Source organism: Triticum urartu, chromosome 3A, assembly GCF_056163025.1.
Source record: "Triticum urartu cultivar PI428250 chromosome 3A, HENAU_Tu73, whole genome shotgun sequence".
NCBI classification, from domain to species: Eukaryota; Viridiplantae; Streptophyta; class Magnoliopsida; order Poales; family Poaceae; genus Triticum; species Triticum urartu.
Window position 1 is genome coordinate 725,161,431 of NC_141875.1, and position 72,089 is coordinate 725,233,519.

The 72,089-nt window shown below is 44.6% G+C and overlaps 1 long non-coding RNA gene and 3 pseudogenes across 1 annotated transcript; 3 read left to right on the plus strand and 1 right to left on the minus strand.

The window, feature by feature from the left end:
- Positions 1 to 5,595: 5,595 nt before the first annotated feature.
- Positions 5,596 to 6,958, plus strand: LOC147982235 (uncharacterized; annotated as a pseudogene).
- Positions 6,959 to 28,266: 21,308 nt separating this feature from the next.
- Positions 28,267 to 29,629, plus strand: LOC147982236 (uncharacterized; annotated as a pseudogene).
- Positions 29,630 to 36,713: 7,084 nt separating this feature from the next.
- Positions 36,714 to 37,740, minus strand: LOC147982237 (uncharacterized; annotated as a pseudogene).
- Positions 37,741 to 40,840: 3,100 nt separating this feature from the next.
- Positions 40,841 to 41,625, plus strand: LOC125546222 (uncharacterized). The gene is made up of 3 exons (XR_007300491.2): positions 40,841 to 41,175; positions 41,297 to 41,424; positions 41,510 to 41,625. It is a non-coding gene; the product is annotated as an uncharacterized LOC125546222 (long non-coding RNA).
- The last annotated feature ends 30,464 nt before the right edge of the window (positions 41,626 to 72,089 follow it).

A 72,089-nucleotide genomic window follows, 5' to 3' on the forward strand; every position in this document is an offset into this window, starting at 1 on the left:
CTGCCACCGACCTTACACAAAGTCTAAACTTACTTGTACTTGACCTCCTAGTACTGCTATGACAGAAAAAATATAAGCATGTATATATATGCCTACGTGTACCAATAAGACCCGGACGAACACCACGCCATAGAAGTAGAAATAACACTTTGCAAATCCCACAAATCAAGATTATGCTAACAACACTTTGGACATTCATACCCGTGATTGTGGACGTACAAATTTCAGGCCTTCTTACTTCTGGCTGTGCACTTATGACATTGAACCCACAGTACCCTCTTCATTTTATCTGCTTGCGTTCGCTGATGTGTCCACAACAGATCCCTGGTCCTTGCCAACACGCGATCGAAACCAATTCAACCTGCCCAAAAATTGTTACGGGATAGGCCTAGTGGATTGGTTTTTCACCTTCGAGGTCAGCACCTGAATGTCAGCCTGGCTGAGCCGAGGTCTACCTCCAGCCTCTCGTGGCATTGTAGCTAAGAAAATGACATAGGATCAGGAGTTCAACAGTATGTAGGAGAGCCTTTCTCCATCTTTTTTCTACACTTGGTTAAGGAAGCACGCGCAGCCTCGGCCTCGGCCTCGTCATCTTCTTCTTGTGTCTTGAAAGCAGATGCGGCTCCACCGTTTGCTTGTTCTCCTTGATGACCTTGGAGCGACTCCTGCTCCCCTTCTAACCATGCAGCTGAAAATGTAATAGGATCAGTTGAGAACGGAAATGAACCATACGATTGAGAGGTACTTGTTAATCTCCTTGATAAAAGAATTAGGCTTACTACCTTGTTTGAGAGCAGCATCCTCGGCCTCGGTAGCAGCCAACTTCGAAACAGCCAGATCCTCATCGAGATCGGTGATGTTGGGCAGCGACTGGCTTCTATTCCTCTTACTTGGACGGGCGATGGCACTGTCCAGGATGCAAGGTTTTGGTTACCGAATGGGGCATTTTTACCGAGGGGGCGGTAAACGTGGTGACCACGGTTACCATGAAATTTTGAGCAAATTTTGAATGAATTTCAAACAAAATTTATAATTTAATTGTGATTTCAAATTCTTTCAAAATAGATATAGATAGCACTTGAGCTTATATTTATCATAAAAGAGCTACTAGCTAAGTGGAACGTTGTCTACACGAGTGCTGTGAGGTGCTCCCATACTTCACTATACATTGAGCGTTTGAATTCAGTAAATTCAAAAAATTCGAATTTTTTGCTCGAAATGACCATTTACCGAGGCGTACTAAAATATGTGGTAACCATGGTAAATCTTGATATTTCGAGTGGTAAGCAAAACCCAGCCAGGACGTTGATTGGCTCCTGGTCGAGATTGGAGGAGGAGACGTTGCGCTTGCACCTCCTCTCCTGCGCCACCACCATGCCGTCTCTCTCCTCCTGGTCATCTTCCGCTGGCAGGTTGAGGTCGGGGAAGATCTTGTGTCATCAACGAGATCCTGGACGGAGAGATGCTCCAGCGAGCTCGCCTGCGCCACCACCATGCCCTCTCTCCTCCGGGTCATCTTCGGCTGGCAGGTTGAGGTCGGGGAAGATCTTGTCGTCAATGGAGTGACGCTCGTACCTGCCCGAGCCAGAGGGGCCCCATCCCCGGGCGAACGCGCGGGAGAAGCTGAGAAGTCTGGCGCTGGTGAACTCGCTGAAGGCGGACGATGCATCCACGGCGGCTTGGCGGAGGGTGGCGACGAACCCCTTGGTAGACAGGTTGACAACAGCTGGAGCAAGGGGAGGTTCAGGGTGGCTGTTGGCGATAACGGCTGCTTCTCGGTCGGGCGCGGGCGCATGCGTGGTCGCTGAAGAGTTGCTCAACGAGCTCCTCTGCCTCCTTGGCGGCCATGGCTTTGGGCTCCATCGCACAGCCTGGGGAAGCGGCCTAGAATGAACTGAATGGAAGGAAATGTAGGAATGGTTGTGATGCAACTAGAATGGACTGACATATATAGTGGCGAGGAACTGAATTGGAACGAATTAAATGCAGATAGAAATAGAAAGAATTAATTTTTCTGTGTACGTTTTCATCTCCGCGCGCGTATGGATAGGGATCCAACGTCAGCATCGTGAATCCGTCAGACCGTTTAGCAATTTCAATCAGGAAAATTGGCCCAGCTTAGATACCTGCTGACGTTGGCCCATCAGTTGACAGTAAGCGTATTTGAATGAAACAATATTTTTGCACAGATCCAAAACACTATGAATTTATCCCTGCTTACTGCCATACCCTATTGCTGCTAATTTGTGGATTATACATTTTCTCTTGTTCAGTCATTCTTAAACAGCATCATTGTGTTGTGCATAATCCTTTACAAAAACAAGATGATTAGGCCTTGACACTTATAGACTATACTTACATGGCGTGCTAGCTCGTCCGTATATCACAGCGTTTGAAACAACGAAACACTGCAATACATTGCAAGCATGTACAATTATACTCTAATACTCTTGAATCGTAGTAACAAACTCATTAGTTCACAAAGAACATATATAATATTTCCATCAAACATATGTACTACCTCCATGAGCGTCTATACCTTGCCTACTACTACGACTTGTAAATCGTGCTCACCTATAGTCGCATCTCACATGGCTCAGATATTGCCTACCTTCATGAACATCTATACCTTGCCTATTACTTGTTTTTTCAATTTTTTTTGTTTTTCTCTATTTCTCTTTCATTTTAAAGGAAATTACAAAGATGCATTTCGGAGATAGGTTAGTATCTATGTTTTTAAATGTTCAAATATTTTCAAAAGGGATGCACACTTTTTTAAGTATGTTCATCTACTTCAAAATGGTGCTCGGGTGTTTAAGAAAAAATCATGTAACTAGAAAATAATTTGTGCATTTCAAAAGAAGGTCCATGTAAATAAAAAAGGACAATCTTCAAAACAATTCACATGTAAAAATAATTCCGTAATTTTTGCAAAATGTTAATGTACACAATTTTACTGGTGTATTTCCGAAAATATATCCATGCAATTTATAAAATTCATGCATTTTGAAGAAATGTTCATAATTGTAAATATGTTCATGTAATTAGAATCTGTTGACGCAATTTCAAAATAAAAATGTTCATGCATTCATAAAAATGTCGTTATTATTAATGTGTTTGTTCGATGCAATTTTGTACCAAATAAATTTGAAGAGAAACAAACATATGCATTATTGAAAAATAAGAGGGAAGAGCCAAGTATGTTTACCCATACATGACGCACAAGTCCATGGTGCATAAGTAGTTGTTCGTGTACAATACCACTAGCTAGTGCAGATTAAAACAACTTTGCAGATTTTGCAATTGTGGTCTTACCTACTAGTACATGCACGATTCAGTTATCACATGCATGTAATCATCTATCACATGCGCGTAAGCTTATGATCACCAATGGATTCATACGTATGTAATGTCATCAGGCCCCTTGTTACAGGCTTGGCAACTCTGATTGATTTTCAAGTGCTTATTAGCAAGGATAGATCGACAGGGAATAGCACTCTAGAGCGCGCGCCACATAAATATTTTTATCTTTACTGGGCAGACTAAGTTCCATACCGAGTCCCATGTATAAGATTTGTCTGAAGCTCCAGTTGTTGATTCCAACTTGTGCCCAAGTTGAAATTCCCATTCTGTATGGTATGCTGCTGGGAGGACGATCGCGTAGTGGCTGCTGCTTATGCGGAGCCCTTGGCATCAGACGAGTGTTTTTCTCATTATATGCCGAGATTTGTGTAGAAACCAGTTGTTTTTGGATGGTATTTACTTGTATGAAGGTAAGCCGGGCCACAACCGGTTGTCGTTTGGTATCTCCAGAGCACTCGGCTCACGATGTACTACGCTGAGTGAACAAGAATTTACACTCGACTTGCATCCAAACACTAGGCAACATGTATTTCTCCCATAGTAGCTACCACCAGTATCACACTAAGTGCCTAGCCCAGCCTCTCTCGAAACAAAAAGGCAAGGCCAAGGCCCATGTGCTGAGTGAACGATACTCTTGCGCATGTGATGACCACTTCTCCGCCAGATATATCATTTCGGAGGGATTTGGTTGGACCCCGTCTTGTGTCATGACAACATTTTCTATCCCGTTTGGATTTGATTAACTTAACACATGGGCGGGATGTCTTTCGCTAGAAACTTACTACATCTAGGTCCTTCACTGTTGACTCCATGTATCATGCACTATCGCAAACATAGATTCCAGTGGCCAATAATAAACAAATCTGGAAATCGAAGATGCCACTAAAAGTTAAGATTTCCATGTGGTATCTTCGGAGAAGAGTTGTGCTAACTAAAGACAACCTCGCTCGACGCAACTGGAAAGGAAGCAAGAAATGTAGTTTTTGTACTCATGACGAGACAATCAAACATCTCTTATTTCAATGCAAGTTTGCGCGTTCTACATGGTCCGTTATCCAAATAGCGTCAAATTTGTATCCACCAACAAGTGTCACCAATATATATGGTCACTGCCTTGATGGAATACGAAATACTTTTAGTACGCTAATACGGGTGGGAGCGTCTGCTTTACTATGGTCGCTTTGGCTATGTAGAAATGACTGTGTTTTTAATGGCAAAACTTCTTCTCCTATGCAGGTTATTTACCGTTGTACGCACTGGCTTCGTATGTGGTCTACTCTGCACCGAACGGAGTATCAATCGCTGTTCAAAACGGTGTGTATGCGGTTGGAGCGGGTGGCCAGGGAGGTTTTTACCCAACATGGGTGGCAGCATAATCTTCGAATCGGTCCACCTTCTCCGTCGACATAGGCATAGTTTCGGCCCCATATGGCTTTACTGTTGCCACATTGTCGTTTTTATATTTTTTTTGTCAGACTGTTTGTTTGATGGTTGTGTGCATCTTTGCTATGCAGAGGCCGGGTGTCGCTCTTTATGTTTTGGGCGGAGGGATGCTTGAAACGTATTGCTGTGTTTTGTTGCTCCAAACGGTGCACTGGCCGGGGCCCGCCCAGGGGGAGAAGTTGGTCTCATTTGTTCCGAAAGGATCCGGTTGTATCCCGGCCTCATCCCTGGGTGGAAAGTCTGACCCGGGCCAAGTGCCTTGGGCATTTGGGCGCTCGAAGCCATGCACTTTCCTCGGCGCGATCTCCATGAGTTCCCCGGGAGAGCATATACGCCTAGCGACATGGGGAGAGAATCCCCTGTCTCATTCGCTCATGGCTGTCTATGACCCTCCACCCACGAGGTCGCTGCCGGCTGCCGCCTGTCTCACCCATCGCCTCATGCATATATATGTTGCTTGCCTTCCTATCCTATCCTCCTCGATCTCTGGTTGCGTCTCGTACTCACGTCCCCCCATCCGCCTTTGTACTAACCGGTGTATTCCACTAGTTATATACTACTCCCTCCATTGTCAAATATAAGTCTTTTTAAAGATTCCAACAAGTGACTACATACGGAGCAAAATGAGTGAATATAAACTCTAAGATATGTCTACATACATCCATATGTTGTAGTTCATTTGAAATGTCTAAAAATAATTATATTTAGGAACGGAGGGAGTACTAGTTATACTTGGTTAGACATGCGGCCATAGCTGAAGTTCGGCTCCTCTCCACTCCAACAAGAACAATGGCTGATGATCGCGCCTCAAGGGATGTGAATTCCCACCCTGTCTCTGTTTTCCCTGGAAATACTCAACCTCGCATCCAAACAAGGCCGCCCCGCTCCCACCCCTCTCACAAACTCACAAGGACGAGGAGAAGAAAATCGTAGTACACCTAAAATTTTACATCTTTCCAATTCACCATTGCTTTTACTTCTTTCCAGTTTTGGTCGGATCCAATCCAAATCCATTCCCGCGCTCGCACTCACCGCGCTGGCAATGGATGGGAGCCCTAGGCGCCGCCGAGGGTCCTCCTCCCACCAACCCCAGGCCGCCCCTCCACCCTAGAATCAGCGCTATATATTGCCGATGCTTTCAGCCCTAGAATCACATCCATCCACCACTCCCCCCGCGCCGTCATTCTCAAAGGAGAAAAACATAAGCCATGGCGGAGGAGAGCGAGCTCTTGCGGTGGTAGCCACTGCCACGGAGACGGAATCGCAGCAGGTCCTCAGCTTTAGCATGTCCACGGCGCTGCTGAGCTGCCATACCTGCCGCCTCCCCCTCAAATCCCCCATCTTCAAGGTATGAATCGCCATGGATCGAAAGTTTCTTTCATCAATTAATCGTCTTTGCATATCATATCTGGATCCTGCTATCTCAACTGAATCTTGACGCCAGTGTGATGCCGACCATCTGCTGTGCTTGTCCTGCCGCGAACTCCATGGAGAACCCTGCGGCCTCACAGTTGTCCACTTAGCCTTTCTTGACGCCTTCGTGTCCTCCGTCATGGTGCGGTGTGATTTCGAGAAGTACGGCTGCGACGCCGGCGGCATCGTGTACCACGAGTCAGCCGAACACAGGCGCGCGTCCCGCACGGGCCTTGCGGATGCCCAGCCAGGGCTTCGGACGGCGGGGGTTGCGGCTTAATCGGCTCCAAGCATCCCCTACCATCACTGGTTCCGATGGCCACTCGCGCCCCACCATCTGCATCCCCTACGGCCAGCCTCGGATGCTTTCTGTAGAGCGTTAGAGAGGATGGTGGCGACCCGGCGCCGCAGTTCGTGTGTGAGCTCTCTGTAGAGCGTTTTCTGCCCGCGGCACCATTCATATCGTCAAGATGAAGTCGCCCCTAATGAGCAGCAGCTCCCTATCTGGCGGCACCCCTGCGCCCGGCGACGGCAAGTACGAGTGGTTGCGGGTGCTCAAAAAGAGTATTTGTCGGGTGATACTCTTCCCCTCTGCATCTACATCGAGGCCGCCTCCACCCCTCCACCTCTTCTGGCCATGGCTGCGGCTCCTCCTTGTCCGGCCGCGGACACGAGCAAGCCAGCAACAACATATCAGAGCAATGGCAGGAAACGGAAAGCTTCAAGCAACCTGCAGTGAGGAGGAATAAACTAGCTCGTATGCAATGGCAATTCCAATTACTATACCTACTAGTATTTTGCTATTTCATAAAGAATTAAATCTTCCGTTATTTACAATTGATGATTTTATATATTGTAATTTCTCTACAGTGTTGTTGCCATGTTGAATCAAGCATACTCCTGCCTTTATTTTTTCTTTTTTTGCGAGAACTCCTGCCTTTATTTTGTGGTCAACGATCTTGCATATATAACAGTGCTAGCTAGTTGATCTCGCCTTGTTGCCGAAGAATAAATCTGCCGTGAGGCAGACTGGGGTCTGGTGAGGCAGATTTTCTCCTCCGTGTGGATGGCAAGGAGATTTTGGCAATCCCCTTAAAGGATGACTTTGATGACATCTCGGCCTGGCACACAGATCCCAACAAGACTCCCTTTACAGCCAAATCAGCATAAAATGTGTATAGTACACTCCATGGATGAACCTAGGGGAGTTTCGTCTAATATGTACTGTATGAAAGATCATTGTGCCACACAGCAGGGCAGACAAATAGCAGCACCTACTCCACGCTGCAATGTGCTAGGGGATGATGAAGGGAAAGTAATTAGGGGATAATGCTGGATGGATAGGGCTTTGTATTAGGGGATAACACAAGTGAGTCACTAGTGTCTTGGTGAGCCAGCAGGACAAATCACCTAACGCACGGGAGAAACTCCAAACTGAACCTATACTGCAGGCATTAATAATGCTCAAGAAGCAGCACAGGATTGGGGTGCTCAATATGATAGTCCTAGAAAGGGATGCGTAAACCCTTGTGATGAATATGACATGGCACTCAAGAGAGTTCTTTTTAGTTATGTTGAATTTTTTTCGGATTTCTTGGTGTGTATTGCTCAAGAGAGTATACAGGTTTCCTCATAGCCAAAGAAATAAATTTAGTTATGGAGATATTTATAATATAATATAATATATATGAATAAGAAGCATACTATAATCTTTTATTGGACGTTTCAGCTCCACCATTCAAGCAACTAGCACGGCTGCCTGTGCGAGCGTAATCAGTTTCAAGTTTCAACTAGTTCCTTAAGATATCATGCATTATAAAATGGGTCTTATAGGTATATACGTAAACTAATATTACTGTCCAGCTGCGCCCCTGACCTGGGCAAGTTTAAGTGTGGTTCCGCTACCGAACGAGTATTTGTCCGGTGGCACTGTCCCCCACTGCATGTACATCTAGAAGCTTGCACCTCCCCCTCTTACACCTGCCACCACCACCCCTTAATGCCATTGTTGCCCCTCTTCCTTGTCCGGCCACCAAGAAGCCGGCAACCAAAATATTATAGCAACATGAAATGGAAATGTACAAATACGAACAAAAGGGATTTTATACACGGTGGACACAAAGGGGATTTTGCCGATACACGGTGGACACAAAATGTGGGGGTGTGGCAGTCAGCGGCCGAGTGAGGAATCTTGTCTTGGGTATTCTAGTTAATTTTGTTTGACAAAACAACATAATAGAACAACAAATGTGTAGTAAGATATCAACATCAATGACTGAATGCCCAGATATTGATAATAGTAGCAAAATATTATTGTGGAAATTACAAAGCGGCAAAGAAAATTACAATATAACTTTACCATCTCCTTTTTGGAAGAGATTGATGAGATCCTCATTTTTCACTTGCTTGAAGAATTCTCTCTCAAAAAATGTAACTAAGCAATTGTTCAAATATTCATCACCCATTTTGTTCCTTAGCCGCATTTACACATATTTTATTAAGGAATATAGATGGATGGCTTGTATCAGTAGCAATTAACAAAAAAGCTTGAGATTTATTTTAAAAACAGAGGAGAAATCACATTGGTTGTTTGGTCTCTTGCAGATGCCTGGATGGATGTATGGCTTCTAGCGCCTAGCCAGCGAGGGGTGAGCCGGACAACTAGGATCGACCTACTGGTTGCAAAACGGCAGATTAATCAAAACAGAACATGAACAGGTACAGAAATGTCCCTCAGTTTCAGTTTCATGTAGGCTGATCCCGTTGGCATAAACAACATTATTTTCTTCCAAGTAGATGTATATTCCTTGAAATAGGATTATTTCAATTAGTAAAAACCAGTTGAACTATTTTTCTAAAAACACCAGAACTAACTACCATATGACTATATGAGGTGAACAGGATTCAGATTTTAGAAAGGGAAATTACCTTGGTGGCAGGTACTCTAGCTTGGTTTCTTGACTCTTGTAGATGCCTGGATGGATGGATGGCTTCTAGCGCCTAGCCAGCGTCCGGCGAGGCTGCGAGGGGCGAGCCGAACGAACTGGAGCAACGGGCGGAAGGTGGACTGCCGCGGTGGAGACAGTACTGTGCCCGACGGAGTCAGGGAGGCGAGAGGCCGGACGCAAAGCCGCGGGGGGAGAGGGGGCCACTCCTGTTCGTCTCCCTCCCCGCGTGGAGCTCATCCTGAACTCGATGAAGACGAGATGAGATGCCAACAAGCGGATCCACCACTCCAATCTAGGGTGGTTGCAGTTTGTTGCCGCTCGTGGGCGGAGGAGTTCGGCGGCGGCGATTCCTCCGTGGAGAGACAAAGGATCGAGAGCGAGGGATTTGGGGAAGGGGAGTGGGAGTGGGATGTGCGACGTGCGTACGTGGGTTGTTTTATTTTTTTTCTTTCGTGAGGGAACGGGAAGGGGTGGAGGAGGTCCGATTTTTTCCGTGAAGGGGGATCGAACGATTTGGCAAAATGTAAGCGGTTTAAGAGCAGTTTTGAAAAGCATTTTTTCTTCATACAAAAAATGTGAATCGTATTTTCGATCACATTTTTAAACCGTTTATCGGAATGAAGCAAATAATATGGCGTTGGAAAGCTGCTGAAAAACCACTCCTTCCACATGTTGAAAGTTTTCTCTAATTCCCTACGGTTAAAGAGTAATTCGGAAAATCGTAGAATTTCGCAAATGGAACTCCCGAGTTTGTATTTTCGATTCCATTTCTAAATGGCTAATCCAATTGAGGCAAATAATATGGCGTTGGCAAGCTTATGAAAATGCGCTACTTTTTCATGTTAAAAGCTTTTTCTAATTTTGAACGGTTTAAAAGTAATTTAGAAAACGGTACAAGTTCCACCGAGTTCGTATTTTTGAGCTAATTTTTTAACCGTACGTCCAAATGCAACAAATGATATGGCGTTGGAAAGCATGAAGAAATGCGAAATTGTTTTGTATATATTGTTTCTCCTAATTCATTACGGTTTTATGTCAGTTTTGAAAATGGCTAAAAACGTATTTTTGCCAAAATTTCTACAAACTTTATCGGAATGGGGCAAATAATATACCTCTGAAAAGCTACGGAAAATTTGAAACTTTTTCATGTTGATGATTTTCTGTGATTCCTTGCTGTTTTCAAGTAATTTTGAAAATGACGAGATCGTTTGTTTTGCCTTTATCGCGAAACAGATTCTTCGAAAATGCACCGCTTGAAGAACCTGAACTTCTCGGCATGTCTACTTGAACTTCACTCTGTTTTTCACGTGCTTTTTTTGCCCGTACCTCTTCATCCACTACTCGTAGCTCTCCATCCACTCACTGGAATTGAGCAAGTGATATACCGGTGGAAAGCAGCTGTAAGCACACAACTTTCCCGTGTTGATTGTTTTTTCATACTCGCGATGATATTAAAAGTTTTTCATCTGAAATTCATTCAGTGTAGTAGTTGAACTTCGTGTTGTTTTCACATTGAACTTCTGTGACATACTTTCTTTTTGTAATTATCTCATTCATTCGTCAGTGTTACACAAATGATATTCCTTTTGTACAAATCTCTCTCACAAATATTTTTTTAACTTTCTCCGACCGAGGACTTGAACTTACACAAATGATATTCCTGCCATTTTGATGTAAATTAGAAAATGACGAGATCATGATTTATGTCTTCATCACGAATGGAAATGCACTACCTGAAGTAGTTGAACTTCTCGGGCATGTCTGTTTGAACATCACTCCGTTTTTGTCGAGCTGTTTTTTGCACTGCTTGAAGTAGTTGAACTTCTAGGGCATGTCTATTTGAACTTCACTTTGTTTCACTTTATTATATTTTTATTATATGACATCATGTAGTACGTGAACTTCCCGTTGTTATCACTTTTGAACTTCTCTTTGGTTTGAGAGAATTATTTTAAAACACAAAAAAACAACATACTTTTTATGTATTTTGGACATCTAAATACACGGTGAACCTCTCTCACAGAATTTTTTTAAACTTTTCCTCGCTGAGCACTTGAACTTCTAGCAGCCATTTTTTTCGTTTATGAGTTGTTTTTAAAAGTGAAAAAAATGGTGTTCTGTTTTTTATTTTTTCAATAGGTAAATCCTAGGTTTTAAAAACTCCGAACTTCTCTGTTATTTCAATTTGAACTTTACCTTTTTATATTTTGAGTAAAGAATTGTATTCGAGTTTTATACGGAAAAAATCTTACTTTTCTAACAAACATTATACAACTTCTTCGTTATTTCGAACTTAACTTCTTGGTTTGTTCGTTAGCAATGGGACAAATTTGAGTTTTTGTGATAAATATTGAACTGCTCCATTTTTTGAAATTGAACATCTTGGTTTATTATTTATTATCGAGGAAAATATGATTTTTTTTCATATACATTGAACTATTGTATTTTTTAAAATTGAACTTCTTGGTGTTATTCATTTGTAATGGAAAAAAATCCTAATTTTGTAATAAACATCATACAACTTCTTGTTTATTTTCGAACTGAACTTCTTGGTATGAGAAAAATTTGCATTTTTTATGGACATCAAACTTCACCATTTTTAGTATTGGGGAAAATCTAAGTATTTATAAACATCAAAGAACTTCATTTTTTCAATTAGGACTTCTTGGTTTTATTCATTAGTAACAAGAAAAGTCCTAGTTTTATCATAAATATCGAACTCCTCAATTATTTAAATTTGAACTTCTAGGTATTTTTTAACAAAGGGAAAGTCTAACTTTGTAAACTTTTTGAACTGCTTGTTTATTAATTTCACCTTCTTGGTTTTTTTAGAAACATTGAACTTCTCAGTTATTTAAATTTGAACCTCTAAGTTTTTTGTAGAAACAAGGAAAATCCATTTTCTCTAAAAAAAATTGAGTTGCTCTTTTTTTAATTTGGCCTTCTTTGGGTATTCTTTTGTAACGAGGAAAATTCTAATTTAATATTAAATATCGAACCTCTTCGTATATTAAATTTAAACTCCTAGTTTTTTTGTTTGAGCTTCTAGGAGTCTTGCTAGAATTGGAGAAATATGTTTTATATTAAAAAATGGAACCGCTATATTATTTCAATTTGACCTTCTTGGTTTTATTTTTTAAAACTAAAAAGAAATCATTTTGTATACATTGAACCATTTTGTTCTTTTATCTTTAAGTTCTTGGCTCTTTTAGTTTGAGCTTATTGTGTTTTCAAAATGAAGAAAATCTATTTAAACTTTTTTAGGTGTTCCTTTATTTTAATTTCAATTTTTTTTATTCTTTACTGACGAGAAAAAAAATCTCACTTTTTAAAAACTTCGAACTTCTCTGCTTTTTTAAGTTGAACTTCTTGGTTTTTCAAAGTTACTAATTAGCATTTAACTTCTCTGCGTTTTTTTCCGTGTTAACTTTTCACATTTTTTATGAAACTTGGTACATTTAAAACAAAGCTGATTAAATTTTTCGGAGGTAACCCATGAAAAAGAATTTGGTAGTAACAAAAACCAAAATAAAAATGTGATGGAAGGATTGACATTTTAATCCATGAAAAAGATTCTAGGAATACAAAATCCATGAGAAGATGGACGTACACTTTGGTACTTTCCGCTCGCAACGGTGAAAATCCCAGTTTTATAACAAACATTGAACTGCTCTGTTAATTTAATTTGAACTTTATGGTTTTTTTAGAAATGAGGAAAATCTGCTTTTTTATAAACTTTTGAACTGCTCTGTAATGTTAATTCGAATTTGTTGGTTATTTTTTTAGAAATAGGAAATACTAGGGTTTTATACTCACTGGACTGTTCGTTTATTTCAAATTGAACTTCATGATTTTATATTTTTAGAAACATGGAAAATCCAAAAAATGTATTCTGGGTTTTTAGCCATGAGAAAAATCTCATTATTTTATTACCAACAAACTCCTTACCTTTTTAAATTTCAACTTCCTTGTTTATTATTTTAAATGGAAAAATCCTTCTTTTATAAACACGAATTGTTGTCTATTATTTTGAATTTCTTCCAACTTAATGGATTTTTTTAGCGTGAACTTTCAAAATATGGGGGGCCTGTTTTTTCAACAAACATATTGATGTTTTCTTAGTGTTGCTGTTCCTTCTAATTTTACCAATTCCAAACTTTTGTGCAGTTTTTCTTTCAGACACAAATAATTGTAGTTAAAAATTTTGAACCTCGGGTTTTATGTCTACCTTCTCCTGTAAATGAGGTTACGAAACCTTTTTCGCGAATTAGCTTCTGACATTGGAAAGGAAAAAAGTCCTATGAAGCTTCAACCATGTCGAGAACATACATATGTGAGAAACAACTCCACCCAGTTTTGCACCGTATTTCAATCACATAACAAACATAAGACTGCGTACATTTGAGTGCTGCTACACAACCGAAGGGTTCTGGACGATCTTCAGACGATGTAGCGCATCGATGATCTTCAGGCGATGTAGCGCATCGATGATCTTCAGACGATGTAGCGCATCAAGCCATCGATGCTAGAGCAAAGGTAAACAGTACCGTTCAATTCTTCAATCGTCCAGAGTTCGTCCAGCAACTGTCGTGTGTATAATTTCGCGTACATTTTACAACCAGAGCAAGTAACATTACAAGAGCCAAGGAGATGCAAGTAGGAAACAAGCAAAGCAGATGTAGTTATAACAAATAATATGCCATCAAGAAACAACACAACATCGACCAAGTGGTCACGTATAGCACAAGATCACCAGCTAAAAATAAAAAACTTTCAAGCTTTAGAATAGAAACAAAGCACCGGTCATTGCATCAGCAAGAACCATCAATTCAAAGCCACACACTTTATTTATACAGGCAACATCATGCACCATTATCAACAAGCATCAGTTAATCACCGTAAAAAGAGCAGGCCTCAAGAAATATTGTTGCGGCTAAACAACAAGAAAATTTGGCGCCGGTCCATTTTTAGGGTGGAGGACGGGAGCATGTATCACAGACGAACACATCAGCACACACACATTTAACTGAAGCTGTTCTGAACAAAGAAAAACATCAAACTCAAGTGGTTTGCGAGGCCAAACTAAGTCATGGCTATTTCGAGATTTTGGGGCAAGATCAAGAGAAACCGGCAAGCTGTCCTCGCGGAAGGAAGCTGTCATGCAGTTTCAAGTCCAGTTGTGCCGCACGATGCAGGACGTGGGGAAGATAAGGATCTAGCAAGCGGTTCAGCGGCGTCCGGCATGGTCGCCCCGGAGGACGGCGGCGGAAACAACGACTCCATCGGCTGTGAGCAGGAGGGAATCCCCCGCACGCCGCTTCCCGTCCGTATTCGAGGGTCGCGGTCAGCTGGATCTTGCCGCCCCTCGACTGGATCGATGTTCAGGTGGTGGGGGCGGGCGTGATGCGCGCGGTGGCTAGCACACGAGGGACGGCGAGTTACACGGTGCGCTGGGAGGCTGGGAGGAGCTGTGCCAGGAGGCGACGCGGCGGCGCGTTCGACGGCGGGGAGGCGATGCGCCATGGCGTGGGGACGACGGCCTACAGGGAGGCGGTGCGTCGTGGGGTGGGGCGGAGGCGCGTCGAGCAGCAGGGAGGCGACGCATCGGGCGGTAGGGAGGCGACGCAGCGGGCGGCAGGGAGGCGACGCATCGGGCGGCGGGGAGGCGAGGAGCCGTGGTGTGGGCGGTGGCGCGTCGTGAGGCAGGGAGGCAGCGGTGGCTCGTGGGGTAGTGGTGGGCAGTATGGATAAGGTAGGGCGCACTGGTTACCTAGGTTTCGAATCTCGGGAAACAACCGATCGCCTATATATAGGGCCGACCGTGATCCAAATTGTTATTCTAATCTCAGAATTAGAATTGTTATTCAAATCTCGGGAAACAATCGATCGCCTATATATATGAGTCGTTGCTCTCAAATGAAATAAACAGATGTATGTCGTGAGCTGGTCATGATCAGCTTTTCCGTCTCCCTCTAAATTTGGTGTTGTCTTCTAATTTGTCATGATGCTAGCCAAAAGTCTCCACCATGTCTTTGTTTTTTTCCCTTCAGAATCAGGTTCTTCCTTTGAACATAGATACGAGTGTATCCAGTGGCGGAGGACGAAAAAAAAATTGAGGTGAGGTGGACCCATCATAAAATGTCTTGTGTCCACATGTATATCACACAAACATTCATCTAGAAAATGTATATCACACACACACACGCACGCACACACACACACACTGTCGGTGTACTACAGTAGGGGTACCCTAGTATCCCGAACTTGTGCACGGGCAGTCGGAGCAACCCGCGGCAAGGCTTACCGGGTGATCGCCAAGGTCCTCCGTAGTTCCTTTGGAGCCATTCAAGAACAAAGTGTCCAAGCCAAGAAGACAAGATCCCGGCAAGAGGAGCTTGCCGGGAAGGCTAACAAAAGCATCCCAAGACCCCGGCAAGAGGAGCTTGCCGGGAAGGCCACCCAAGGCATTGCAAGGAACTTGCCGCGGCGCACCACGCGCTCCGGCAAGGCCCGGTGAGTGACAAGCTCCCGGACACGACAAGACAACGACAACGGCAAGGCGCTTGCCGCGGCAAGCCACCTCCCTGGGCCGTGCTCCAGCACATCCACCAACGTGTCGCTCTGGGGCCATTCCAGGCGTACGTGGCGTGAGGCTATGCAGCCAGCGGCGTGCGGTGGCAAGCGGCGCTGACAAGATCGCCATCGTGGCGAACGGTGGCGTTCCTGGAGGTCCCTTTTCGCACTGTTTAGGCGACACAGACGGGCATTTAAGGCCCTTATCCCCTGCCGTCAGGGTTAGGTATGATACACTGTAGCAGGTAGCTGTGCCTACCACATCACCTTTCCATTTTTGCCCTTTACCTCCGTTGCCACCTGTCGGTAACCCCTTGAGCATATAAAAGGAGGCCCGTGTGCAACGGAAGGGGGGTTAGCTAGTTCGAACTCTCACGCTCGATCTTGTTAGCTGCGGGTGTGTACTGTAGCACTCCGCGCTCCCAAGCAAGAAATCAATACAAACCACAAAGCAGCAGTAGGGTTTACGCATCCGTGCGGCCCGAACCTGGGTAAATCGCTTGCGTGCATCGCCTCGATCCGCTCTTTGCACGATCTCCGCCCCCGCTGAACCGAAAGGGACCCGGTCCGCCGGTCCCATAGGTGCCCGTGGATCAGTACCCCGGCATCTTTGGCGCGCCAGGTAGGGGGCGTCGAAGTTGTGTGAACCAGATCCGGCGTTCTCGCGAGCTAGATCTTCATCGTCTTCATCAACATGCCGCCGAAGAAGAAGGTTTCGGAGGCGGCTGCTCCGTCCGCGCCTTACCCACCACCGCCGGGACAAACGGCTGATGGGGCGGGCGCCGGCGGAAGAACGGGCGTGGACGAGGGAGCTCACGGTGCTGCCAGGTCCAAGGGCGAGGCTGCGCCGCCCATCGGCGGCGTAGCCGGCTCCCACAACGACCGGGCGCACTCCAAGACCCCGGCATCTTCGGCGTCCGTACATGCACCGCGCCTGTCTCAGGAGGCGCGGGACCGGCAGCGTCATGGTACTCACAGTACCATGCGTTTGCTAGACCAAGATCGGGCTGGTGGATCTCGGAGCGCTCAGGACCACCATGCACGCCAACATGCTGGCACGAGCGACGCACGGTCGCCTGGATAGGATATTGCTCCTTCTAACGTGATTAGAAGTCCGAGCATATCCCGCTCCTCGCACCGTTGGCCACCACCACCCGCCACTGCAGCAGAAGCTTTGGCGCGAGCCCAGCTGCTCCTAGACTACCCTCCAACGGCGGACAAGACCGACGATTGGAGGGCAACCATCCAGAGTCTCATCGGCTTCGCCAATGGCGACACTCCACGGCAACCGAGCACGTCGCAGCCGCGGCAAGCCAGCCAGGCACGAGCCGGAGACGACAAGACTGGTGGGGGTGCAACTACTGTGCACTCTCCGCCCCGAAGGCCGAGATCGCCGACTCGCCGGATCCACCTCGACAGCGACTCCACCGCGTCGTCAGATCCGCGAGCTCGTCGCGATCAGCGCCAAGTTCTTCAAGAACGACAACAAGAAGACGCTCGTACTCGCATCGAGCGCCGAAGGGAAGCGCGACGTCAATCAGACCAGCGCGCTGGGCCCTCTGTTGACATGCATGCGCCAGGGGAACCAGGCGACTTGCCGTACGCGGTAGGTTGCCCTGCGTTTACTCGTGAGCTGCGGCAAGTCCAGTGGCCCAGCACAAAGAATTTCAAACCAGATGTACCAGAGAAGTACGATGGCAAGACGCATCCGTCGGAGTTCCTCAGCATCTACACCATCGCGGTGCAGGCTGCCGGGGGGCGGGACGACAAGATCCTTGCCAACTACTTCCCGCTGGTGCTCAAACCCAACGTCAGGTCCTGGCTCATGCACTTGCCGGACAACTCCATATCTTCCTGGGCTGATCTATGCCATCAGTTTGTCGGTGCCTTTACAGGCGGCCACAAACCTCCTGGCCAAGAGAGTGACCTTCATCTGCTCGCCTAGAAGGAAGGAGAGCCCCTGCGCAAGTACATTCAGAGGTTCAGCCTGTACAGTATAACATCCCAGACGTCCACCCCGCCGCGGTCATCAGCGCGTTCCATCAGAATGTGCGTAACCGCAGGATGCGGGAGGAGATGGCGATGCGCAGGATCAGAGACGTCAGTGAGCTGTATGCCCTGGCCGACAAGTGTGCACATGCTGAGGAAGGGAGGAAACTCCCCGGAGAGAAGACCAGAGCAGAAGGATCTGACAGTGAGGATGCTGCCCCGGCCAAGAAAAACCGGCGGCGGAACAGGAAGAAGAAAGGCAAAGAGGTGTTAGTCGTTGAGCAGTTCGGCAACGAAGGTGGCGCCAAGAAGGGCAAAGTTGGTAGCTCCGGCAAGGAGGTTGCCGCGTGCACCAACTACCAGGCTGTGGCAGTCGCCGACAAGCAGGCCGGCTCCGACAAGCAATACAGCAAGATTCACCGCACCAAGGGCCATGACCTCCAGAGCTGCAAGAAGGTCGAGCAGCTTGTCCAGCAGCAAAAGGCTGAGTACGAGCGACGTGACAAGGAGAGGGCCCAAGGAGATGCTGGAGAATCCAGTAAGAAGCGCACCGACCGGGGAGGACGCCGCGGTAAGGCCAAGCAGCAGCAAGGAGACAGACCTCCCCGCGGCCGCGACAACGATGAAGACGACAACGACGACGAAGACATGGATGATGTTGAGACCAGTGAGCAGGAGTTCTAGAAAGCCACAGAGGTCTTGTGCGTTGACGGTGGTGCTTCTCTGCATACTTCGCACCGCCAGCTCAAGCAGTGGGTGCGGGAAGTCAATGCAGCGGAACCACCTGTCGAATCGCGCAAACTTCTGAAATGGTCCAGCACGCCTATCATCTTTGACATTGAGGACCACCCTGATCACACAACTGCGGTCGGGTGCTTGCCGATGTTGGTTTCACCAACTATCCGCAACCTCAAGGTCACCAAGATGTTAGTTGACGGCGGGGACGTCTTGAACCTGATCTCCTCCGCTGTACTCCAGAAACTCCAAATCCCTGACAGCGAGCTCGAAGAGACCGGCACATTCCAAGGAATCAACCCGGGAAGGAGCAAGCCAAAGGGGAAAGTCACGCTGCCCGTAACATTTGGCAGCGAGCTGAACTTCAGGACTGAGAGGGTCACATTTGACGTTGCCGATATTCCATTGCCTTATAATGGGATACTTGGCCGTCCAGCACTCGCCAAGTTCATGGCAGCCTCTCACTACGCATATAACATGCTGAAGATGCCAGGCCCGATAAGCGTCATCTCTGTCCCTGGCGACAAGAAAGATGCTCTTATCTGTGCCGACAAGATCTACCGGGAAGCAGCAGCCGCAGCAGAGCGCGAGTCACTTGCCGCTGAAGCTCCCGGGGGGAAGAAGACCAAGTCCGGCAAGAGTTCTGGTGCCCGCTCCGGCAAGCGCACCTCTTCGGAGTGCTGCGCTGCCGTCGAGAACGTACCATCGAGCTCCACCGGCAAGTGCAAGAAGACAATGGCAGCTCCACCAGAGACGAAAAAGGTGTCCGCCAAGGAGGACGGCACTGGTGGTACCTTCACCATCAGTGCCACTCTCGACCCTAAATAGGAAAGCGCGCTCGTTGCTTTCCTGCGGGCGAATGTCGACGTGTTTGCGTGGCAACCGTCTGACATCCTCGGTGTTCCCAGGAAAGTAATTGAGCACCACCTTGCCGTTTGTCCTCATGCGCGGCCCGTCAAGCAGAAAGTTAGGAAACAAGCAGTGGAGCGCCAAGAGTTTATTGTAGAAGAGATCAAGAAATTGGAAGCAGCAGGCCTTGTTAGAGGAGTGCTCCATCCTACGTGGTTGGCCAATCCTGTAGTCGTGCGCAAGGCAAACGGGAAATGGAGACTTTGTATCGATTTTACCGATGTTAACAAAGCTTGTCCCAAAGACCCATTTCCTTTGCCGCGCATTGACCAGATTGTTGACTCCATAGCCGGATGTGATTTGCTTTCATTTCTTGATGCATATTCAGGATATCATCAGATCTTCATGGCAGAAGAGGATGAGGAGAAGACCGCATTTATTAATCCATGTGGCACGTACTGTTTCGTACGAATGCCTTTCGGATTAAAAAATGCTGGTTCAACATTTGCAAGAGTGGTCCATGTCACCCTTGAGCCGCAAATACACAGAAATGTGGAAGCCTACATGGATGATATAGTGGTCAAGAGCAAGGACAGGGCAACTCTGATTCAAGATTTAGACGAAACCTTTGCAAATCTGCGCAAGATCAGCCTCAAGCTCAACCCAGAGAAGTGTGCGTTTGGAGTTCTTTCCGGCAAGCTTCTCGGGTTCTTCGTGTCTCAGCGGGGAATTGAAGCCAATCCCGACAAGATCAAGGCCATTGAGCAGATTAAAGCACCCAAGCGCGTCAAGGATGTACAAAGACTTGCCGGTTGTGTGGCTGCTCTCAGCAGGTTTATCTCTCGGTCTGCTGAGCGCGCCCTGCCGATTTTCAAATTATTGAAAAAGGCAGGCCCAATGAGATGGACTCCGGAAGCGGAGGCTGCGCTGCAAGACTTGAGGAGATACCTGTCCTCTCCTCCAATACTTGTCGCACCTAAGCCACAAGAGAAGTTGCTGCTGTACATAGCGGCAACCAATCAAGTGGTTAGTGCTGCGTTAGTAGCAGAGAGGGAGGCAAATGACGAGCCTGCAACCACGGCAAGCACATCCAGCGACAAGCAGGGGGCTTCCCCGACAAGCTCTGGTCCCGACAAAGATGGATCTGCGCAGATACGAGAGGAGATACGGAAGAAAATGGTGCAGCGCCCAGTTTACTTTGTCAGTTCCCTTCTGCAGGGGGCTAGGTCAAGGTACTCTGGTGTGCAGAAATTGCTTTTCGGCCTCCTCATGGCCTCGAGAAAGCTGCGCCATTACTTCCAAGCACACGAAATCATAGTTGTCACTCGCTTTCCGCTGAAGAGGATATTACAGAATCCAGAAGCGACAGGCAGGATTATTGAGTGGGCACTTGAACTGTCAAGCTTTGGCCTCAAGTTTGAGAGCACTTCAACTATCCAAAGCAGAGCATTCACAGAATTCATAGCAGAATGGACGCCAACACCAGATGAAGAAATTCCAGAAACAAGCATCCCCGACAAGGAAGCAAGGAAAGAGTGGCTAATGTACTTTGATGGTGCCTTTTCACTGCAAGGCGCCGGTGCTGGCGTGCTGCTTGTCGCACCCACCGGAGAGCACCTCAAGTACGTAGTCCATATGCACTTTCCCAAGGAGCAAGCAACAAAAAATACTGCAGAGTATGAAGGATTGCTTGCCGGTCTCAGGATCGCGGCAGACCTTGGGATCAAGAAGCTCATTGTCAGGGGTGACTCACAGCTTGTCGTCCGCCAAGTAAACAAGAATTATCAGAGTCCGTTGATGGAAGCTTACGTTGACGAAGTGAGAAAGCTAGAAGAGCACTTTGACGGCCTACAAATGGAACACGTTCCAAGAGCTTAGAACGCCATTGCTGATGGCCTGTGAAAGCGCGCCGCACTTAAGCTACCTGTGGAACCAGGGATCTTTGTGCTCAAGCTGACTCAACCATCCGTAACACCACCAACTGGACAGAGCAAGAAGAGGAAGTTGATTTCTGGTGACTATTTGCCGGCAGAGCTTCCCGAAGCCGCCGCCAAGAAGGTCCCTAAGATCAACGCCGAAGGCGTTGAGGAGAAGTCTGCTCCGGCAAGCCCTAGGGTTTGCTCCGTTGAAGCAGAAGCTCCCGATAAGTTTTGCTCTGGCAAGCTTGTCGGGGAACGTCAAGCTCCGGCAGAGGCGCAGCTCCTCGCCGTAGAAGCGGATGTTCCCGCAGCAGCTGAGAACAACACCAAGAGCGCTGAGGAGTAAGATGCTCCAGCAAGCCCTAGGGTTTGTTCCGTTGAAGCAGAGGCTCCCGACAAGTTTTGCTCCGGCAAGCTTGTCGGGGAACGTCAAGCTCCGGCAGAGCCGCAGGTTCTTGCCGTAGAAGCGGATGTTCCCGCAGCGGCAGATTTGCCTTTAGTCCTTGTTGTCGAGCCACGAGCTCCAACATGGGCGCAGCAGATTGTCCGTTTCCTTCAGACAGGAGAACTTCCCGAAGAGCAAGAAGAAGCGCAAAGAGTAGCCCGGCAGTCAAGTATGTACCAGTTTGTTGACAAGACACTGTACAGAAGAAGACTGAACGGTGTGAAATTGAAGTGTATTCACCAGGAAGATGGACAAAAGCTATTGGCAGAGATACATGGAGGCATATGTGGTCACCACATTGGTGCAAGAGCACTTGTCGGCAAAGCATTCCGGCAAGGTTTCTTCTGGCCAACAGCCCTCCAGGATGCAACTGCACAAGTAACCAAGTGTGAAGCGTGCCAGTTCCATTCCAAGCAGATACACCAACCAGCTCAAGCTCTCCAGACGATCCCTTTATCCTGGCCATTTTCGGTCTGGGGGCTCGACATCCTCGGCCCCTTTCCCCGAGCTGTCGGGGGATTTGAGTACTTGTACGTTGCAATCGACAAGTTCACAAAGTGGCCGGAAGTGAAACCAGTGAGGAAGGTGACCGCACAGTCAGCCGTCAAGTTCATCAGGTCGATTGTTTGCCGCTTCGGGATATAAGCATATGAGGAAGGTGAACTCACGCTGTCACTTGCTATGAATATATAGGCAGAGCTGCCACCGACCTTACACAAAGTCTAAACTTACTTGTACTTGACCTCCTAGTACTGCTATGACAGAAAAAATATAAGCATGTATATATATGCCTACGTGTACCAATAAGACCCGGACGAACACCACGCCATAGAAGTAGAAATAACACTTTGCAAATCCCACAAATCAAGATTATGCTAACAACACTTTGGACATTCATACCCGTGATTGTGGACGTACAAATTTCAGGCCTTCTTACTTCTGGCTGTGCACTTATGACATTGAACCCACAGTACCCTCTTCATTTTATCTGCTTGCGTTCGCTGATGTGTCCACAACAGATCCCTGGTCCTTGCCAACACGCGATCGAAACCAATTCAACCTGCCCAAAAATTGTTACGGGATAGGCCTAGTGGATTGGTTTTTCACCTTCGAGGTCAGCACCTGAATGTCAGCCTGGCTGAGCCGAGGTCTACCTCCAGCCTCTCGTGGCATTGTAGCTAAGAAAATGACATAGGATCAGGAGTTCAACAGTATGTAGGAGAGCCTTTCTCCATCTTTTTTCTACACTTGGTTAAGGAAGCACGCGCAGCCTCGGCCTCGGCCTCGTCATCTTCTTCTTGTGTCTTGAAAGCAGATGCGGCTCCACCGTTTGCTTGTTCTCCTTGATGACCTTGGAGCGACTCCTGCTCCCCTTCTAACCATGCAGCTGAAAATGTAATAGGATCAGTTGAGAACGGAAATGAACCATACGATTGAGAGGTACTTGTTAATCTCCTTGATAAAAGAATTAGGCTTACTACCTTGTTTGAGAGCAGCATCCTCGGCCTCGGTAGCAGCCAACTTCGAAACAGCCAGATCCTCATCGAGATCGGTGATGTTGGGCAGCGACTGGCTTCTATTCCTCTTACTTGGACGGGCGATGGCACTGTCCAGGATGCAAGGTTTTGGTTACCGAATGGGGCATTTTTACCGAGGGGGCGGTAAACGTGGTGACCACGGTTACCATGAAATTTTGAGCAAATTTTGAATGAATTTCAAACAAAATTTATAATTTAATTGTGATTTCAAATTCTTTCAAAATAGATATAGATAGCACTTGAGCTTATATTTATCATAAAAGAGCTACTAGCTAAGTGGAACGTTGTCTACACGAGTGCTGTGAGGTGCTCCCATACTTCACTATACATTGAGCGTTTGAATTCAGTAAATTCAAAAAATTCGAATTTTTTGCTCGAAATGACCATTTACCGAGGCGTACTAAAATATGTGGTAACCATGGTAAATCTTGATATTTCGAGTGGTAAGCAAAACCCAGCCAGGACGTTGATTGGCTCCTGGTCGAGATTGGAGGAGGAGACGTTGCGCTTGCACCTCCTCTCCTGCGCCACCACCATGCCGTCTCTCTCCTCCTGGTCATCTTCCGCTGGCAGGTTGAGGTCGGGGAAGATCTTGTGTCATCAACGAGATCCTGGACGGAGAGATGCTCCAGCGAGCTCGCCTGCGCCACCACCATGCCCTCTCTCCTCCGGGTCATCTTCGGCTGGCAGGTTGAGGTCGGGGAAGATCTTGTCGTCAATGGAGTGACGCTCGTACCTGCCCGAGCCAGAGGGGCCCCATCCCCGGGCGAACGCGCGGGAGAAGCTGAGAAGTCTGGCGCTGGTGAACTCGCTGAAGGCGGACGATGCATCCACGGCGGCTTGGCGGAGGGTGGCGAGGAACCCCTTGGTAGACAGGTTGACAACAGCTGGAGCAAGGGGAGGTTCAGGGTGGCTGTTGGCGATAACGGCTGCTTCTCGGTCGGGCGCGGGCGCATGCGTGGTCGCTGAAGAGTTGCTCAACGAGCTCCTCTGCCTCCTTGGCGGCCATGGCTTTGGGCTCCATCGCACAGCCTGGGGAAGCGGCCTAGAATGAACTGAATGGAAGGAAATGTAGGAATGGTTGTGATGCAACTAGAATGGACTGACATATATAGTGGCGAGGAACTGAATTGGAACGAATTAAATGCAGATAGAAATAGAAAGAATTAATTTTTCTGTGTACGTTTTCATCTCCGCGCGCGTATGGATAGGGATCCAACGTCAGCATCGTGAATCCGTCAGACCGTTTAGCAATTTCAATCAGGAAAATTGGCCCAGCTTAGATACCTGCTGACGTTGGCCCATCAGTTGACAGTAAGCGTATTTGAATGAAACAATATTTTTGCACAGATCCAAAACACTATGAATTTATCCCTGCTTACTGCCATACCCTATTGCTGCTAATTTGTGGATTATACATTTTCTCTTGTTCAGTCATTCTTAAACAGCATCATTGTGTTGTGCATAATCCTTTACAAAAACAAGATGATTAGGCCTTGACACTTATAGACTATACTTACATGGCGTGCTAGCTCGTCCGTATATCACAGCGTTTGAAACAACGAAACACTGCAATACATTGCAAGCATGTACAATTGTACTCTAATACTCTTGAATCGTAGTAACAAACTCATTAGTTCACAAAGAACATATATAATATTTCCATCAAACATATGTACTACCTCCATGAGCGTCTATACCTTGCCTACTACTACGACTTGTAAATCGTGCTCACCTATAGTCGCATCTCACATGGCTCAGATATTGCCTACCTTCATGAACATCTATACCTTGCCTATTACTTGTTTTTTCAATTTTTTTTGTTTTTCTCTATTTCTCTTTCATTTTAAAGGAAATTACAAAGATGCATTTCGGAGATAGGTTAGTATCTATGTTTTTAAATGTTCAAATATTTTCAAAAGGGATGCACACTTTTTTAAGTATGTTCATCTACTTCAAAATGGTGCTCGGGTGTTTAAGAAAAAATCATGTAACTAGAAAATAATTTGTGCATTTCAAAAGAAGGTCCATGTAAATAAAAAAGGACAATCTTGAAAACAATTCACATGTAAAAATAATTCCGTAATTTTTGCAAAATGTTAATGTACACAATTTTACTGGTGTATTTCCGAAAATATATCCATGCAATTTATAAAATTCATGCATTTTGAAGAAATGTTCATAATTGTAAATATGTTCATGTAATTAGAATCTGTTGACGCAATTTCAAAATAAAAATGTTCATGCATTCATAAAAATGTCGTTATTATTAATGTGTTTGTTCGATGCAATTTTGTACCAAATAAATTTGAAGAGAAACAAACATATGCATTATTGAAAAATAAGAGGGAAGAGCCAAGTATGTTTACCCATACATGACGCACAAGTCCATGGTGCATAAGTAGTTGTTCGTGTACAATACCACTAGCTAGTGCAGATTAAAACAACTTTGCAGATTTTGCAATTGTGGTCTTACCTACTAGTACATGCACGATTCAGTTATCACATGCATGTAATCATCTATCACATGCGCGTAAGCTTATGATCACCAATGGATTCATACGTATGTAATGTCATCAGGCCCCTTGTTACAGGCTTGGCAACTCTGATTGATTTTCAAGTGCTTATTAGCAAGGATAGATCGACAGGGAATAGCACTCTAGAGCGCGCGCCACATAAATATTTTTATCTTTACTGGGCAGACTAAGTTCCATACCGAGTCCCATGTATAAGATTTGTCTGAAGCTCCAGTTGTTGATTCCAACTTGTGCCCAAGTTGAAATTCCCATTCTGTATGGTATGCTGCTGGGAGGACGATCGCGTAGTGGCTGCTGCTTATGCGGAGCCCTTGGCATCAGACGAGTGTTTTTCTCATTATATGCCGAGATTTGTGTAGAAACCAGTTGTTTTTGGATGGTATTTACTTGTATGAAGGTAAGCCGGGCCACAACCGGTTGTCGTTTGGTATCTCCAGATCACTCGGCTCACGATGTACTACGCTGAGTGAACAAGAATTTACACTCGACTTGCATCCAAACACTAGGCAACATGTATTTCTCCCATAGTAGCTACCACCAGTATCACACTAAGTGCCTAGCCCAGCCTCTCTCGAAACAAAAAGGCAAGGCCAAGGCCCATGTGCTGAGTGAACGATACTCTTGCGCATGTGATGACCACTTCTCCGCCAGATATATCATTTCGGAGGGATTTGGTTGGACCCCGTCTTGTGTCATGACAACATTTTCTATCCCGTTTGGATTTGATTAACTTAACACATGGGCGGGATCTCTTTCGCTAGAAACTTACTACATCTAGGTCCTTCACTGTTGACTCCATGTATCATGCACTATCGCAAACATAGATTCCAGTGGCCAATAATAAACAAATCTGGAAATCGAAGATGCCACTAAAAGTTAAGATTTCCATGTGGTATCTTCGGAGAAGAGTTGTGCTAACTAAAGACAACCTCGCTCGACGCAACTGGAAAGGAAGCAAGAAATGTAGTTTTTGTACTCATGACGAGACAATCAAACATCTCTTATTTCAATGCAAGTTTGCGCGTTCTACATGGTCCGTTATCCAAATAGCGTCAAATTTGTATCCACCAACAAGTGTCACCAATATATATGGTCACTGCCTTGATGGAATACGAAATACTTTTAGTACGCTAATACGGGTGGGAGCGTCTGCTTTACTATGGTCGCTTTGGCTATGTAGAAATGACTGTGTTTTTAATGGCAAAACTTCTTCTCCTATGCAGGTTATTTACCGTTGTACGCACTGGCTTCGTATGTGGTCTACTCTGCACCGAACGGAGTATCAATCGCTGTTCAAAACGGTGTGTATGCGGTTGGAGCGGGTGGCCAGGGAGGTTTTTACCCAACATGGGTGGCAGCATAATCTTCGAATCGGTCCACCTTCTCCGTCGACATAGGCATAGTTTCGGCCCCATATGGCTTTACTGTTGCCACATTGTCGTTTTTATATTTTTTTTGTCAGACTGTTTGTTTGATGGTTGTGTGCATCTTTGCTATGCAGAGGCCGGGTGTCGCTCTTTATGTTTTGTATCCGCTCGATGCTACATTTTGAGTTAATAAAAGCGCCCTTTATCGAAAAAATGTGCTATGCGACTGTAGCGCAGGTGAGCGCGGCTTACAACCCACAATAGTCGAGTGATAAAAGCTTCCGAAGGTAGCACATTTGATGAGATAGTGCACTTTTCTTCGAAGATGGCGCGGTACAATTGTATTTCCTCTGTCTTAAATTACTTATTTTAGATTTTCCTAGATATGGATGTATTTAAAACTAACATGTGTCTACATACATTTGTATCTAGAATAATCTAAGACAATTAATTCTGGGCGGAGGGATGCTTGAAACGTATTGCTGTGTTTTGTTGCTCCAAACGGTGCACTGGCCGGGGCCCGCCCAGGGGGAGAAGTTGGTCTCATTTGTTCCGAAAGGATCCGGTTGTATCCCGGCCTCATCCCTGGGTGGAAAGTCTGACCCGGGCCAAGTGCCTTGGGCATTTGGGCGCTCGAAGCCATGCACTTTCCTCGGCGCGATCTCCATGAGTTCCCCGGGAGAGCATATACGCCTAGCGACATGGGGAGAGAATCCCCTGTCTCATTCGCTCATGGCTGTCTATGACCCTCCACCCACGAGGTCGCTGCCGGCTGCCGCCTGTCTCACCCATCGCCTCATGCATATATATGTTGCTTGCCTTCCTATCCTATCCTCCTCGATCTCTGGTTGCGTCTCGTACTCACGTCCCCCCATCCGCCTTTGTACTAACCGGTGTATTCCACTAGTTATATACTACTCCCTCCATTGTCAAATATAAGTCTTTTTAAAGATTCCAACAAGTGACTACATACGGAGCAAAATGAGTGAATATAAACTCTAAGATATGTCTACATACATCCATATGTTGTAGTTCATTTGAAATGTCTAAAAATAATTATATTTAGGAACGGAGGGAGTACTAGTTATACTTGGTTAGACATGCGGCCATAGCTGAAGTTCGGCTCCTCTCCACTCCAACAAGAACAATGGCTGATGATCGCGCCTCAAGGGATGTGAATTCCCACCCTGTCTCTGTTTTCCCTGGAAATACTCAACCTCGCATCCAAACAAGGCCGCCCCGCTCCCACCCCTCTCACAAACTCACAAGGACGAGGAGAAGAAAATCGTAGTACACCTAAAATTTTACATCTTTCCAATTCACCATTGCTTTTACTTCTTTCCAGTTTTGGTCGGATCCAATCCAAATCCATTCCCGCGCTCGCACTCACCGCGCTGGCAATGGATGGGAGCCCTAGGCGCCGCCGAGGGTCCTCCTCCCACCAACCCCAGGCCGCCCCTCCACCCTAGAATCAGCGCTATATATTGCCGATGCTTTCAGCCCTAGAATCACATCCATCCACCACTCCCCCCGCGCCGTCATTCTCAAAGGAGAAAAACATAAGCCATGGCGGAGGAGAGCGAGCTCTTGCGGTGGTAGCCACTGCCACGGAGACGGAATCGCAGCAGGTCCTCAGCTTTAGCATGTCCACGGCGCTGCTGAGCTGCCATACCTGCCGCCTCCCCCTCAAATCCCCCATCTTCAAGGTATGAATCGCCATGGATCGAAAGTTTCTTTCATCAATTAATCGTCTTTGCATATCATATCTGGATCCTGCTATCTCAACTGAATCTTGACGCCAGTGTGATGCCGACCATCTGCTGTGCTTGTCCTGCCGCGAACTCCATGGAGAACCCTGCGGCCTCACAGTTGTCCACTTAGCCTTTCTTGACGCCTTCGTGTCCTCCGTCATGGTGCGGTGTGATTTCGAGAAGTACGGCTGCGACGCCGGCGGCATCGTGTACCACGAGTCAGCCGAACACAGGCGCGCGTCCCGCACGGGCCTTGCGGATGCCCAGCCAGGGCTTCGGACGGCGGGGGTTGCGGCTTAATCGGCTCCAAGCATCCCCTACCATCACTGGTTCCGATGGCCACTCGCGCCCCACCATCTGCATCCCCTACGGCCAGCCTCGGATGCTTTCTGTAGAGCGTTAGAGAGGATGGTGGCGACCCGGCGCCGCAGTTCGTGTGTGAGCTCTCTGTAGAGCGTTTTCTGCCCGCGGCACCATTCATATCGTCAAGATGAAGTCGCCCCTAATGAGCAGCAGCTCCCTATCTGGCGGCACCCCTGCGCCCGGCGACGGCAAGTACGAGTGGTTGCGGGTGCTCAAAAAGAGTATTTGTCGGGTGATACTCTTCCCCTCTGCATCTACATCGAGGCCGCCTCCACCCCTCCACCTCTTCTGGCCATGGCTGCGGCTCCTCCTTGTCCGGCCGCGGACACGAGCAAGCCAGCAACAACATATCAGAGCAATGGCAGGAAACGGAAAGCTTCAAGCAACCTGCAGTGAGGAGGAATAAACTAGCTCGTATGCAATGGCAATTCCAATTACTATACCTACTAGTATTTTGCTATTTCATAAAGAATTAAATCTTCCGTTATTTACAATTGATGATTTTATATATTGTAATTTCTCTACAGTGTTGTTGCCATGTTGAATCAAGCATACTCCTGCCTTTATTTTTTCTTTTTTTGCGAGAACTCCTGCCTTTATTTTGTGGTCAACGATCTTGCATATATAACAGTGCTAGCTAGTTGATCTCGCCTTGTTGCCGAAGAATAAATCTGCCGTGAGGCAGACTGGGGTCTGGTGAGGCAGATTTTCTCCTCCGTGTGGATGGCAAGGAGATTTTGGCAATCCCCTTAAAGGATGACTTTGATGACATCTCGGCCTGGCACACAGATCCCAACAAGACTCCCTTTACAGCCAAATCAGCATAAAATGTGTATAGTACACTCCATGGATGAACCTAGGGGAGTTTCGTCTAATATGTACTGTATGAAAGATCATTGTGCCACACAGCAGGGCAGACAAATAGCAGCACCTACTCCACGCTGCAATGTGCTAGGGGATGATGAAGGGAAAGTAATTAGGGGATAATGCTGGATGGATAGGGCTTTGTATTAGGGGATAACACAAGTGAGTCACTAGTGTCTTGGTGAGCCAGCAGGACAAATCACCTAACGCACGGGAGAAACTCCAAACTGAACCTATACTGCAGGCATTAATAATGCTCAAGAAGCAGCACAGGATTGGGGTGCTCAATATGATAGTCCTAGAAAGGGATGCGTAAACCCTTGTGATGAATATGACATGGCACTCAAGAGAGTTCTTTTTAGTTATGTTGAATTTTTTTCGGATTTCTTGGTGTGTATTGCTCAAGAGAGTATACAGGTTTCCTCATAGCCAAAGAAATAAATTTAGTTATGGAGATATTTATAATATAATATAATATATATGAATAAGAAGCATACTATAATCTTTTATTGGACGTTTCAGCTCCACCATTCAAGCAACTAGCACGGCTGCCTGTGCGAGCGTAATCAGTTTCAAGTTTCAACTAGTTCCTTAAGATATCATGCATTATAAAATGGGTCTTATAGGTATATACGTAAACTAATATTACTGTCCAGCTGCGCCCCTGACCTGGGCAAGTTTAAGTGTGGTTCCGCTACCGAACGAGTATTTGTCCGGTGGCACTGTCCCCCACTGCATGTACATCTAGAAGCTTGCACCTCCCCCTCTTACACCTGCCACCACCACCCCTTAATGCCATTGTTGCCCCTCTTCCTTGTCCGGCCACCAAGAAGCCGGCAACCAAAATATTATAGCAACATGAAATGGAAATGTACAAATACGAACAAAAGGGATTTTATACACGGTGGACACAAAGGGGATTTTGCCGATACAGTTAAAGGCTGATATGTTGATAGCAAACTTATCCCAAGGGTCTCTTTACAGTCAAATCAGTATGTAAGGTGTACAATTGATGGATGATCCTGGACCGAATTCGCCTGGTACGTATGACGGAGCATTGTGTGCTACTCAGTGTTTGAAAGTACTAGGATAAGCAGACACTCTTGGAGGATAGGGTGGGAGCACCAAGAATCATGCTATGCATTGGATGCACTCCAAAGTCTAAACTTAATCGATTACATGCAGACATTCTCTAGAAGCAGCTCAGCATTGGTGGCTAACACTCAGATAGTCCTGGAAAGTGTGATGCACAAGCACTTGCGCCTGCTGTTCAAGGAAATGAACATGGCATGCCACCTAACAGAGCTCTCTCCGAAGATTTAAAATCCTTAGTTGTGTTGACATTTTTTTTAAGTTTTGTTTTCCTATCGCCTGACGCCTATATAAAGTCGTGGACACCTTAGTTTTAATCTGAAGTAGTATCATTTTCTGGACACTCTATGTTCTTTTTTCATGCATATCATGCCTATTATTCTGTGGTTATGAATACATATAATAGTTGAATGCCTTACTACAAAATAATAAATTTCATTTTGGAGATATTTTTTAGAAAATACTATGAATGAAAAGTAAAATGCACTATTGTATCAGATATATCAGCCAAACCTTTTCAGTATAACCACAGTTCGCGTGCAACCTCTCTGTAGAGTGTTCTAGATGCGGCACAACGCATATGGTCATGATGAACTCGCCCCTGAGGAGCAGCAGCTCCCTGTCTGGCGACGCCCATTCACCCGATGACAGCGATTATGAGTGGTTGCATGTGCCGAAAGAGTATTTGTCGGGTAACACTGTGCCCCTCTGCCTCTACATCGAGAAGCTTTCTCCGGTGGCCTGCGCCCCTCCACTTCTTCTCGCCATTGCTGTGCCTGCTCCTTGTCCGGCCAGGGACACCAACAATCCATCAACAACATGTCAGAAAATTAGGAAACGGAAATAATCAAGCAATCTACAGTGAGGAGTAATCAACTAGCTAGTATGGGATGGCAATTCCAATTACTATACCTAGTATTTTGTTTGTGCTATTTCATACAGAATTAACTCTTTTGTAATTTACAATGGATGATTTTATATTAATGTATTGTCTCTACAGTGTTGTTGACTAGTTGCATCAAGCCTACTCCTGCATTTTATTTCATGGTCAACGATCATGCTTATATAGTTGTTGAGCTCACCGTGTTGCGGAAGAATAAATCTGCAGTGAGGCAGATTGGGGACTGGTAAGGCAAGGGGATTTTGGCAATCCCGATAAAGGATGGATGGTGGTTATGACTTGACAGCCTGGCACGCAGATCCCACCGCTCCCTTTACAATCAAATCAGCATGAGAAAGTGTTGTACAATCCATCGATGAACCTAGGCTAGTTTGTCTGATATGTATGAGGGAGCGTTGTGTGCCACACAGCAGGGCAGACAAATAGCACCACCTACTCGGCGTTGCAATTTGCTAGGGGATGATAAAGGGCAAGTAATTAGCTATTCATGAATGGCAGTTTCACAGCTGATAGTAATGCTGGATCGATAGGTTTTTGTGTTAAAGGCTAACACAAGTGAGTGCCTTGGTGAGCAAGCAGGACAAATCACATAATGCATGTGACACACTCCAAACTGAACCTATATTGCACCCATAAATGCTTGAGAAGCATACCTAAAATATGACGGGGAAGGGGGTGTCTCCAGTGTGGGGGTGGCGCCCCTGGTGCCAGCTGAAGCGGCGGCAGCGGAGGCCGTGTGACCCGTGGCCTTCGGTCAGCATTGACGCGACCGTAGGATCACAGGAAGATGATTGACGTTTTTATGCATAAATTTTTTGACAAGTATTTGATGCACATTTTGTTCGAAAATAGGAAATGAACATTTGTTTGCATATATGTCATGGCACTTTTGGAGAAACATGCGATGGACATTTTTTTAAGTACACGGTGAATATTTTTAAAATACAAATAATATTCTTCAAATATATAGTGAATATGTTTTGAATATATGTTGAATATTTTTTGAAATACGCGGCATTTTTTAAATACACGATAAACATCAAATATGCCTTGAACACTTTCTCAAATGCAAGATGAACATTTATTGAAATATGTCTTGAACACTTTTTCAAATATGTGTTGAACACTTTCTTGAATGCACGATGAATATTTTTTTTCAAATACATGATGGATTTTTTTTCCTACCGAGTGTGACCCAAAAACGCTTCACACCTGAATATTTTTTATGCATCCTCAAGTCTTCCTCGTCTTCTGCCCTTTCTTGCGCCAGGTTCTTCCTTTCCTCTCTCTAACTCTGCCACCTCGCTCTTCCTAGTCTCACATCCGGTGCATTGGGAGTTGCACGTGGTCTTCTCAGCCTTCTCCTTCCCGTGATTGATATGTCTAGTGATGGCTAGCACCGACGGGTGCGGATTCGACCCCACTGTGTACTCCAAGGACGGCGAGGTGCAGTCCCCACCAACGCTCCCACAGGTAAAATGCATCCTCGAAGGGTTATGAGGGGTATCAGATGGGCGATGAGAAATGGGAGGGCTCCCACATGGTGGCAGAACGCATGCTGCTAGCAGAAGTGGCAGTGGCGGTAGTGTGGCCCCTGAGGCGGAATGGAAGGAAGGAATGGCCCTGACTGGAATCGAGTACTGGAATCGAGTGAATGGCTGAAGATATATGGTGGTGTGGGTTGGTTGGAGGAGGCGCAACGGGTGAGGTCGCACATAGGATCTCAACCTTGGCGGCTGCTAGGGTTCAATGGTTCCCATTGCCATCACAATCAAGAGCGCGAGGGGAGAATGGTAAGACAGGACTGAAGTGGAAAGAATTAAACTACGTAGAACGGGAAAGAAGTAACATTTCCACCTATGAATTCTTCTCCGCACACTTGAGAGTGGAGCGATGTATAGATTGATCCCATCTATTTTAACATCGTCGTCGTGAATGCACCCAACAATTCAGCTATTTCAATCAGGAAACTCGGAGCAGATTGATCCCCGCAAGGGCCAATACCTAGACAAACATTGTTCCCTAATTTTTGTATCCAGTTGTTTATTTCAAGGAAATAATATATAGTTTGGCCTAGATCCCAAAATCCTACAAACACTTTAAACCAATTCGTATTCTGAAATGATGCCATAAAAATTATAGCCAAATATTATAGGGAAATTACAGGGATGCATTTTTTAGATAGGTGACTATTATTTTTTAATGTTCAGGCACTTTCAAAAGGTATTCACTTATTTTTCAGATATGTCCATGTGTTAAAATAATACATGTGACCAAAATAGTATTTGCAAATTGAACTATACTCACAGAGGACATGTTCCTTAAACCTTAAGTGATATCTGAGCCAGAGATCATCATAACCACTACGATGGCGAATGCTTGATCATTGCAAAGGACGGCCTGTGGAATGTCATCTTGAACCATGTATGTGGCATGCAATGTTGTCCAGAAAAGCCTAGAAGGCATGAGTTCCCATGACGGCAGTACACCGGTAGGGCAGGAGAAACCGGCTGGTTGTATCCGCACCACAGGCCTTGTGAAGATCGGAATCCACAAGAAGATACTAGCATTTTCTTTATAATATGCAACAAACATTTTTCATATTAGTGGTTCCGGTGATAAAAGAGTATCTGTCTGATGACACTGTCCCCAGTTCATGCACATCGAGAAGCTTGCACCTCCCCCTCTTTCAACTTCCGGCACCACCGTTAAGGCCACTATAGCCCCTCCTCATTGTCTAGCTGCCGACACCAAGAAGCCATCAAATAACATATCAGAGCAACACGAAATGGAAATCAATAAATACGAACAAACTGCAATGAGGACGAATCAACTGTAGGATGTGATCATAATTATATGTTTTGTTGTTTCAGAAGGAATTAGCTCGTTTATTATATGCAGTGGGTTATTTTGCTTATGTGATATCTATGGTCTTAAATCTAAAATAAGTGAATAACATTTTTACGTGCCTCTCTATGTTGTTGGTTTGTTGCTTCACTGATTATTCATATATATACTACTAGTTGATCTATTGATACATATTTCATGCACGGTGGACACAAGGGAGATTTTGCCAAACCGGTAAAGTCTAATATGTTGATGGCAAACTGATCCCAAGAGTCTTTGTACAGTCAAATCAGCATATAAGGTGTACAATCGATGGATGATCTTAGACGGAATTCATCTGGTATGTCTGACGAAATATTGTGTGCTACTCAGCGTTGGAAAGTACTAGGATAAGAATAAACTATTGGAGGATCAGGCAGCAGCGCCACGAATCACGCTGCATTGGGTGCATACATTCTCTAGAAGCAACTCAGCATTGGTGGATCACACTCGGATAGTCTTGTATCGGATATATCAGCCCCATCTTTTCAAGTTGTTTCTTTTGATGTATTATAAAATTCCTCCCATAAGCATATAGACCCAAAAAAACTGTGTACTTTAGTCTACCTCCAGCCTCTCCTGGCAGATTTGAGAAAATGTAGAAAGGATCAGGAACAGTAGGAGAGCCTTTCTCCACTTGATTAAAGAAGCACCCGTACCTTGTGTTGGAACAACACCATCGGCCTCGGACTCGTCATTCCCTGTTGTGGCTTTGTCTTTTGTCTTGAATGTAGATCCAGCGTCTGGTCGTTCTCCTTGATGACCTTGCAGCAGCTCCTGCTCCTCCCCTAACCTTGCAGCTGAAAATGTAAAAGGATCAGTTGAGAAGGGAAATGAACCATAGGATCGAGAGGTACTTCTTAATTTCCACCATAAAATAATCGGGCTTACTACCCTTGTTTGAGAGCTGCATCCTCGGCCTCGGCAGCAGTCACCTTCGAACCAGCCAGGTCGGTGATGTTGGGCAGCGAGACTCTTATCTTCCTCTTACTTGGCCCGGGGAAGGCACCGTCGAGATTAGAGGAGGAAACGTTGCGCTTGTGCCTCCTCTCCTGTTCGTCCGGGTCATCTTCAGCTGGCAGGTTGAGGTCGAGGTAGATCTTGTCGTCGATGAGCTCCTGGACGGAGCGCCGCTTGTACCTGCTCGAACCATCGGGGCTCCAGCCCCGTGCGAACACGCGGGAGAAGCTGATGTTGGCGCAGCTCTCTATGTCGTAGCTGGAAAATAATTCTATTAGACCAGGTCTCACGCGAGACCCATCCTAATGAATAACATGTGGCATTCACAAATCATAAAGCATCCCCCACCTTCCATTTAAAATCAGGGGGAAAGAAAAATTAGATGATTTGTGATTTATGAACGCCACGTGTCATCCATCAGAACGGGTTTCACCTGCTAACCGTGAGACCTGGTCTCATACAATTTTTTCCAGCAGATAGGTTTGGTGGCTAGCCTGACACACAGCCTCGGCCTTTTCTCACTTCTATTCTCGTGGCACTTTCAAGCAAACATGATACAACTCTTAAGTAGCAGACTCACGCATGCGTAGCCGGCCCGTCATGCTAGCCACTAACTGAACGACCCACACGACCTAGCATGCAGCGAACGAGCCCACGATGTAACTACCAGCTAACTCCATGCACACGCAACGCGCTCCCACGCGCACACCGCGTCCGCCGGGAACAGAACTGCCAATGCATCTAGCTAGTTAACGTGACTGTACCATCACGCCGCACACACACACGCCACATATCTGCTGCGTCCCGCCCGTTCCGTGCGTACCCGATATGTCCGACGAGCCCGACATCATCAGTGTGTCCCGCATGTCCCGCGCGTATCCGACGCGTCCGACGAGCCCGACCACACCACGCGACGTGGCTTATTCCAACACACACCTCCTAAGCCACGGCCTAAAGAAGTCCGTCATCGTCGACGTTGGTGCCGGCCAAGAGAGCCTGCTCCGCCCGGTCCTTTCCGCAGCTGCGGGCACTCGCGCCAGAAGTGCCCGTGCTCCCCGCACTTGTAGCAGCGCCTGCGCCTGTTGCCGCCACTCCCCGACGCCACGCTGCGCCCGTCGTCGTCATCCCGAGCACCGCCGTGTCGACGCTCCTGTGCTGCCCACTGCGCCGCCGTCATGAGCAGCTGCTCACCCCCGCGCTCGTCGCCGTCTTGTCCACGGCGCCGAACCCACTCGTCGAATGCACGCAGCCGCCCGAGCGCTTCGTCGAACGACGATGGCGTCACGTCGTGGAACTGCTCGATGCCGGCGACGACGGAGAAGAGGCGATCCGGCACCGTATCCAGCAACTTCTTGACAAGTGCTGCGTCGCCCAGCGTCTCCCCGAGGTTGGCATACCTCGCAGCCATCGCCGCGAGCCTCTCGCCGCACACGTCGAGATCCTCGCCGTCCGTCATCTTCATCCGGTCGAATTCACCGCGCAGCGTCCCCAGCCTCGCCGTGCGGACCCGATCGGCGCCGACGAACCTCACCTTCAGAGAGTCCCATACCTCCCTGGCGGTGAGCTTCGTCGACACCTGCAGCAGCACATCCTCCGGCAACGCCCCGAGGAGCAACGCACGCGTCATCTTGTCCTAATTGGTGTTCACCGCCGCGTCGCCCGGTGCCACCGCCTCCCATACGGTGTGGGTGTCGAGGATCGCCTGTGCCTTGATGGCCCAGACCGTGTAGTTGTCCGCGGTCAGCATCGGCATCGCCATCGTCGCCGATCCGCCCGCGCCGCCGCCATGTGGGACGAGCGCCATGGTCACCAGTGATCGCCCGAACCGAAGCTCTGTATACCAATTATTGGCGCAGCTCTCTATGTGGTAGCTGGAGGTAGACGAAGGAGTACAAGTAGATAGGTTTGGTGGCCAGCCTGACACACAGCCTCGGCCTTTTCTCACTTCTATTCTCCTGGCACTTTCAAGCAAACATGATACAACTCTTAAGTAGCAGACTCACGCATGCGTAGCCGGCCCGTCATGCTAGCCACTAACTGAACGACCCACACGACCTAGCATGCAGCGAACGAGCCCACGATGTAACTACCAGCTAACTCCATGCACACGCAACGCGCTCCCACGCGCACACCGCGTCCGCCGGGAACAGAACTGCCAATACATCTAGCTAGTTAACGTGACTGTACCATCACGCCGCACACACACACGCCGCATATCTGCTGTGTCCTGCCCGTCCCGTACGCACCTGACGTGTCCGACGAGCCCGACATCATCAATGCGTCTCGCACGTCCCTCGCGCATCCGAAGCGCCCAACCACACCACGCGACGCACGTCCCTCGCGCATCCGAAGCGCCCAACCACACCACGCGACGTGGCTTATTCCAACAGCTGAGAAGTCTGGCGCGGGTGAACTCGACGATGACGGACGATGCGTCCACGGCCGCTTGGCGGAGGTTGGATAGGAAGGAGATGGGCGACAGGTGGCTGACAGTAGGACCGGGGCGATTGTTGGCGACGACGGCGGCTGCGCCGTCAGTAGGGGGGAGGATGTGGGCGGGCGCAGGCGCAGGTGAGGTTGCTGCAGAGTTGCTCGACGAACTCCTCCTCCTCCTTGGCAGCCAGGGCTTTTGGATCCATCGCACAGCCTGGGGAGCGAGCTAGAATGTACTCTGTAATCTGTAATGTATGGAAGAAAAGGAGGGAATGGCTGTTAGCCTGTGACTGGATTGGATGGAAAGACCGGATATATATAGCAGCGTGGGTAGGTAAACTAGAAAAGAAGTAAATACACATACAAATTCTTTACATATAATGTGAATATTTTTTCAATCATACGTTGAATATTTTGGAAATACATGGTTAAAGTTTTTTAATTACACGATGAACATTTTTAATATGTGTTTTACACTTTTTTAAATACATGATGAACATTTATTCAAATATGTTTTGAACAGTTTTTCAAATATCTGTTTAAGAAGTTTTTGAATACATGATGTTGGCGACCACGGCTTTTGGATCCCTCGCACAGCCTGCGCCGCGAGCTAGAATGTATTCTGTACTGTGTGTGAATGGCTCTGAGCCTGTGACTGGATTAGACGGAATGGCTGGATATATATATATATATATATATATATATATATAAAGTCTATTTAAGACCCAGGGTGAGGAATAAGTAATTCTTCACCCTGGTCAGGGTCAGTCGGCCGTGTGACGGTCTGGTTCAACCCAGCACAAACCGATGTAAATTTATAGCAAAAATTTTATCATGCCGCTGTAATTTTACGTTAACGCTGGAAGGTCGTGGGGATTTGGAGCTAGCCCACCGCCCCACCGCATATATTTTTCAATAGATGCGAGCGGTTTCCGCTGAACACCGACTAGCGGGCGGTGATTGGCGGCGTGCTGGACGGCGATGTGCTCGGCGAAGAATTCTCATCGGATGATTCCTTCACTCCCCTGTCCATCTCTCCCTCGTCCTCTCGTGCGACTCGGAGGCCAACAGCGGCAGCGGTGATGGAGCGTACAACGATTCTTCACCGGTGACCAATCCCAAATCCATCCCACTGCTCAATCGGATAAGGCGCTTGCGACAACCAACATTCACCGAACCAGATTTTCCATTTCCTCCACAGCCGGCTCCGGCACAAATTCTCCACGTTTCTCCTCCCTCTTCTTCTCTCTGCTTCCCTTCCAACCCCAGCTCACCCTGCTAGATCTGAATGATTGCCTTGCAGGAATGAAGGTCATGGTCGGCGCTGCATATCCAGAAGCTATGCCGCGGCCGCCTACAGTTCCACCCAGGCTAGCTGATTTGCATGCATGCTTGATTTTTGATCTCTTTCCAACCTGTCCTGTTCATTCTATTTTATACGGTCATATTTTAGCTAGGCTCTGAGTGCACCATGTATCCATAGTTGCAAAACAATTCTTGAGATTTCCTTTTGGTAAAATTTCTGGAATATTTTAGTTGTACATAATATTGGCTGCGCCATCATAACCATTTGTTTACCCCCCTAGTATAAAAATACCAAAGTAAGGTTTCTATACATACATACGAGAAAGCACCTCTTTAATTAGTAATTTGCTGGTAGAAACATCGATCTGTTATTACTGGACATGAAGTAGCTTTTACAAATTCTATAGGTAATTGCGTGGAAATTAATCTGAGAAATTGTTGTCGAGATAGGTAATTACTTGAGAACAGTTGCTCTTTAAGATTTCTTGAGCTTTATTCCGGATGCTCAAGTGAAGCAATTGCTTCTCACTGAAGGGTCTATTTTTTTCTTGGACGGGTCAGGTTGTTCCTGTTTTCTCTTTATTCAGATGTACCTTGGATTTGTAAATCAGAAAGTGTGATGCTCAATGAGATTCAGGTCGCGCTAAGACATCAACAATCAGTGACAAGCCTCCACTATCTATTGCAAAAATGAAGAACCGGGTTGATTGCTTATCCTCATCCCGGTGATTTGGTCCCCGCAAAAAAAAGAATATGATTTTGGGAGAATAGGACCTGACTAGCTTCTAACTCTGCTGAACTGTACTGATCATAGTGTTAAACTAATTTTTCTTTTGCTCTTCTAAAGGCCATTTGCAATGATTCATAATGTGCCAGAGGAGATGGCTCAGTTGGAAATTATGTTCAGTTTCTTTATTCCTATGCTAATTCTCTGTCCATTTGTAAGACGGTTGGTGATGTTCAGAATAATAAGCGAAGTGCAGAATGAAATTAATGGGGCCGAGATTAGCGGTTTCCTTTCCTTTTCCCTGGGAAGGCGAATAGGAAGGCGACTTTGTCCCCTCGATCTGCCGCCGGCCAGGCCGGTGGTTCCTTCCCTCTCCGTCCGCCGCTCCGGCGATGGGAGAGGGGCGGGAACCCCAGTCCTGTGCTTCCGGTATGTAGATAGTAGGGTAGTGGTTCCAGGAGTTGCCGTCATGGTGGGGGTGGCGGCGTCGGTGTGGAATAAAGATGTTGGTGGTTCCCCCTCATCCCGGCGAAGCCTTTGCCGGAACCGGCGAACTGTCGGCTTTAGGTGCTCTCGGATCCTTCGATATGGTGAGCTTTGGTGCTCCGAGCAAAGCGCTGGATCTGCCAGCGCAGGTTTGTGGTCACTGGATCTTTGCAGGTTCTTCTCCTCAACGGCGAATTGGTAACGGTGACTACAGTAGACTGTTTAAGCAACTAAGCAACTCAAGTCCCATGGCGATTACAAATCATGACTGGCTGCTGCACTATTCTTGTATGTTCTTCTATTTTCAATGGAAGCATTCAATCATATTTGTTTTTTCTCACAGAAGTTTATATACCTCTCCATGGATCATTCAGGTGTAAAAATATGGATTTTCACTTTTGACCTGCAGTATTTGACGGTCTCTATGTGGAGGGTTTCAGAACTTTCTCTAGGTGCAGACCGGATTAGTAGCGGTACACGCTTGCAACTAGCAAAAATTGCAAGATGCAGGGTTGCGTTTTCTCTTTCCAATGCATGGTAATGAAGCCTGTTAATCCTGAAGTGTTATATGTGCACTTTTGTGTTGGTATACTTCTGAGAACTGAAAATATTTTGTTTTCAGGTATCTGTTCAGGTGGATGACCGCTAATGTATGTGGGATATGGATGTCTTCATATTTGTGGTGGGTACAAGTAATGTTAAATTGAAATTTGAGGCCCTCTTTTCATTACAACCAGTAGCAAAATTTAGGTTTTGGTGAGAAGAAAGGTGAACCTAATGGCTATAGCACTATTGAGAAGAATGTTTCAGTCACTGGAGAAATTGAGGAACAAATGAAGTTGATAGAAGAAAGAGCAATAAAGATCTATTAAACATATATATAGATTGCTTGGCAATAAAGATCGACATAAAATAGCATTACTTGTTTTGGGCATAGCTAAACGTACAAGCTTAATACTACTGAAATTCTAAAATCTATTTGTATGTGTTCGATCAGAAGTAATGTTTGGTTTTGTTCATAGGTTGTCCACTGTTTTGTCATTCCACCTAACTGATAGAGATTGTAATCGGGTCAACAAATGGCATACATTTTTTTCAGGCAGACAAACCTATTTTGTTGAAAATCTGAACTTTGTAGTTCAGTAGCTATCGTGTAGGTGTATTTCAATCTTATGGCTTTTTTTTGCTTGAGATTCGTATATACTGTAATGATGTTGAGTTTGTTCACATTAACCTATCTTCCTATTTTGCTGAGCTATCCACTGAAATTTGCTTAATTTCTTCTTGATTCCTCGTGTTTACTACCACTGTACCACTAGATTTGATATGTTTTTATTTAGTTCCATTTAATATTGATTCAACTATATTATGGGTGGCTTTGGCATTTTTCCCTTACAATCGTGTGTCTGACGAATTATGGGGTGTGCCTCTTTCACACTAATGTTTGTTGCAAACTAATCATGAAATTCAATTACTTCAGGTCTTTACTTACAACATGATTTACGTCCAATTCTTTGCTCCTTTTGTTTCATCACAAAGCAATGAAGTTTAGTAGCATAACTTCTAGTACTATTAAGAAAATCCATATTGAAGGGACTTAAGATACTTCTATGTTTAATTTTGATGATAATGTCGTAAATAGTTGCTAGACACAGACTAGTTCAATACGGCGACTCCCACCATTGAAGCTGGCACAGCTCGATAAAAGACATGGTTAGTGAGCATTTTTAACAATAGTTACAGAATTTGGCTTTTTGTCTTGTTTCTCACTATACTTTTGATTCACCTGCAGCTAGCATGTTATGGTTTCATGTGATTGTGATGAATCTAGTACATCCAAAGTCCCACTGTGATATCTTTGATTTTGACATTATATTATTTTTAGTTCAGGGCAGTGAAGCCTATTACTCCCTCCGTTCGGAATTACTTGTCGCAAAAATGGATGTATCTAGACATATTTTAGTTCTAAATACATCCATTTCCGGGACAAGTAATTCCGAACGGAGGGAGTAGTCCTGAAGTGTTATATGTGCTTCTATGATGGTGGCCACTACCTGTTTGTTGGTATACTTTCAAGAATTGAAAATATTCTGTTTCAGTATCTGTTCAAGTGGATGACGGTTAATGTACGAGGGATAGAGAGTCGTGTCTTCATATTTATGATCGGTAATTGTAATGTGCAATTGAAATTCAAAACTTCATTTACTAATAACCAGTAGCAAAGTTCAGGTTTTGTGAGAAGAAAAGTGAACCAAAGGCTATAGTACTATTAATAGGATACTGTGTTGCTTCCAGCCCATGGATAAGAATGTTTCAGTCTCTGCAGAGATAGCTGAACAGATGAAGTTGGCGTAAAATCTATGGTCACCTACTGCTTGAAGATCAAGTTCGACAGTATTCAGTTTGCAAATTCGGTAGCATTCAATTTTGTAATAGAGATTTCTGAAAAATAATAATCATGCCGCTGGTTACTTAGTGCTCAGTGGCATTCAGTTACGTCTAAACGAATTTTATTTGTAAGCTTAAGATGGCTTTTGTTACTACTATATGGAATCTAGTATTTATTAGACCACTTTGTTATTCCATGGTTACCAAAAATTCCATGTGGACAAAATCAACCAGTGACCTATGTTTCTTACGGTTACTAAAAATGCCTCCTACAGAATTGTGACAGTGGCCTATGTTACTTAAATCAATCACGTGCCATATTTCATTTTTAGTAGAGAACCGGTGTACTCAGTCCAATGTAAACAGCAATATATCTAAGGCAAAATACCTGAACTATAGAAACGCAGACTTATATCTGAAAAAAAAAATCAAGAACGCCTCACTACTGTAAGATTACCTGATTACCAGTAGAATTACAGCAAGAGGCGCTCTGTGGGTTGCTTGCCTCACTACTGTAAAGATTACCTGATTAGCCGTAAAATTACAGCAAGAGGCGCTCTATGGGTTGCTTGCCTACATGACATAATATTTTTTTTAAATGCCTACAGGAAGTAATTGACTCACATGGAAACCGTAAGATTACCTTGCACTCTTTTCTTTACAGTTGTTTTAGTGCGGAGACCCGTTTCTCATTCAAAGCTATAATATTACCTCACAAAAGTTCTGCTTCTTACTGTCTATGGTTTTGGACGTGGGAGCACAAGTTGGCTGGGGTGAGGAATAAGAATTCCTCACCCAGGGTGTTACTATTCATCACCCATGATGTAGAATAAGTTATTCTTCACCCGAGATAATCTTACGATCATTTCATAATTAAATTATGTTTCGAATTCAAATAGTTACATTCCTATTGATTAATTACGTAAAATTTGACATAAAAAATAAAAATATAGGTCATAAGACAAGAAAATTTGCAATTTATGAGTATTTTGGACTATGTTTTTACGTTTGTAATTTTACATAACATAAAATATTTTTTACGGTGATTATATATTTTCTTACGGTCCCTTTTTGCGTCGGAAATAAGACAAAACTTACGGAACGTAAAATTACGGTGCATTGAGAGTAAAATAGAGGAGGATGAAGAATAACTATTCCTCACCCAGGGTGACGAATAGCGTGACCCTATATATATATATATATATATATATATATATATATATATATATATATATATATATATATATATATATATATATATATATATATATATATATATAGCAGCGTGGGTAGGTGATAAGAGGGGCTAGGGTTCAAGGAGAATGGTAAACTATGAAAGAAGTAAACTCGGCAGAATTGGAATGAAGTAATCTTTGTGCGTATGATTTCATCTCCGCGTGGGAAGAGATAGGGATCCAGCGTCAACGTCTGCAACGTGATTTCAGTCATTTCGATCATGTCTCACGGCCCATATTGATCCCAGCATGGATGGGCCAAAGCCCTTTTATTTTAAGAATTCCGTACAGCATAATTTAATAAAATGTTCAAAATGTTTAGATCAACGTCGCTTAAGAAATTCTTCATTTCTTTCTTTTCTCTTTTAATTTTTTTTGCTTTTGGTTCTCTATTTCTCTTTTGTTTTAAGGAAATTACAAGGATGCATTTTTTAGATAGGTGAGTATCTATGTTTTTAAGGAAATTTTCATAATTAAATATATGTCCATGTATTTATAAAATGTTCAAGCAATTTGAAAATAAAAATGTTATGTGTTACAAAAATTGTCATTGTCTTTTTCAATAGTGTGTTTTTCATAAGAAATGTTTATACTCATCAGTATTGGATGCTGCTACTGGGTTGACGAACATGCTCTTGCGATGGCCATTGTTCTAGGACTAAACTAAAACCCTTAGAATGAAAAGTGAGCGTCGACAAGTTGCACATGACAACTGCCACTATGCATGCAATTACAGAAATGCACCTGCATATGGGCCACTGCCCGCCTTAATATTCCTCGCCCAGTCATCAAGGATCGCAGCCCACTGATACAATGACCAGCAGAGGCTGTCGCCGCCTTCACTAGACCTCACAAGCATGTTATCATGCTAGCTAGATTGGCTGAGGTGGCCAGCCCTCGCTCGCCAACCTTCACCAACCTCACTACCAAGGCTTGAACTACCTGTGAAGATGAGCTAATGCCCATCATTTGCTCAGGGAATTCTGGTGCCACAAGCACTATTTCCGCCATTATCCTAGATGTCGACTCTGAAATATCATCACACTACAATCCTGTGAGCGACCAATGCCTTCATCCTGTATCAAGAAAATAGCCCGAACCAAAGGGTACTCTGTGCCTATGGCATGTTGCAAGCCGTTGGGTTAGACTGAGCGTCACAATATTAGGCTCCACAGGGACACAAGGGTGCTTTGATTCCTCTTCTCGGTGTGCAAGGGCCTCCTTCATGAGGTGTTCTGTCATATGATGGTTTCCTCTGCAAGCGCACACCTATGCAAATGCACACCTTGGCAAGGCGGCAGCTAAAAGCTATGTCAATGGAAGGGGGTTTCAACCTTTTGCATTCAACCTAACTGCACTAGTGAGTGTTTACAATCTCTATACCTTAGTCCCTTATTTCAAGTTGGCTTCAAACCGTCACTCCTTCATCGACTTGCGTGCCCATGTTTTTTGTGAAACCTAGCTAAGCTTGAAATTGGGAAGAACTAAAATTTGGACCAGTCTAGTTCGTTCAAGTTGTTTCAATAATCTGTTCACTCGCCCCCTCCCACCTTCCCGGACTCCGAATGATCCTACATATGGACATACATACTCATACACAGCTGATCATGTTGCTGATGATGATGTTTGGTGAGTATTTCCACAATGTTCCTGTGGACGTGTGAGAAAGTCTGTTGTTAAAGGTCATATGACTTTGCAATAAAGATAGTGTTTTGATTATATCAGTTGTGGTAGAATTCTAATCCTCATTTAGAAACATTGACAACATGTGAGCTCCCCTTGACGGGCCTAGAGGAGAGCATTACGTCGTAATGAATCTACGAGGGTAGGCCTGAATGATAGAATATTGTTCCCCGAGTTTAGAAGTTATGATATTATGGAGTAACATGGACCCAATTACTTTAATCTATGGTTAGGCTTTGTCTTACTCATTTCCATCAGATAGTATAGTTGGCCCCTGGTAGTATAGTCATAAGTAATAGTCATAAGTATACGTGATTCAATATTTATGCAACATCCCTATCCACACGAAAACATTTCGACACCTAGAAGCAATGATAATGATTATATACTTCACAACTCTGTTATGTTCCTTCTGTTCCCGAGAACGATCTAGTCACTACAACAAACATATGTGGCTTGTCATCATAAAAATTGAAGTTTGTGCATCTTTCGTCACCTTTTTTTACTTATATTGGTCTTCCGATGTTCAGCGTCATTTATCACTCTTTCCATCATTTACAACTATTCTTGTCTCACTTCCATGCACAATTTCCTTGTGCTCCTCTTGCTTTCTAAAAGATCTACAATCGATTTCCTACACATTTTGATATTGTAAATGATAATTTACTTGTATATATTTCACCCTCTATGTTACATGCGTAAATTGAATCAATTACACCCAAGAAGTTTAGGGTATAATTTTGTCGTTCGAAAAATCGAGTTTGGTTAAAATGCTTTATTATAAGTTTGTGTTGTGTAATGCATATTGAAGAAAACAATCATCAATGTTGACACAATTTTGGCAGTAGGTTAGGCCATCTGTGTATTAATGTGTTTAGCTTGCCATATAGATATAGCATGTACCTCAATTAATTATAATCACAAGTGAATAAAACAAAATAAATTATTGTTAAAATAGTTGTCTAGAATATCGTAAAATAAAAGAACTAGTTGACCATGAACAGAGCTTGGATGGTTAGGTTCACTGTGGTGGAAACCAACTTGGCTTCAAGTCCTAGACTTGGCATGGGTGCTGACATTTTCGTGCAATTATTCTAGGCTATCCAGTGATGTTTTTTAGTAGGAGACGATGTTCCCATTGGCTATGAGGCACCTGTGGCGAGTTTGTCAATCTCAAGATCTTCTGGATCAACATTTCGGAGGTGCTCATAGAGGTACGGTTTGCGTGTGTCTGTTAATATGGGTGGGTGTACGTGTGTTTTTATGAGTGTGTGTGCTTGTTCCACATTTCTCAAAAAAGAGTTGAGATTAATCTTGTGGATATTGGTGAATAGATTAGTGTCCCATGCAATTAGTTTGGATTTTTAATGTAATGCATTAGTGATGTTTTATCAGCTAAAAGAGTGATCTGCTAAATTACATGGATACAATCAGATGTTTTGTTTGCTGTGTGGTCTTCGGTTATCTGTTCTATATGTTGAGTAATATTATACACAAGATGTATTAATGATGGTTTGTGTGACTAGTATTTGCATGGGTAAAGTAAAAAAATGTTTTAATACATTCTGATGTTCTTTATGACATACTGGATGGCCAAATCATACGTACTACAATTGCTTTTAATAATTAATAATTATGTAAGTAAAAATGTTTTAATATGTTTCCCAACCACGTGCTCTGCAAGACTGGGGCATACTTTTAGAATCATCCTCTTTTAGCTTGTACAGTTACTTCAAGCTTAAAGAGTTTACTTTTCGTAAGCATATAGATGACAACAGATTTGTTTTTCATAACTACGGAAAATTATAGTCTAGCAAAGAAATTAGTTGCCCTTCATTAATGTCTTTATAAGAACTAGCGGTGTGACCCGCGCATTTGCGCGGCTAGATTTCTTAAAATGTTGTTATATTTAAATACGCATTTAGGTGTTGTTATAGGATGGTAGACTTGCAAACTTACACAATTATGTTGAAAGTGCATAATGTAGGAACTCGGTTATCAAAAATAATTGTAGCCTAATGTGAACTTGTTTTATCGTGCGTGATAAGTACTGTTTGCAACGTATTCGGTGCATGACAATGTGAAGTCATATCATTTTGGTCCGGTCATGACATTCCAAGCTATATTAGTGTGTGTCTTCAATCCAAAAAATTTAAGAAACAACCTAAGGAAAGATAATATCGAACACTAATGTCTAATATAGCTCCCTCATCACTATTACAGTTGCGTCATGCAATATCACCACATGCTTCCACACATGCTAATGTAATCTTTCTCTAATTATGTCTGTTGCTTAGCTGTCTAACATAATATAAAATTATTTGTGTATTCAACAAAAATTGCCAAAATAACTTCCTCTACTAAATTCTGGCATATCTATATATTTTATAAATAGAGGTTGTGATGTTGTATGGCACAGTTTCACTAAAAGAAAAAGGATAATGGGTGTATTGTTTATATCTTCACTCTTCAGCCCCGCGCGAATAGAATTGTTATTCATTTCTTTATTTGTCTCAGGTAAATTTTCATTTTGTACCAGTTGGATGACCTTTCTCTTGTCTCCACTATATCCAGCATCGTTGAAGTTACTGGATGTTTTGATGGGTTAGCATTAGATGCACGTGAACCTCTCTGATATCAGTATGGCTGGTGCAAAAAAAAGTATGGCTCGTGCATGTATACTCCTTTCTAGACTGAAAGATTTATGCATGATATTCTATTCCTGGGAAGGTCACTTGTCTCCTTTGTAACACATAAGTGAGCCGGTATGCACATATTTCCGTTGTCCGGTTTGCACCTCCGTACCTCAGGTTTGTACGTGTCAATATTAGACTTGATTTTAGAATCATTGGAGTATATATGTTTTAGCACTTGTGGTTGAACATGATGGCTTATTTGTCTCTTGTTTTAATATTAAATATACTTCAAATCTTAGCCTCATTAAATTCGGCAAACTTACACGTCCATCTTATGTTTGAAAGTGTTGTCCGAAATGCCTCTTTTTTCTCGAACAAAAATTTATGAATAGCTTTAACTGACCTATTAGAAGTACTTCATCGGATAAAATTAGCACACCCCTAATAGGTCAAACAGGAGATATTCAAATAATTGAAAAGTTTGCCATCTCTAACAGTGCAGTTCTCCTGCTTATTTTATAATGAGATATATCGCAATATGTCCCCCTTCTGATCCTTTCATCTGCTCAGAGGCGAGCTCTGTAACAGTATACATGTATATTGTTTTTAACTAAGGGTCAATAAACAATTGACCTACTGGTTTTAGCAAAGAAATAAGTAAAAGCTACCTGGCACATCGACCAAAATATTTTAATGAAACATATTTCATCAATTCTGCAAACCATTATCCAAAATGATCTGACACCTACAATATATAGAAAATATGAAATATGTAAATGCAGACTCTGATAGTTTTCCCTTAAAAGGGTTGTTATTGTACATGAACCGAGGCTTACAACCGTTTAATTGTTGTTTTAACCGTATATTGGCAGGAGAAATATCAGCAATCTTATGCCTTTTTTAAACGAAATTGGTAGTAGTTGCTATTTAGTCATCTATAATTATGAAATTTCTAGGTGCAGCATACCTAGCAAAACTTTGCTTCAAAGGAAATTTAATAGTATAATCATTGGAGTAGTTTTGAAATAACAGAACATACTACCTTCTTTTCAATATACATCTCCTGCTCCCTTCATACTGATTTAACCTTGTGGATGTTGGTATTTTTTTATAAACATAGTCAAACTTTACAACGTTTGACCTAGGATAAATAAAAAATGCAATGTATTTTTTAAATCAAAACGCAATGTCTTTTGAGGGAGTATACATTGTCGAGTAAGATCTGCTCAAATGACACTTTTAAAGTTTACGGAATTGAACGACCACACTACTTTGCACAACAGGAAGAGAACAATGCAGAAAAAAGATAGATAAAATAATTACTTCCATATATTTATAAACTCGGCAGTGTAAGGATACATGCTCATCTCTGCGAGAAGGGTATGCTTATTCTTTACAATTCTTCTTAGGAGCATGCCACCATAACTTGTATGTGTGCCAATTTCAACTGGGACTCATAGATCATGTGCTTAGCACAAATGTCAAGAATGAAAATATCTATGTTTCGAAAATCAGTTAATCACTATGTGACATCTTACAACTACACTAGTAGAAAAAGGGCCTGTTGTCCCGGTTCGTAAGGGCCTTTTGTCCCGGTTCCTGAACCGGGACTAAAGGGTCGGTACTAATGCCGTGTCCCTTTAGTCCCGGTTCAATCCAGAACCGGGACAGATGGGCCTCCACATGGCCTGTGCGCGGAGCCCAGGCAGGAGACCCTTTGGTCCCGGTTGGTGGCACCAACCGGGACCAATAGGCATCCATGCGTCAGCATTTCTGTGGCTGGGGTTTTTTTTTGAAGGGGGGGGGGGGGTTGGGGGTTTTGGGGGGTTAATTTAGGTGTTTCATATATTGTGTTAGCTAGCTATAATTAATAGAGAGAAGTGTCCTCTCTTATGTCCGTGCTTGGTCGACGCTACGTACTATACATACGTATAAAGAGGACTAGACACGCTAGCTAGCTAGTAAGCAAACAAAGGAAACAGAAGATCGTCATGAACATATATGCATACAGAGAGAAGTGATATCGACCACCTCTCCTTCTCCGAGAGATTGGTCGAACAACAAGTTCTCGTATATCTATCCGACACTACCGTCTACATATATACAATAATTATGTCTTACAAATATAATCATATGAACTCATGGGCGACATAGTATTCTCCGTCTTCAGCGATCACGTGGTCAAGAAAGAATGCCGCCAATTCCTCTTGAATTGCTCGCATGCGAGCTGGTGCTAGGAGTTCATCCCGCTTCCGAAACATCTAATTTGAAGAAGGGGGTCAATACATATATATGAATGAATGAAACTCAACACAAATGATGGTAATAAAATAAAATTGTGAATGTTGTTATTTACATACTTCATATTGTTCGTCAGTGTAGCCCCGCTCACAGACCGTGTGGCGGATGGACTCGCAAACGCAGTATCCACAGAAATCATTCCCTTGTTCCTGCCACAACCACTTTACAAGAAATAGAGGTCAATCAAACTGATAAGCAAGAATGCCAAATGGTATTGATGAAACTCGGGCTTGAATCAATAGGAGATGCGCGGAACATGCTACTACAGTACTTACTTTCGGGTGTCTAAATTGCAGCTTCTTCGGGAGTCCTGGAGCTTTTTTGGAGAATTTTTTCCAAACCCTGCCAGACAAAGAAAACAATTACTTGATCTATCAGGAAATGAACAAAGTTGCTAATATGGTGGATAATGATCGATTTAACTTACTTCTCGAGCATTTGAGTCATGTCCGCATAGTCCTGGGGATCTTTTCGTCTTGAGTCTAAGACGGTTACTAGTCCCTGCTCAAGCTTAATCTCTAGGAGAATATAGTGGTAACTGCACACGCATGCATAACTCATCAATTACATTACTATAACCTTGACTAATATATAAGGGAAACCGAATACGCACAAGACAGTAACACTCACTTGAAGTTGTAAGGAAAGAGTATTATATCTTTGTTTTCATTTATTACCAACGATCGTAGCAAGTTGGCCTCTGTAGCTGTGGCATGAAATTTAACCTGAGTTGCATCTATGAGATATGTGTTAATGAACCCAATATCACCGACTTGTCTTTTATTCAATTCGGCGATCTTCAATCTGCATAATATAGTGAGGATGATTATAAATACATGCAATGAAAGAGCTGAGCTATATAGAGAGACTTAATGACAGAAGTAGTACTACTTACAGACACTAGCAGGTGACCGTTGTTTTATCGAGGGCCAATTGATTGAAAAACTGAAAGAACTCCTCAAATGGAACATGCAACAGTTCAATTCCAACGAGGTCATGCTACTTTTTAACTTTCACATACAAAGTACTCCTCCCCCCAGAGTCTCTGCAGATTTTCAAGTACCAATCATGCAATCTTCGCATCATCGTTGATAGAGATCTTTCATCTTTCACGAGAGGCTTCCCGTACTCGTATCTTTGTATCTGCACCTCCATGAAATCATAATGTACATCGTCGGGTAGGTAATCGCCAAGATTGCTATAACCGGGCACCATCCTCGGATCATTAGCGACGTTGTTGCTAGGCACCTTGAGCGGGGGGCACGATTGCTTCGCTTGTTCGCCAAGCTGGGCAATTTGTTTCCCAGCTCGTCGTTCTTTCAGCCTTTGATCACTGACAGTACTTCCCGACCGCTCCGCTTCGGCAAATTCCTTTCCAATAATGCGCTCATAGTTTCCTTTCGGCGGACACTTGGGTGGTTTTGTCAGGGCAGCCAGAGTGCGCTTCGCTTTCACCGGATCTAACTTCTCCTCCGGAGGTGGATGTTTCTTTGCTTTCACCCCTTCAAAGAAGTTCCTCACTTCTTCTCGCGCGATCTTGGCATTCTCCTCCGGGTCCTCTCGTATGGTAACTTCTCTGGAGTCTTCAGAGAAGGACCGACTCTGTATGTCCTCCCGCCTTTGGCTGTACTGCTAGACGCCGGCAGAGCAGACGGAGCGGTTTGCTTCTCTACTTGCTTACGAGGCGGAGGAGAAAGACTACGACATGCCGGAGCAGCCGGAGCGGCGGCAGGTCCCTTCCGCCCTTGCTGACGAGACGGAGAAGGAGGAGGTTGGCTGCTCCGGCGCGTTGGCGCAGGCGGAGAAGGAGGCGGAGTTCCGCCACGCGCCGGAGAAGGAGCCGGTCGAGTGCCCTTATCGTCACTCGCCGGAGGAGGAGGCGGTGGAGGAGGCGGAGTGCCCTGACTCGCCGGAGGAGGAGGCGGTGGAGGAGGCGGAGTGCCCTGATTTGCCGGAGGAGGAGGAGGAGGCGGAGGCGTCTAGTTCGGAAGGTTGATGAGCTCCTTCCGCCATATGCATGGAGTCTTCAGAGCAGACCCCATCCTAGTCTCCCCTTCACCGGTAGGCTGGTCAAGCTGGAGGTCCTCAAATCCCTCTGTTATTTCATCCACCATCACCCTAGCATATTCTTCTGGAATCGGCCGGCAGTGAAAATTTGCGCCAGGTTCAGTAAGATAAACAGAGCCAATAGCCGCCTTGACCTTCAAAATCATCCATTGCGTCATAAGGTGGCAATTTTGAGACTCCGTGATAGCATCCATGGGATAGTTGGCAGGAGCCGTCAAGGCATGCTCCGGCTGAAGCAGCTCGGTGGAAGCCACGCTGCTTCTCCGCTGAGATGGCGGGGTAGCTTCCACTACGGGAAACAATTAATCTTTGTCGTCTGGCTGATGAAAAGCTGATGGCAAAGTAGTCTTTGCCGGCTAAACTTTGCCGTCTGAGTTTGCCATCAGCTTGCAGACGACAAACTCTTTGCCGTCTATTTTTAGGCCTTTGCCGTCTGTGGAGCACAGATGGCAAATTACCTGATTCGTATAGTGTTCGGGGGAAGCTTCGGCAGTACGTTTGCTGCGATTTGCTTCTCGTTCCTCTATCGCTTGTACCCTTGCTTGCAGCACCTGCATTTGGGTCTGCTGCAATTTTTCCTCCTCTCCTAGGATTTGTAACCGCCTACGTCCGGAAACCCAACCTTCCACGGAATGGAGCCTAGCGTGCCTCGTATCCGTCCAGGGTTCTCAGGATTCCCGAGGGCCATTGTGAGCTCGTCGTTCTCTCTGTCTGGAAAGAACGTCCCTTGCTGCGCTGCTTTGATATACTGCTGAAGCTTCCTGCCTGGTATGTCATTTGATCGTTCGTCCAAATGCACTTCCCTATTACAGGGTCCAAGGTTCCGCCAGCCCCGAAGAACCAAGTCCGGCAACGGTCTGGCCAGTTAATTGTCTCTGGTTCAATCCCTTTATCAACCAGATCATTCTCAGTCTTGGCCCACTTAGGCCGGACTACGAGGTAGCCACCTGACCCCGTGCGATGGTGATGCTTCTTCTTCGCAGCATTTTGCTTGTTTGTCGCCGACATCTTCTTACTCTTTTTCGATGTCTTGTGGGCCACAAATGCGGGCCAGTGATCTCTGATCTTCTCATATCTGCCCTTGAATTCTGGTGTCTCTTTATTTTGGACAAACTTATTCAGCTCTTTCTTCCACCTCCTGAATAGTTCTGCCATCCTCTTAAGAGCAAAAGACTTGATTAATTGCTCTTTAACTGGCTTCTCTGGATCATCCTCTGGCGGTAGGGTGAAATTTTACTTCAGCTCAGTCCAAAGATCATTTTTCTGCATATCATTGACATAAGACACCTCAGGGTCTTCTGTAGCCGGCTTTAACCATTGCTGGATGCTGATCGGGATCTTGTCCCTAACCAAAACCCCGCACTGAGCAACAAATGCGCTCTTTGTGCGGAGGGGTTCAATCGGTTGGCCGTCGGGCGTGATTGCTATGATCTCAAACTTTTCATCCGAGCTCAACTTTTTCTTCGGGCCTCGTCTCTTTACCGAAGTTGTTCTCAATCCGGAGGGCTAGAAAAAAGAACAAAGACTTAATTAATATGTGTACATACCAAAACAATGAATGCATCAATTAGCTAGTTAGCAGAAGCTTAACTAATATATATACCTAGTCGGACTCGGTTCGGTCACTGGAGACGTCATCACGGTCTCCTTCTTGCACCGGCATTGGGTCACCGGAGCCATCCTCACGGTCTCCTTCTTGCACGGGCATTAGGTCACCGGAGCCATCATAATCATAGCCAGCTGCTTCCAGACCATCGGTGTCGTTGAGAAACAACGAGCAGACGGCATCACTTCCTCGTGCGATTATGTCCCCCAACTACTCTTCTTGTACTTCGTCTCGGGCGGTGTCCATAGTTTCTACAAATATTGGCAACATGTCAATTATTATTCAAACATGACAGATGGATATATTAGTGGCAAACATAGAACTAATATTAATTAGTGGCCTCGACGCTGCTTCTCTAGGGTTTGGGGTGGCCTCGACGCTGCTTCTCTAGGGTTTGGGGTGGCCTCGACAACGCTTCAAGGATAAAAAAAGAAGAGGAAGAAGAAAAAAAGAGAAGAAGAAAGAATAGAGGAGTAAGAACTCCTCTATTCTTTCTTCTCCTCTTTTTGTCTTCTTCTTCCTCTTTTTTTTATCGGGAACGAGGGTCGTCGAGGGTCACCGAGTGGTAGAGGAAACCCAAAATAGCAAGTATCGTGGGTGTGAGATACATGTGGCCGTCGGTGTCGGACACTACATCCACGTCCCACAAGTGACGTGGAAGTCGAAGCCCGCGTCACTTGTGGGACGTGGATGTACTGTCCGACACCGATGGCCACATGTATCTCACACCGACGATACTTGCTATTTAGGGTTTCCTCTACCGCTCGGCGACCCTGACCCTCGACGACCCTCGTTCCCGATAAAATAAAGAGGAAGAAGAAGAAAAAAAAGAGAAGAGCGGTAGAGGAAACCCTAAATAGCAAGTATCGTCGGTGTGAGATAGATGTGGCCGTCGGTGTCGGACAGTACATCCACGTCCCACAAGTGACACGGGCGTCGAAGCCCGCGTCACTTGTGGGACGTGGATGTACTGTCCGGCACCGACGATACTTGCTATTTAGGGTTTCCTCTACCGCTCGGCGACCCTCGACGACCCTCGTTCCCGATAAAAAAAGAGGAAGAAGAAGAAAAAAAAGAGGAGAAGAACTCCTCTATTCTTTCTTCTCCTCTTTTCTTCTTCTTCTTCCTCTTCTATTTTTATCCTCTTCTTCCTCTCATGTTCGACGACCCTCGACCCCTCGGCGACCCTAGACCCCCTCTCGACCCCCTCATGTCGAAGTTATCGGGAAGGGGGTATATCGACAACGACATACCCGATACATACATACATACATATCACATGCATCCATACATATATGAACAAAATTAATATCTACTAATTAACAACCTAAATAAAAAAACTAATACATATAGGAATAAGAAGAAAAAAGAAGAGAAGAAAGAATAGAGGAGAAGACTTCCTCTTCTTCCTCTCCTCTTCTTCTCCCTCTTCTTCCCCTTCTTCCTCGCCTCTCTCATGAATGTCCGGCGTTCTCGACCCTTGACCCCCTAAACTAGTTCTCAACCCTCGACCCCCTAAACTAGTTCTCAACCCCCCTCATGTCAAAGTTATCGGGGAGGGTTATATCGACCCCCCTCCTGTCAAAGTTAACATGGAGGGGGTATATTGACAATGACATGCATACATGGAAAAAATGCTATACATCTATACATACCTAGCCACATACATATATACATGGAAATAATGCTATGAAAAAAAATATGAACAAAAAAAATGCTATGAACAAAAAAAATAATACACATAAACAAAAAAATACATATATGAACAAAAAATGCTCTGAACAAAAAAAATACACATATATGAACATCTATACATACATATAGACACATACATATATACATTATATATACGAACAAAAAAATGATAAACCGGGGTGGCGGCAGCTCACAGCAGCGAGGTTGACCCGCGAGGGCGAGGGCGGGGGCGACGAGGGCGTCGGGGAGGGCGGCGGCGAGGGCGTCGGCAAGGGCGGCGGATGGCTCGGGGAGGAGGGCGGCGAGGGCGGCACGGGCTCGGGGAGGAGGGCTCAGGGACGAGGCGAGATCGAGGGCGGCACGGGCTCGGGGCGGCGCGGGCTTGGGGACAACGGCGAGCTCGAGGAGCGGCGTGAGCTCGGGGAGGAGGGCTCGGGGACAACGGCGAGCTCCGGGGCGGCGCGGGCTCAAGGGCAGCGCGGGCTCGAGGGCGGCAAGGGCTCGGGGGCGGCAAGGGCTCGAGGAGCGGGTGGCGGCGGCGACGAGGAGCGGGCGGTGACGGTGACGGCGACCTCGGGGCGGCGACGGTGAGCACGGGCAGCCTGGCAGCATCGTCGGGGAGGGATCGAAGAACTGAACCAAAATTTTCACAAGGGTGGCTTATATAGACGAAGCATTGGTCACGGTACGTGGCACAAACCGTGACCAATGCCCCCCTTTAGTCCCGGTTGGTGCCACCAACCGGGACCAAAGGCCTCTTTTCAGCAGCCCAAAGGGCGGGAAGCGGCGGCCTTTGGTCTCGGTTGGTGGCACCAACCGGGACTAAAGGGGGGCATTGGTCACGGTTTGTGCCACCAACCGGGACCAAAGGCCTTGTGCGGCTGCTGCGTCGAAAGTTTAGTCCCACCTTGCTAGTTGAGAGGGGTGCGCACTGGTTTATAAGCCCCACTGCCGCACCCCTCTCGAGCTCCTCTCCATTGCAGGCTTACGGGCCTAATTGTCACTGCTATGCCTGTGGGCCTACTGGGCCTCCTGCGGGCCTGAATCCTAGCCCTTGGATGGGTTTCTAGTCGTATTCAGGCCGTGGGGGCCCAGTAGGTGGCATTTTTTTTGTTTTTTGTTGCTTTATTTATTTTCTTTTGTTTTTTGCTTTATTTTTAATTCTTTATGCTTTTAGTTTTAGAAAAATTATAAACTTTTTGTGAATGCCATTAGTTTTCAAATTTGAAAACCCTTTTTTTGTTTTTTTGTTTTCTTTGTTGCTTTATTTATTTTATTTTGTTTCTACTTAGAACAAAATACTTATTGTTGCTATTTTTTCCAGTTTTTTGTTTTGTTTTCTGCATTATTTATTTTCTTTTGTTTTTTGCTTTATTTTTTTATTCTTTTTGCTTTTAGTTTTAGAAAAATTATAAACTTTCTGTTAATGCCATTAGTTTTCAAATTTGAAAACACTTTTTAGTTTTTTTGTTTTATTTGTTGCTTTATTTATTTTATTTTGTGATTAACTTTACTATAAAAATAGTTTTTTTTCCTGTTTTTTGATTTTTTTTTGCATTATTTATTTTCTTTTGTTTTCTGCTTTAATTTTTAATTCTGTTTGCTTTTAGGTTAGTAAAATTATAAACTTTCTGTTAGTGCCATTAGTTTTAGAAAAATTATAAACTTTCTGATAGTGCCATTAGTTTTCAAATTTGAATAGTTAAAATTTGAATTCTTTGAAATTTGTGTGAATCACAAGTTTGTGATTAACTTACTAAAAAAATGAGAATAGATGCGCTTATAGAGAAAATTCAACCTATCATAGTAAATTTCTATGAATTTCAGAGAAATTCACTATGAATTTAGGTTAAACTTTTCTCTATTAGGGCATCTATTTTCACTTCGAGAGGAGCTCAACAAGGCAGAGAGGGAAGGGCTTATAAACCGGTGTGAGCCCCCTTCGGTTGGCGAGGTGGGACTAAACTCTGCCCGCAACGAGGACCAACCCTTTAGTCCTGGTTTGTGGCACAAACCGGGACTAATGGTCATGGGCCAGGGGCGAGGAGCAAAATTATAAACTTTCTGTTAGTGCCATTAGTTTTAGAAAAATTATAAACTTTCTGTTAGTGCCATTAGTTTTCAAATTTGAATAGTTAAAATTTGAATTCTTTGAAAATTGTTTGAATCACAAGTTTGTGATTAACTTTACTTTTTCCAGTTTTCTTTTGTTTTTTGCATTATTTATTTTCTTTTGTTTTTTGCATTTTTTAATTCTTTTTGCTTTTAGGTTAGAAAAATTATAAACTTTCTGTTAGTGCCATCGGTTTTAGAAAAAATTATGAACTTTCTGTTAGTGCCATTAGTTTTCAAATTTGAATAGTTAAAATTTGAATAATGGTATTACGAGGGCCGAACCTAAGACATTAAAGCATTTCAAATGAACTCTGAAGAAGTTGAATGTTGGCATGGTATCATAATTTCACCCACATAGCATGTGCATGTACAAAACAGACAATGGTAGCATGTTCGTGTGTTACAAAGTTGGCATGGTATCATCATAATAGTTGCGGGAGAAAGTCTTCACTTTTTCTTCGCTTGTGTCATTTGCTTATTGCGCCGTAACCATGGATAATATTCATCGTTTATCAGGATGCTTGGGTCAGCCTTGACATTGAAGAGAGGAATTTCATGAAACTTTTCATAATCTTCAGACATGTCTGTCTTGCCGTCCACTCCCAGGATGTCCCTTTTTCCTGAAAGAACTATGTGGCGCTTTGGCTCATCGTATGATGTATTCGCTTCCTTATCTTTTATTTTTCTCGGTTTGGTAGACATGTCCTTCACATATATAACCTGTGCCACATCATTGGCTAGGACGAACGGTTCGCCGGTGTACCCAAGATTTTTCAGATCCATTGTTGTCATTCCGTTCTGTGGGTCTACCTGTACCTCGCCGCCTGACAGATTGACCCATTTGCACTTAAACAAAGGGACCTTAAAATCAGGTCCGTAGTCAAGTTCCTATATGTCCACTATGTAACCATAATATGTGTCCTTTCCGCTCTCGGTTGCTGCATCAAAGTGGACACCGCTGTTTTGGTTGGTGCTCTTTTGATCTCGGGCGATCGTGTAAAATGTATTCCCATTTATCTTGTATCCTTTGTATGTCAATACAGTCAAAGATGGTCCCATGGACAACAAGTACAACTCATCACAAACATTTTTGTCACCTCTGAGACGTGTTTCCAACCAACTGCTGAAAGTCCTGATGTGTTCACATGTAATCTAGTCATCGCACTGCTCCGGGTGTTTGGAGCGCAGACTATTCTTGTGTTCATCGACATACGGGGTCACCAAGGTAGAGTTCTGTAGAACTGTGTAGTGTGCTTGAGACCAAGAATATCCGTCCCTCCATATTATTGAGTCTCTTCCAAGAGTGCCTTTTCCAGCCAGTCTCCCCTCATACCGCGATTTAGGGAGACCTATCTTCTTAAGGCCAGGAATGAAGTCAACATAAAACCCGATAACATCCTCTGTTTGATGGCCCATGGAGATGCTTCCTTCTGGCCTAGCGTGGTTATGGACATATTTATTTAGCACTCCCATGAACCTCTCAAAGGGGAACATATTGTGTAGAAATACGGGCCCCAGGATGACAATCTCGTCGACTAGATGAACTTGGACGTGCGTCATGATATTGAAAAAGGATGGTGGGAACACCAGCTCGAAACTGACAAGACATTGCGCCACATCACTCCTTAGCCTTGGTACGATTTCTGGATCGATCACCTTCTGAGAGATTGCATTGAGGAATGCACATAGCTTCACAATGGCTAATCGGACGTTTTCCGGTAGAAGGCCCCTTAATGCAACCGGAAGCAGTTGCGTCATAATCACGTGGCAGTCATGAGACTTTAGGTTCTGAAACTTTTTCTCTAGCATATTTATTATTCCCTTTATATTTGATGAGAAGCCAGTCGTGACCTTCATACTGAGCAGGCATTCAAAGAAGATTTCTTTCTCTTCTTTCGTAAGAGCGTAGCTGGCAGGACCTTTATACTGCTTCGGAGGCATGCCGTCTTTTTCGTGCAAACGTTGCAGGTCCTCCTGTGCCTCAGGTGTATCTTTTGTCTTCCCATACACGCCCAAGAAGCCTAGCAGGTTCACGCAAAGGTTCTTCGTCACGTGCATCACGTCGATTGAAGAGCGGACCTCTAGGTCTTTCCAGTACGGTAGGTCCCGAAATATAGATTTCTTCTTCCACATGGGTGCGTGTCCCTCAGCATCATTCGGAACAGCTAGTCCACCAGGACCTTTCCAAAGATTACGTGTAAATCATTGACCATAGCAAGTACGTGATCACCGGTACGCATGGCGGGCTTCTTCCGGTGATCTGCCTCGCCTTTGAAATGCTTGCATTTCTTTCGACATTGATGGTTGGTCGGAAGAAATCGACGATGGCCCAGGTACACATTCTTCCTGCATTTGTCCAGGTATATACTTTCAGTGTCATCTAAACAGTGCGTGCATGCATGGTATCCTTTGTTTGTCTGTCCTGAAAGGTTACTGAGAGCGGGCCAATCGTTGATGGTCACGAACAGCAATGCCTTAAGGTTAAATTCCTCCTGTCTGTGCTCATCCCACGTACGTACACCGTTTCCATTCCATAGCTGTAAAAGTTCTTCAACTAATGGCCTTAGGTACACATCAATGTCATTGCTGGGTTGCTTAGGGCCTTGGATGAGAACTGGCATCATAATGAACTTCCGCTTCATGCAAATCCAAGGAGGAAGGTTATACATACATAGAGTCATGGGCCAGGTGCTGTGATTGCTGCTCTGCTCCACGAAAGGATTAATGCCATCCGCGCTTAAAGCAAACCATACATTCCTTGGGTCCTTTGCAAACTCATCCCAGTACTTTCTCTCGATTTTTCTCCACTGCGACCCGTCAGCGGGTGCTATCAACTTCCCATCTTTCTTTCGGTTCTCACTGTGCCATCGCATCAACTTGGCATGCTCTTCGTTTCTGAACAGACGTTTCAACCTTGGTATTATAGGAGCATACCACATCACCTTCGCAGGAACCCTCTTCCTGGGGGGCTTGCCGTCAACATCACCAGGGTCATCTCGTCTGATCTTATACCGCAATGCACCGCATACCGGGCATGCGTTCAGATCCTTGTATGCACCGCGGTAGAGGATGCAGTCATTAGGGCATGCATGTATCTTCTCCACCTCCAATCCTAGAGGGCATAAGACCTTCTTTGCTGCGTATGTACTATCGGGCAATTCGTTATCCTTTGGAAGCTTCTTCTTCAATATTTTTCAGTAGCTTCTCAAATCCTTTGTCAGCCACAACATTCTCTGCCTTCCACTGCAGCAATTCTAGTACGGTACCGAGCTTTTTGTTGCCATCTTCGCAATTGGGGTACAACCCTTTTTTGTGATCCTCTAACATGCGATCGAACTTCAGCTTCTCCTTTTGACTTTCGCATTGCGTCCTTGCATCGACAATGACCCAGCGGAGATCATCATCATCGGGAACATCGTCTGGTTCCTCTTGATCTTCAGTAGCTTCACCCGTTGCAGCATCATTGGGCACATCGTCTGGTTCCTCTTGATCTTCACCAGCTCCCCCCGTTGCAGCATCACCGTATTCAGGGGGCACATAGTTGTCATCGTACTATTCTTCTTCGCCGTCTTCCATCATAACCCCTATTTCTCCGTGCCTCGTACAAACATTATAGTGTGGCATGAAACCCTTATAAAGCATGTGGGAGTGAAGGATTTTCCGGTTAGAGTAAGACCTCGTATTCCCACATTCAGTGCATGGACAACACATAAAACCATTCTGCTTGTTTGCCTCAGCCGCATTGAGAAACTCATGCACGCCCTTAATGTACTCGCAGGTGTGTCTGTCACCGTACATCCATTGCCGGTTCATCTGCGTGCATTATATATAATTAAATGTCCAAATTAATAGAACTTCATCATCACATTAAAACCAAAGTGCATACATAGTTCTCATCTAACAACATATAGCTCTCCAGAGCATCTAATTAATTAAACCATACATTGAAACTATGTAAAACATTTCAATGCGAAAAAATGCGATCATAATCGCAACCAAGGTAACAATTGATCCAACGGCATAATGATACCAAGCCTCGGTATGAATGGCATATTTTCTAATCTTTCTAATCTTCAAGCGCATCGCATCCATCTTGATCTTGTGATCATCGACGACATCCGCAACATGCAACTCCAATATCATCTTCTCCTCCTCAATTTTTTTATTTTTTCCTTCAACAAATTGTTTTCTTCTTCAACTAAATTTAACCTCTCGACAATAGGGTCGGTTGGCATTTCTGATTCACATATATCCTACATAAATAAAATCTATGTCACGTTGGTCGGCATAATTTTCCTAAACAATAAATGAACCAATAGTTATAAAGATAATATATATACCACATCCGAATCATAGACAGGACAAGGGCCGACAGGGGCGGATACCAAAACCATCGCACTATATAAGATGCAATAATAAAAGTAAGAAAATAATACAAGTATCTATGTAAACATACAAGTAAGAATATTTTTCCTTTCAGAAAGAAGATAAGAACAAGACGCTCACCATGGTGGTGCCGGCGATGAGCTCGGCGCGGGTGATCGACGGCGGTGAAGATGGGGACGGGGCGTGACGGACCGCGAAAACTAGACAAATATTGTGGAAAATGGAGCTTGGAGGTCGAGCTTGGAGAGGAGAAAGCTTAAGTAGTGTGGCTCGGGCATTCCATCGAACACCTTGTGTGCATAGGAGGTGAGCTAGAGCACCACCAAGCCCTCTCCCCCTCGGCCAGAAAAAAACAGAGCAATGTGCTCTGCTCTTACGCGAGGGGGTATATATAGGCACTTCATTGGTCCCGGTTGGTGGCATGAACCGAGACTAAAGGGGAGCCTTTGGTCCCGGTTCAAGCCACCAACTGGGACCAATGGTGGTGGGCCAAGAGCGAGGCCCATTGGTCCCGGTTCATCCCACCAACCGGGACCAAAAGGTCTAGATGAACCGGGACCAATGGCCTACGTGGCCCGGCCGGCCCCCTGGGATCACGAACCGGGACCAATGCCCCCATTGGTCCCGATTCTGGACTGAACCGGGACTAATGGGCTGACCCGGCCTGGACCAAAGCCCTGTTTTCTACTAGTGTATATATCACGTAGATAACAAATGGAATCTCATGGTATGAACTTAACTTTATATCAGTGTCCAATTGTAATTATGTGTATTCTGGTCTAACAATAGTAAGTAGAAAATATATCTACTGATCTACTATCACCGGTAAACATTCATCCAACTTGTGGTTGGTATCCTAGACATTGTTCCAATACTATAAATACTTGTTGGCATTGGTGTGTTCAAGATAGGTAGCAAAATCATTTATTTCTTAAGAAATATTACTGTTGTCGACTCTATGCCGTACAAGATGGTGTAACTATATTACAAGAGACAACATATAAACATGAGCAAGAGCATGGACCAGTTGGCTTGAAGAATAGGGAGACGTATGACAGATAGAGTAAACACAAACAATTAAAATTATAAATACCCCTATGACTTTGATTATGACTGTATAAAACATCGTATATCTTATACCTTATATTTACTTATTGGAAGCACCATCGGAGCCTCCACGTTTGTCCTAATTAAATGAAGAAAATAATCATTAGATCTCAATTGTGTGATTCGGATTTAAGGAGGCAAAAGGCATAACTGAAGATAATAGTAGCCATCAGATCTAAATTATGTGTTTCTTAGTTAATTGAAAAGGAGAAATAGTCGGAGACACGGAGTCTCATTTTCTTACACTCCTACAAAGCATACAAGGCAAAAGTTGATTTCTTATCGTGTACATCTTGGAACAGCAACATGCAACACGTAGGGTTGTATGCATGCATATGCAGGCGGGCCAAGGAAAATTACAATTCTGTTTTCTGTCTTGCTGAATATATATATATATATATATATATATATATATATATATATATATATATATATATATATATATATACATACATATTATGATGCCCGTGCGTTGCCACGGAATAACAAAAACACATGGATCATACAATTGTTCTAGTGTGCTGGCAATGGAATAACAAAAACACATGTATGACCCAATTGTTCTAATTCAGAATTGTATGTGTCAAGCATGACGCGGTGTGGTTTCATTGATATACCAGTGGCAAATGCAGATTATCTCTCCTTCTTTCCTTACAAAAGCGACATCTATCTCCCTACTCCTTCCTTCCCCTCTACCTTCATTGCCTTCATCCGTCCTTATTTTAGCATTGTCCTTGCTTTAAAAGTTTATCATCTCACCTTGCCACCACCCCAAACCTTTTATTACTGCTAGCAAATCTATGGAATGACCCTCGCATGCCGTGAGACATGATGACATGAAAAAAAATCAAAGAGTAATAAAACAACAAGACCTCCATTCGTACCAGGTTTAGAAAAAGCTTTGAGAGAATGATAGTAGTAACTTGCTAGTTCTATTACCCTAATACCCCTTCTCTGCCACGGGAAAAAGGCAAGGAGTACCTACACACGCAACCCCACAAGCTCCAAAGTTCCTCTCCGTCAGCAAGACAGAAAACAGAATTGTAATATATATATACATATATATATATACATATATATATATATAGTATGATGCCCGTGCGTTGCCACGGAATAACAAAAACACATGGATCATACAATTGTTCTAGTGTGTTGGCAATGGAATAACAAAAACACATGTATGACCCAATTGTTCTAATTCAGAATTGTATGTGTCAAGCATGACGCGGTGTGGTTTCATTGATATTCCAGTGGCAAATGCAGATTATCTCTCCTTCTTTCCTTACAAAAGCGACATCTATCTCCCTACTCCTTCCTTCCCCTCTACCTTCATTGCCTTCATCCGTCCTTATTTTAGCATTGTCCTTGCTTTAAAAGTTTATCATCTCACCTTGCCACCACCCCAAACCTTTTATTACTGTTAGCAAATCTATGGAATGACCCTCGCATGTCGTGAGACATGATGACATGAAAAAAATCAAAGAGTAATAAAACAACAAGACCTCCATTCGTACCAGGTTTAGAAAAAGCTTTGAGAGAATGATAGTAGTAACTTGCTAGTTCTATTACCCTAATACCCCTTCTCTGCCACGGGAAAAAGGCAAGGAGTACCTACACACGCAACCCCACAAGCTCCAAAGTTCCTCTCCGTCAGCAAGACAGAAAACAGAATTGTAATACATATAGTATGATGCCCGTGCATTGCCACGGAATAACAAAAACACATGGATCATAAAATTGTTCTAGTGTGTTGGCAATGGAATAACAAAAACACATGTATGACCCAATTGTTCTAATTCAGAATTGTATGTGTCAAGCATGACTCGGTGTGGTTTCATTGATATTCCAGTGGCAAATGCAGATTATCTCTCCTTCTTTCCTTACAAAAGTGACATCTATCTCCCTACTCCTTCCTTCCCCTCTACCTTCATTGCCTTCATCCGTCCTTATTTTAGCATTGTCCTTGCTTTAAAAGTTTATCATCTCACCTTGCCACCACCCCAAACCTTTTATTACAGTTAGCAAATCTATGGAATGACCCTCGCATGCCGTGAGACATGATGACATGAAAAAAAATCAAAGAGTAATAAAACAACAAGAACTCCATTCGTAGCAGGTTTAGAAAAAGCTTTGAGAGAATGATAGTAGTAACTTGCTAGTTCTATTACCCTAATACCCCTTCTCTGCCACGGGAAAAAGGCAAGGAGTACCTACACACGCAACCCCACAAGCTCCAAAGTTCCTCTCCGTCAGCAAGACAGAAAACAGAATTGTAATATATGAAAATGGGTTGGTACACCTAGGAGTACATACTCCTAGGCCACGTGTAGCCTTTTATTCCCACCGATGTGTTTTGACTCTCACTAACAAAACCCGTTTAGCGCTTAATTTGTTAGTTAGTTATTTAAATATATATGGTACTGTCGCAGGAAGAGAAGAGATCACATAGCGTTTGAAAAGTTGTTCCATATTAATAGGGATAAGCCACGTGCAATTGTTGGCTGCATATTAGGATATTTGTTTCTTCTTCTTCCATTAAAGCATTCACGTTACAAACAAGGCTTGATGAGCAAATTGATCTGGACTGGGAGACAAGAAGTGACCGGCGGCGGCAGACAGGATGCAGCTGGCAACGACTCGACGCGTGGCAGTTAGAAGATGGAGGCGGATGCATCTGGCGGCCATTCGCCGATGGAGACGAGAAGCCGCCGAGGTATGGACCTGGATCATGATGCACGATGGAGCGCCTCGCATGCATGTTATTCATATCGGCATGTATCATGGCAAGGTATGGCATGTCTGACGATTAATTCCTACACATGCATGCATAATGTGATTACTTGCATCCCTTGTACTACCTCCGTCTCAGTTTACAAGTCCTAGGTTGCCAATTTGATCACCCTAATATAAACTATGTAACATAAAAATTATATCTTTTGAAAATAGAACATCTGAAGTTTATATTGATATATTTTTTGTAATATATGACTTGTATTAAGTTGGTCAAATTGACGATCTAGGGATACGCGCACGCCCTGTAAACCGAGAAAGAGGGAGTAGTACTAATTAATTTATACTATTCGTGATGGATCTAGATGACGTCCGCTCCAGTGCTCCACATGACTACGTTGAAGCTTCACCTCATCTGAACCAGATTGGCGAGTCATCTTCACAGGCCAACGTGAAACTCTAATCAAGATCGACAGATGCTACCCAAAAGACTTATGATTCAAGACACTCCGCAGTCTACGCCACCGTGGAACTCCGGCCAAGATTGATCGATGTCGCATGTGATACACATACATAGCTTTAAGTGTTGTATTTGAGTGGGAAAATGGCAGCATTCATAATGAATTATACTTTTTTATTTTGTTCTACTTCTTTTAGAATTAAATTGTACTTGTTTTTAGGTTACTATGTACACTCCATCGCTAAAATAGTGTATATACCTCATCTAAAAGATATGGTATATACTCCATTGTAATGAATATACTCATCATAAATTTGTATGTACTCATCAGAGAAAATAAGGCATACACCGCATTGAAAAGATGTGGTATATATTCCAACAAAAAAATTTGTATGTACTCCATGGCAAAAAAATATACCCATGACCAAAAAATGATATATACTCCATCACAAAATATATGGTACATACTCCAACCCACAATATATGGTATATCCATCACAAGTTCACAAGGAAGTGGTATATACTTCATCCCAAAAATGTGGTATATGTGTGCTCCCTCAAGAAATAGTATATACGTCATAAAAATTAGTATATATGTATGACATACTATATGAAATAAACAATGCATGCAAGCTCAGCAAATTCGTATACTTCGAACGTACTTATACTACTTCCTTTCAAGTCGAAGATATATTCTTCTATGAACTATATGAATGGCTTCTGAAGAAAACTTGGAGTATATGAATGGAACACACGTGTAGATAAAGGTAGCTGGGTTTTTTTTTCGTGAAAAAGGGTATCTGGTTTTTGATCCCTTAATTCTAGGATGAAGCACGTGCATGCACGCTCGAAGAAAGTAGTTCCGTGGACCCTAAAAAATTGGCTACAGTTAATTTCTACCAATCGGCCGGTGTGCTAGTTATCCACGGGAATATCCAATTAAAAAAACTGTTAATAGGTTGGAGTATGTACACCTGGGAGTATAACAGAGGTGTCCTCTATAGCTATTCGTCATCCTGGTTGAGCAATAGTTATTCTTCACCCCCCTCTATTTTACCATCAATGCACCGTAATTTTACATTCCGTAAGTTTTGTCTTATTTCCGACGTAAAAAGAGACCGTAAGAAAATATATAATCGGCGTAAAAAATATTTTATGTTATGTAAAATTACAAACGTAAAAACATAGTCTAAAATACACATAAACTACAAATTTTCTTGTCTTATGACTTATATTTTTATTTTCTTATGTCAAATTTTACGTAGTGAATCAATAGAAATGTAACTATTTGAATTCTAAATGTAATTTAATTATGAAATGATCGTAAGTTTACCTCAGGTGAAGAATAACTTATTATGCACACTGGATGATGAATATAGCCGGTCTATTCTGATAATATTATCAGAATAACTATTCTGATAACACTTCCGCACTGCATGCTCAACGCGAGGGCACTGCACTTTCTTTAGCTAGAGCACTGCATTACAGAGGCTAGTGAACTTTGTGTCGTAAAAAACTGTATGCAGTGTTTTTCCGGTACTGTTTTTGCTCTAGTTTTTTAACCGTTTATCGGAACGAGACGTATGATACACCGTTGGAAAGCTAGGGATTAGGCGCAACTTCGCCATGTTGAACACTTTTCGAGATTTCTCACGGTTTAAGAGCAGTTTTGAAAATGGTGCGGCCCATGACGAGTGGCAGCGAGCGTTTTTTCGCGTTTTTTCTAAACCGCTCGTTGGAATGAAGCAAACAATACACCTTTGGATAGATATCGTCGAGGCGCATCTTTTTCATATCTATTATTTTCTCTAATTCGTTACGGTTTAAGAGCAGTTTCAAATTTACTAAATCGCGGAATTCTGTTTTTCAAAAAAATTCAAATTTTCGGTACTGTTTTCACTCCAGTTTTCTAACCGTTTGTCGAAACAAGGCGTGTAATATATCATTGAAAAGCTACGAACGAGGCGCAACTTTCATATGTTGAAATGATTTTGAGATTCCTTCCGATCTTTAGTTAATTTTGAAAATCGTGCGGCTGACGACGAAAGGCAGCGGCCGTTTTTCACAAAATTTAGCAAACCGCTCGTCAAAATGATTCAAACAATACGCCGTTCGAAAGATATCAACGAGGCACAACTTTTTCATGTAGAACGCTTTCTCTAGTTCCTTACGGTTTAAGAGCAATTTTGATTTTAACGAAATGCGAAGACTCTGTTTTTCGCGCCACCCAAATCCACGTGGGTACTTCATCCAACTGAAAACCGCACTGCATCGGATGAAAAAACGCACTGCATCTGATGGGTAAGAGAACTGCATGGTTTCTTTTATTCAAACATAAATTTTTCAAGGACGAGAAAGTAGAGTGCACTTCACATCGGGTGTAAATGAACCACAACACTATCAAGAAGTGAACCACATTACTTTTTTCCCTTCCGTAACAATTTTTTTGCACTTACGGGATGAACAACATCATATGGCCGACCGCACTGCTTCAGAATGAAAACTGCACTGCATCGGACGGGTAAGCGAGCTGCATAATTTCTTTTGTCGGACGTAAATTTTTCTTAGACAATTTTTTGTTGTCTTTTCTTTCAAAAATTTTGTGAACAAGAGTGTACCGCAGAGAGGAGGCAAGTAAACCGCGACATATATCGAAGTGAACCTCAGTACTATCTTTGTTGTTGCGCTAAATTTTTAGCACTTTCATTTCTGGGCACAAGTGAATAACATCACTCTCGAAAGTGAACCACGTTACCTTTTTGTCATTGTCCAAACATTTTTCGTGTCTTGGATGGCTCTCGGGAGAATTGTTATTTTTTTACTAGATTTATTTTCTGTCGTGGCGTTCTGCACTACAAGTATCCAGAGGTAATGAACGTGTTTTTTGTTGCTAGTCATATCCCGCAATGAACAAACTAAACATCAAGAACCACGCGTGCTTGGAGTGAACCCCGTCATTTTGTCTTTTACAAAGAGAACCACCTGCTTCACATAGTGGACTGCATCGAATTTTCAACAAGTTTTTTTACCTTTTTCTCTTTTTTTCTGCGAATAACTGAACCGCAGTCGTGCCCGAATCAAACTGCACATTACACATACAAGAAAGGGGGTCTAGACGATAGATGCGGCCTGGAAATAGGAGGAACATCCATGTGCAAACAAAAAGAAAATTACATTTGAGGCTGAGCTTTCGAGCACTGCATGCGCTACCCTGCCGGACTGCACGCGTAGACGCCGCAGACCGTGAGGGACTTTCACCGCCATGCGCACGCTGCTGAAATGCATGACTGACATCCAGGGGCAGAAGCGCCGCAGCAACTTCCATGTTGCTGCCACTGAAGTAGTTGGCGTAAGCGTCCATCTCTGCTCTGGCAAGTAAACCACAGGCAAGATGTCGTTGAAGAATTGAAACACACATCGACAAATAAACAAACTACAAAGTATATCAAAGAGAAAAAAAGCATCCACATAGGAACGATGATCTGACAGTCTGACTACAGTGCTAGTTGCCCACACCTTACCAACCTCGCGATCCAGTGGGACCATTTGCACTACACGCCCAGCAAGAGCACTACACGCGCAGCACCACTGGACCGAACTAGATCACACCACAGACCCTCTTGCCGACGGAATGAGAGACGACCCCGGGGGCGCTGGATCCCTAGAGACGACGACGAGAGGGACGCCTCAACCAAATTTCATGCCGCCGGCTTGCGCACTGCACGCGCACGCTTGGTGTACTGCAAGTGTGTGCCACAACCAAACTTTAGGCTGTCGCTTTGCGCACTGCACGCCATCGGCTTGCTCACTGCACGCGCACGCCTGGTGTACTGCAACAACCAAACTTCACGGCGCCAGGGAGAGGAGGTGAGGTGGTGGACTCTGCCCTGTGCCCTTTCCCGAAGGAAAACAAAAGTTGGAGCTCCAGCACCGCACGACAACGTTTCCCCTATCCCATTCCCGAAGATGAGCAGGCGAGGGACGAAAATATGTTGCTGCCTGAGTGCCATTGATCCCTAGTTTTCAAGATTGAGAGGAGGAAATGGCAAGGTAGGGGCAGATCCGGTGATGGCAACAACTGCTCCTCATTCAAAGGGACATGGCTACCGGTTGCTTCCAAAGGACACCTAGGAAGAGCAGTTCGCCCACGATCTTCATGCCGCGCAGTCGTCCGATTGTTGCACTGCATTGTGGATCGAATGCAGTCCACTCGTCTCCCCACCGTCGGCGAACTGCATGGAGTAGAGGGGAGAGCTGCAGGTGGGGCACTCCACGGGGTGACGACGTGGTGCCGCAGATCGACTGAAACTACGAAAAGCACACGGAAACAGCACACTGCCATGAACTGCACAGCTCGAGATGCAAACTCACCCTCTTGGAAATGCATGGCGCGAGCTGCTGCCTCACCCGAACTGCATCCAGCCATCGTCGCCGATTTTGTAGCATGCTCACCGGGGGAAAACAAATCATGCAGAGCAGCAAAAGCCAGTGGCTGCGGCGCCGTGGCCGATGACGAGGGAGGACGCCGCTGGCTAGGAAGAAGGTTGTGGAAGGATGTGGCTGCCCGCTGTGGAGGAGGCAAGTCAGATCTGGGCCGTCGCAGCTCCCGGGCGGCCGCCATGGCGCGGATCCGGTGGAAGTCGGGCCGCCGGACGAGGATGAAGGCGAGGGGGGCTAGGAGGAAGGTGGTGAAGGGAGGCGGCGCGGCTGGAGGGGGTGGGTGGCCGGCTGGGCAGCGCGTCGGGAGGGGTCGGTGGCCGGGCGGGCGGAGCGTGGTGAGGGAGTAGGTGGCC